Genomic DNA, 52,161 nt, shown 5'->3' on the forward strand with positions numbered 1-52,161 from the left:
CAGATTGGGGTGCAAGTTGGGCAGGTTTGGCTGGGTTTTAGCTTAACCCCGGCCCAACCCTAAGAATTGGGCCTAAGGCCAAATCCCGAAGTCAAGCCCAAACTATCCAACCCAAGCCCATTTCGCACTAAAATTTGATGCACTCAGGTTGGGCTTGGGCCCGGGCTAGACTCAGGTTGGTCAATCATCTTACACTAAAAATTGATATACATGTATGATGTGTGTGTATATGTATGCATGAATGCATATATGTGTGGTTTATTATAAAAGTTATGCATATATGCATGTATGCATGCAAATATGCGTCTATATGTGCATATACACATGTATATTATCCCCAAAAATTAAAAAGTCTGAACTTTTGGGCCCAGGCCCTGAGGACCAAAAATCCAAGCCCAACCGGTGTAAAATTGCAGGCTGGATTGGTCTGGGCTCAGGTTGGGCATGCCCAAGTTGCACCTCTAAATTCAGATAGAAGACCTTAATGACGTGATTTCCACTATGATACTATGTATGTCAGGTGGAGGTTGTTTGTACTAGTGATGTAGGATATAGTAGGGATCCTACAAATTTCAGATCTATTTGTGGGGTGAAGGAATATTGGTGATTAATGATGAAGAATCAAGTAGACAGTTTGCTGTCACCCAAAGAATGAGTAAGAAATTAGAAGAGAGAGGGAGGAGCCCTTGTTGTTAGAATAAACAGCAGAGATGGATCACTTAGAAGAAGAAATAGGTATTCCTGACAAAAACTAGAATTCATTAAACCAAACTTTGTTTAATCAAATCAACTCTTCTTCTTCTTCTTTTTTTTGATGGGCAACTGTGCACTTTATTGATTGATTATAAAGAATAAAATTATGTAGAGGTATAATGTGCCAAGCACCTTAACAGTTTACACTGCCCGAGATATTCATTTAAAATGATCCTAGGACTCAAGAGTCCCTATTAGTCACCCCAAAACAACTGCTTCCTATTGTTTTGCAAGACAATCTGCCATACTGTTTTCTGTTCTTTGGGTCCAACAGAATTCTGCTCTCAATTCTTGTGCAAGTTGTTTCGCCTCCCTCAAAATATTTCTATATTGCCATGTGTCCCTCCTTGTTATGCCTTAAGCAATTCAAAGCAACCCAACAATCTTCTTCTGCCACTATGTGAGTATGTTCTTGTAATTAAATAACTTTCCCAACTTTATTTCTTAATGCGGGGCAAGTAATTCCTCTCTGACCGGGTTTCCTTGGCCAGTTACTTCTGAATAAATTGCCAATATCACACCGTTGTGATTCCTAAACACCCCACCTGTGCCTGATCTTCTCAGGTTTCCAACACTACTTCCATCAAAGCTGAGCTTAATCTGAGGTACATTTTGGAGGTTTCCAAGCTGAATGGGTTTGTGTCCTTGTTGTTGCCAAATCAACTCTTCTTAAAGTGCATTTACAGTGATTGTACTTACAAACTCAACATACACCCAAAAATTCTGAAATTGGTGTAGGGATTGAAAAACTGATTTATTTCTCCATAAATTCATCCTTGCTTCAATATCTGCATCAACTAGTTCCTTTCTCTCCAAGCTTCACCCAAAATTACTAAAAATAGTAAATCATGATTGTACTATAAATAGTAAGCCTGAGAGTGAGCATAAATAGTAATTTTGAAATAACGATAAGCTTTGGAAAACTTAAAACCCTATTCTTCAGACACCTACAACTAGAAAATAAATTAAAAAAAACTGAAAACCAATATCCTATCATCCCAAAATTCTGAAACTGGTGTAGGAATTGAAAAACTGATTTGTTTCTCAATGAATTCTTTCTTTGCTTCAATATCTTCAGAAAATAATTCCTTTCTCTCCAAGTTTTTTGGAGTATAGGGGGTTTCCTTCTAATATCTTTGAATAAGGCTCTCATTACCATTGCTGATAAAGAAACCTTGGTTCATGGAAACTAAACTTTGCTTAGGGTTATATTTTAAGTATTTCTCAGTAGATTATTTCTACACTAGTCACTAATGACAACAACAGTTACTCCAAAAGGGGTCCTATTATTATGACCAATGGAACAAGGACATACAGGGTCAGTAAACTTATCAAAGTAACATTCCAAAATTATTTGCTCTGCACTAATTTGCACGTTTAAAACCTGGATTCATTGTATGAAGACAGGTACTAATGCCACCATGGATACAAGATGGAGATCTGGATTGCATAAACAATGATATATACTCTTAGTTTAGATCTAAGAGAAAGATATAGAGCAATCTACTTCTGAGAAGGATTTTATTTATTTATTTATTGGGTCCAAGAAAGGATTTTGTTATCTCTTCTGGTACTTTGTAGTTTCAATTTTACTATTTTAAAAGTTCAGACTGTTTCAACTTTCAACTATTGCCTTATTTATGGTAGGAATCTACATGTTAGTTGCTTCGAGTTATATTTCCTTCCAAGGAAATATAAGTAATACTTACTGGGCTCTTGAAATTGCATAAGTTTTCAAAAAGAGTGACCCAATTCCAGGTAAAGTTATTAAATTAGAAGATTGGTTGTTGTTGATAATATGCATTCTGAAGTATAGGGACCCAGGAAAACCGGGTATTGGTGGAGTTTTCAGAAACTGTCGAGATATTTTTGTTGTTTTCTCTAGACAATTTGGTTCTGCAAATTCCATAACAGTAGAATCACAAGCAAAACTACAAGGGTTAAAGATAGCTAAAGCTGCATAATTTTAGGCCCTGCTTCAACTGGTGTTTTTTTTTTTTTTGAAAACGCTGTCTTTGTTTTTTTTTCTCATCATGGGTGATGCAGGAGCTGAAGAGGCCAAATTGGAATTTTATGAAATTTTATGTATTTTTGTATTTTGGATAGTAGTATTTTTGTCATTTGCAATTTTTCTGTGGGGTCCGTTGATAGGGTTTAATTTGTTTAGTTATAGTTTGTTTATGTTTAAAATTCAGAGTCATTGCATAAGTAGGATTAGAGTTATTGAGTCTTCTTTGAATTGAAATAGGATATGACTGCTTAGTTTGAGAGGATTATTGAGTCTAACGGTTTGACTCCTAGGATTATTGAGTTTAGAGTCTATAAATATGTAGGGACGTTTTACACAAAGGCAATGAAGTTTATTAAGTTTTCTTCAGAATATGCTAGCTATGGTGAGTGATTCTCATGCCCTAGAGTGATTCTAGGCACCCTGTGAGTGATTCCAGGTATTCTCTCTTCTTTCTCTCCCTATTTTCTCTCTTTATTCTTTCAAGAAGCCATTACATCCATCAATAGCCATAAAACTTTGATCAAGAAGACCATTCAACAATTCTTTAAGGACTAGAACTGAGCTGGTCCTACATCAATGGGGCTACACAACCCTGGGGGGGGGGGGGTAACCTGTCCCCCACACTCATAGCTCTCCCAAGTGGGGAGGAGCTCTTGATGGAGCAGGTTCTATTTTGTTTTCTTTTGTTGTTTTTACCTTACATTACTTCTATACTTAACTACATAATGCCTTTGCATCTGTTGCACATCTTGTACATTATTTCATATTAATAAAATATCAACTATTACTGATGAAAAAGTATATGCATTATAAAGTGATAACCTTCTACTTCTATCAATTTTCTTTTCTGCTCATTTATGTAAACAATCTTGACAAGGTACAGAAAAGGGGATACAAAAGCTACTACCAGATAAAATAAAGAAAGGAGAAGACGCAAGAAAAAAAAGTAGTTTCCATCTCCAAAATCGTATACATTTTTGTTTGTTTTCCTTTCTGATGAAATCACATAGTTTAATACAGATCTTCAGAACCACATTCCATTAAAACCCTTTCAATTAGTCTCTGTCGCAGTAAGAGTAGTATTAGAAACCTCGTTTGCTTCTGTTTGTCTTCCTTTGGACTTTGAATCATCAATGTAGTGCTGATAAACATAGGAAACAAAGCCCCAAATAGCCAACAACAAGGCAACCACCTTTATCCCATCCATTTTGTCATGGAAAAAGACCATAGCAAGAATTGGAACAATGGGCAAACACAAAGTACTAACACAATTGGAGAAGAGGGAAGAGACGTCAAAAATCAATCCTACTGTGCCAATAGATGAAATCTGCCAACCCACAGCTGTCCAAACCAAAGTCATGATGTAAGATAATTTCCCCAGTCCATACTCCTCCATCTCGCTTTTCAAACCCTTCCAATCTCCGCTTGCAAAAAGGCCTATTGTGCTTGCACAAGTTGCAACAAGGGATTGGTAGAATATCATTTCCAAGACTACAGAAAATGTCTCCTTTTTTAGAACTTTCTGGTAGGACAGCTGTGTTAGGGAAAGGTACAAGGAGAATACAGCAGATGCACCAACAGTGAATAGGACCCCTATTGCATGCTTACCTTTAGAGATTCCTGTGTTTTCTGTGGAATCAGGTTGGAGCACTAGTAGGGTGGAAGAGATTGTTAGGAGGACTAGAGAATTTAGTATAAAAGGTGTGAACTTTTGGGAATTGAGGAAGAAGGAGAAGAGTGCATTGAAAGCCAACTGTGTTGCACAGATGAGGGAATATGTAGAAACAGGGAGATACAAAAGGCCATATGAATACAACATGTTGTCGCCTGCCACCAATATGCCAAGGGATGCATAGATGAACCCAATGGTGGGAGTGGAAGAAGCTTTGGTGGTTTTTATAATGGAATTGGCAGGTGATGATTGAAAGAGGCACAGGGGAAGGATGAGGATTGGAAATCCTGCAGATTGAACAATTGTTGCCATCCATTTGCTCTTTCCACCTTTGTCATAATATAATCTTCCCAAGAGAGTAGCTGCAGGCTGGCCAGAGAGGAGGAGAAGTGTGTAGAATATCACACGAACCCACCGGTTGTAATGTTTGAGTCGGGAAAGTAGTGGATGATTATTGATAGTGTCATCCTTTTGTGAGTTTGTTTTATTGGTTTCCTGAACTGCAACAGGGAAAAAAGGTGCTAGTGAAATACTTGGCCTGTGGAAAATGTTTTGCTGTAAAACCATGCACAACTGTTATCCCATCCATCTCTGTTTCACATAGAGTTCTTTTGCAAATCCAGTCCCATCTATATTACCCTTGTGAATGTTTGTCTTCTTAATAAATTTCTTATCAAATGTTTCTAAGAATACACCTTGAAATGTCTGTTATTTGAATAATTATCAAAAAAAAATGTCTGTTATTTGAATAGGTGGTGGGAAGCAATTAGTCTAGAGCATGGCAAAGATAGTTCAGTAAGTCATCTTTACAAGAGAAAAAAGCAGAAGGGAGAGGGTGGCTCAAGGTTATCAGAAGATAATTCAGATAGGGAGGAGGAATGGGAGGTGATCATCAACAAGGTGAGGAAAGTGAGTAAAAATTTGGAAATGAGAAGATAATAGATAAAGAGATTGAGATTGTAAAGGTAATGGGTGTGCTTTATATAGGGGAAGAAGAGGCAGCAAGAAGAAGTTTTGAAAAGTTAGACAAAAGAGAAAAGAAAACAGTACAAGAGGATGCTCAGAATAAAACAGAAGAGTGAAGACTTAAAAGAGCTGAATGGGAAATCAATGTTGGAGGGTGGAAAAGATTATAAGAGTAAGATAGGAGTCCAAAGTACAGAAGATGAATTGAAGTTTACAGGGTAAGGGCTGGGGTGGATAATGTAGAAGTGGAAAGAGGAAGGGGAGAATGAAAATGGTAGTTTCAGCTAGTTTGGTATTGTGAGGTGATTTGGTATAGCTGTTACTCTTTTTGGCAGAATATATCTGCATGGTTTGGAGAGGTCAATTGATCGCATGCGTATTTGGACTGATTTTTCTATTTTTGAGCTGGGGGTGATGGATGCTTATTTTCTCAATTGATGATGGCTTATCACCCCTTCTTGTACTCCCTTTCATTTTTTAGCAAACGTTTCTTCTTTATATATAGAATAGTTTGTTTCATATATTATGAGACAAATTTCTGGTATAACCTTTCAAGTGAAACTGATGGCATTGTTGAAGGGTCTTATGGTACAATTCCTTAATGGTTTGGTGGTACATGTGCTAGTTTAACAACCATTTTTTTTTATCAGAAATGGTCTAGTGCAATAACCATGACCATGGCATGACCTCAACTAGTTTACTGATTGGGTTGATTTTTAGTTGACATGTGCTAGTTTAACAACCATTTTTTTTTATCAGAAATGGTCTAGTGCAATAACCATGACCATGGCATGACCTCAACTAGTTTACTGATTGGGTTGATTTTTAGTTGAAGATGGAAGATATCTAATAGGAGCCATCAAATAGTTAGTGCAGCCTTATATATGTTTGGGACATAGGCAACTATGCATCTTGTAGACCATAAAACTTTTATGGTATTTCCATTACCTTTATAAAAGGGGGAGGTGAGCCCATTTAGTCAACTGCTTTTTCTTTGTCGTTCCCTTTACACCCTTGGTCTGTGTGTGTGTATGCGTGCGGCCATGAGTCTCTTTTCCTTTGGGTTTTGGTTTTGGATTCACTTAAGCAAGGTTGAAAAACATCACAACGTATTGGTGCTGATATTTGTCAAATTTTCAACCCACCTATACTTTAAATACTCAAAGTTCATTTATTCTAGGAGAATGACGGTTCAGCCCAGGGTCAGAATTTTTAGGCTCAAAGTACAGTTGGGGAATTGATGCCAATTTACTGGTGGGCATTTGGTGTATAGAGTGTGGGTATTTGACATTTTGAATGTTTATTCTATCCGTTTTATATGATATCATTTGATGTAACATTTGTACTGAGAAAACGTGAGACAAAGGTTAAAAAAAGAGTTTGGATTGTTCGAGGCTCTTGATATATATATATATGTATATATAAATGAAGCAAATAAAGGAGGGGTATAAAAACAGAAATAGACATTGGTAACTCAAAACCGAACTATAATCAATAGACTGATGATGATAATAAAATGTATTTTTTTCTAATCCCAGTTGCAATCAAATGAAAGAGGAATAGAGGGATAATCAAATAAAGATTCTGCCCATCTTAGTGAGGGAATAGATATTTTTTTTTTCTCTTAATTCAAAAGGCCGAGTCCCATCCAAGGAAGAACAAAATAGTGAATTGTTGGAATGTTATAACTTTTCTACTGGAATCTATTTTATTACAATTTTTTCAGGAAGATTCATCATCCATGATCACAAGAGTTTTACAAAGTTTTAGTGATGGCGGTCAACTCGTCACTTCTTTTATTGTAAGGAACACTAAGGTTAAAAATTAAAGTTTTTCCTTTTCCAATTTTCTATTTGGTTTGTGACCAGTGGAATTGGAAGAGAAATGATCATGGAATAATGCCCCATAATTTTGATCCTTGAGTGCGACCCTATCCACTGATTAAAGGAATATCTATTTGGACTTCTTTTTCTCAAGAACAAAAAAAAAAAAAAAAAGAATTGGAGTGCAAATTTACAATAGGAAAAGGTTAAATAATTTTTCCTCTTTATCTATGAAATATTCATACTGATAGAATAAGAATTATGTAAATGTAAATGTATGCTTTCTGTAAAGATTAAATAATTTGTTTACCAAAAAAATGTAAATGTATACTCTTGTTTTATGGATTCGAACACTTAAAAGATGCTATGAGAATCCATGCCTTTCTCAGGAGGAAGTTATTTCTTTTATTTTCTTGATGATATAGAGCTTTACTTCATCATTATCATCAATTGTGGCTGTTGGGAAATGGGGTCACTGAAACTTGGAGGAGAAGCTCTGAGGTGCATTTGAAGACACTGTCTTTAGAACGTTATTTACCCCCATTCAGTTTCACTGAGTTTGCTGTTGGGTTACAGGCAAATCCGTTTCTAGGATACAATAGAGTCTTCGGACGAGAATCTGCAACCAACAAAGTTGAAGAGTTTCCGAAGAAACCTTTTATGAGACTGTAGCAGACCAGATTGAGAGAGAGAGAGAGAGAGGGAGAGAGAAGGTGATTTTCGAAAATGTTTTGTGTGTACAAATGCTTGATTTGTGCTCCTTAAATAATCTCTGAAGAGTCATGAAAGTGCTGATTTAGAAAAGGCACCTTGAACAGTCACAATTTTAAACATTGACTATTTAAAAGGTAGTTAACAATTTATGATTGTTAATTTTGAATTATGTCTCTTGATCACAGCCGACCGAATCGTGTCTGTTGATCACATCAACGGTTAGCATTGCACCAAAAGGCAAGCAAAGTACGCCTCTAAAGTGCTGCACACACACGTGCACACGCGTGCATGTGCATTGCACGGTAGCAAGCCTCATACTCTCCTCTTCTATTTCTGAGTATAAATCAGCTCCTATTAAAAAACACAAAACAAAACTTGTAATTTTCCAATGTGGGACAAGTTCAAATCTGGTTTTTGTAAGAAAAAAGCTATTTTTCAAAACAAGTGTGTTTGTAATTGATCAATCAAACCCATTAGATTTAATCTCTAATGAGATTAAAATCCAACAGTGGCAAAAGGTGAAAACGTTGTTCCTTATTGTGTTTGTGTGAATATAGGAGCTTATTATATTTTCTGCCATCCTGTGAGTACATAACTGTGAATTATTGAAAACGCTACCATGAATCATAGAATATAAAATCACAAGGAAAATATTTAGAAGGCACGACAGAAGAGAGGCCTGTATGTAACCTCCCATACAGTATACCACACAGCACTAGCATTACTTTTCCTGAAAATATCAACAGACTGCAGCGCTATTGTGGAAGTTCTTTCTTGCTTGGTTGGGGGCTGGCAGGCTGCTAAAACGGTATAGAAACAAAGCTTTGGGCCTTTTGGCCTTAAAGGGGCAAAAGCAAGCATGTAAATGAATGTTTCAAACTGAACTTTTGGCCTTAAAGGGGCGAAAGCAAGGTTTGGGCCTTTTGGTGTGAGGCGCACTCTCTGAGGAGCAAATCCGAATTCTTTTTACAATAAAACGGATGGAACCCAAATAAAATATGAAAAGCAGTTTTTCAGTAAAACCTTTCTGCATCTTGCTTCCTTGTTTTTTACATCCCCCACCCCAACAACCACATACACAGACACACAAAATAAAAGCAGTAAGCGATAAAAAAACTTACCTCTAATGTGGAGTTGCAGTTCTTGAGCCCGTTCCATGGAGAAGCAGAGAGTGCAAAAGGAGATGAGAAAGCATGGGGCGAAAGACTGTAAGTCTGTAACTGTTCAATGAGTTTCACTTCTTTAATGCGTGCATATATCGAGCTTTACTTCCACCTTTGTTTTTCCTTTTTTTTTTTTTTTTTTCCTGGTAACAAGAAAGTAGTGGATATACACAACGAGCTTGCTTCTACTTATTTTTTCTGGTAAAAAGAAAGTAGTGCATATACACCATCAGCTTGCTTGTACTTGAAATAGTGCATATACACCATCAACTTAGGTGATTGGTTCTCTGTTTGTGACCTTACAATCCAATGTCTCATCTGTGTACACTTCATACACAATTGAAAACTCAATAGGTGGTCCACGGATTTCATGGTCAACATTGGAGAGCTACACCTGAATTCTGTAGTTATATTTACACATGCACTTTTCTGGCATGATCTTGATCTTTCACAAGCGGCTGTGGTGGTCGATGCGATGTTGGATACTTGGATATGGTCCGCTTATAATAATAATAATAATAATAATAATAATAATGGAAGCAGCTGACAAATGCACATGGGTGTTTATGTAGGAAGTTTGGAAAATCTTTTGAAAGACTATGAATCGACATGTTCAAAAGCCTGCACGTTTTGTCTTCAATTGAATTGGCGAGTTATGATGCATTTATTGATATTTGTTGCACATTAAATCAAGATTTTCCTGCTGTGGTGTTTTGTGGGTAGAGATGTGAGAATAATTTGAGTAGCAGATCCCAAGTGTAAAGATGATAACTGTGACATGTTTTACCACTGATTCTTTACACTCGTCTTTTGTTGCATGGTGCAATTGATGCCCCATAGATTTTGCCTCAATTGATGCCCTATAGATTTTCTCAAATTTCAAGGCAACTGGTTCTTTTACTATTCAAGATGGCCGGTGAAGGCATACTAATAAGTTGAAAGATGGGACAGCCTTTCAAAGATTTTGTAGCTGAATGATCACTGTGGGAAGAAGAAACATAACCACTTGGATAATGCAACCCTCTTTTATTTGAGCGTGCAAAACAAGTTCATATTGGCAGAGTTATAAGATGAAAATCATGCGAACTTGTCGAAAAAAAAGCAAAGAAAAGAAAGAAGATAAAATACATTTATAGACCACTTTTTATCCCCACAACCATGGTATATGGCAGATCGGGAAGGGTCATCATCCAATTGAAGCCTCTAGTTCGAAGATCCTAACAATTGAATCAATCGGTCTCATTTGGACGGTATGATGAAATAATTATCGGTATCATAATCAGAGTTTTTCTTCGGTATTTCATTGCTTCTTGTCACCAAATTCATACAATTTGGAATTATTCTTTCTGATCAGGAGTATTTAACTTGTGATCCTCTGCCCCTGGTGATTGCTTTGAATTGCAACAACGTTCAGATAACAGAGAGATCGCTTGGTTGGCCAACCTTGTTAGCTCACCTGACCTGCTCCTTTTTTTTTTGAATGGCCAGAAAACATGTGCGCTATTATCTATATCTATACCATCATAAAGTGGGTACTTGCCTTGGTTTTGTGCAAGTTATAGAAGTTAAATTTGAACATATAATGTCAACTTCCATAGTTTGTTATAACTCCAATAATCCCTATCTTCACTGTCATGATCAATGACTTAAAGGGGTGTTCGACAACATGGTTGGTTTTGTTTTTGAAAACAAAAACAACTGCCATATCATCAAAAACAATACAATTTTGCTGATGTGGTAGTTGTTTTTGTTTTTAAAAACAAAACCAAACATATTGTCAAACACCCCCTTAAATTGTCGTTCTTTCAAATATATAGATCACTTGTTAAGATTAGTTCACCTCATCTATCAAAAGATTCAAAATGTTGCAAAGAGACTAAGGTGGCGTTTGTTAGAAAGATATTAAAAGTGTCTGAAATTTGAAAAGAGACATAGTTGCTTTTCAACTTTTTAGAGGCTCTGAATAAAGAAGGTTGTTTGTGTTAGATCAAACCTTCAGCATCTGAAATTCATTGATTTTATTATTTTACCCCTAAAATAAACTATTTGGTAATTTTGATTTCAATTTGCATTATTTCATAAAAAATAATTTATTAAATTCAAAAAATATGAGATAAATTATAAAAATAAAAAATAATTTATTAAAATAAGAATAAAATTGAAAATACATATCAATTTATAAACTAAAAATAAATTATTAAGAGTTAAAATAATAATGAAAATAGTAATAAAGACCATGAAGCAATAAAAAAATTTAATAATTATCAAATTAATATCTTAAAACTATTAAAATATTTAATAATTAATAAAAACTAAAATAATTAATAATTAATACAAATATAATTTATAAAAAATAAAAAACAATTTATTAAAATAATAATAAAATTGAAAAGAACGTCGTTGCTGAGAGTTGCAGCGGCGGTGGTAGAAAGACGGGGGGAGAAAGAGAAAGAGAGAGGGAAGGGAAATCGAACGCCGACAACTGTAGGGTTGTAGTGGTGACGACGGGAAAACAGGGAGAGAGAGAGAGAGAGAGAGAGAGGAATTGAACAGCTAAGAACGAAAATGAGTTTTCCATCACCAATGACTATAGGGTTTCTTGGAGTTCTCCATCGCTGTCTCCTTTAGAGTTCTCCATTTCTCTCCCTCTGCTGTCATAGTTGTTGGCGTCGACAAAAATGTGCCAAGAAATGAGTCGCGATGGTCGCTGGGAGAATAGAATATCAATTCCCAGATGGCCATTGATTGCTGGAATATAGGTCGCCGGGAGAACGGAAACCTAGATCGCTAGGAGACTTGTCTACTGCATCACTGATGATTGGGAACTCAAATGAGAAGAAATTTGGGTTTAAAATGGGATGTCCTTTCAAATATTATCAGGCCCATTTTAGGCTTTTGGACACATCTGAAACGTATCTGAGCGTGTTCAGTCATGGCCCACGGTCTAAACATCTGAAAGTTGCAGATCAACTTTCAGACACATTCAACATACCCAAACACTTACTGGAATCTGAAAAGTAATGTTTTCAGATTTCAGACCTCTTAAAGGCGTTATCAAACGCCACCTAAGCTGTAAGTGGATACGTCTCTTATGAGAGTGACTCCTTTGACTCTCGAGACACTCAGGTCGAAAATCTCTGTTGGTTCAATGCATCAAAATTATGAAGGGCCCATTTATTATGAGCTTAATAGTAAATGATGCAAAATGAAACAGGTTTCTCAACTGTGACGAAATTTTCGCAACTCTCTGTTTGGAATTGGATGCCACAAGTTACAAGTGACGAATTGATGATGATGCTCACAAGGCAAGAAGACTGAATTCAGTTTGTCTAAACTTTCAAAATAGTTCCAATTGCATTCAGGGTGTGTCCAAACGCCTAAAACCACGATGCAAAGGAAAGACTGTAGGGCAGATAAAGTTGTAGAGATGCAACAGAGAGTCTTCGGATTGTCGAGAAAACATGGACAGATACCAGAAGTAAAACTTCAAAGAGCTGAAGTCACTGAATTGAAAGACTTATTGGTTTGTCTTTTGTTGAATAAATTTGTAATGAGTTTGTGAGCTACTTTAATGGCTGAATTTGAAATTGGGTTGATTTATCATACCGCTAAATTATTTTAATTATTTCATCCACTAAAAAACAAAGATATAGGTCATGCAGTTCAGCTACTTCAGTCATTCCGTAACGACCCCTAAGTCAACTAGACAAGTGGAACTCCCTGAAGCTTAAAGCGGCGATTCGGCATTCGAACTGTAATTGATTGTACAATAAGAATCGGGATTAGGAACCCTACTGTTTCGACCTTATTTTTCGAAAATGGAATCATCTTAGCCACCGGTTCACAGGTCAAACGGTCCAATCATCTCGTCCAAACCTAGGTCAGATGGTTTTGGGGTCCAAAACCAGACCCAAACCTGTGACCAGTTCTCGGGTCAACTGATCCGACCATCCAGTCTGCACCGGTTTTTAAAACCATGCATATTTTTATTTGTACTCTTTCCAAACTGAACCTGAACCTATAGTAGAATTTCCTAGCCGAGAATAGAAAGAAGGAAATGCCAATTACCTACCCCCCATCCCAAGAAAAAAAGAGCTACTGATGTCCTAACGACAATCTTTAATTTAAGTAGGTCCTGCTTTGTGCATGCTCCTCTAATATATTTTGAGAATTATGTATATATTGTTCAATGAAAATCCATCTAAGCTCATTTAAAAGGTGAATCAGTCGCCATAGGCATAGGTTACTTATATTTGAAAGACAATGGAGTATCTTTCAGCTAGTATTTGTTCTTGGATCCCAAGAAACTGGAAAATCATTGCCAATGGGCTTGCAAAATCAGTGGTACAGAAGGCTCTCATGAGCATCATCTGCCTTAATTCTAATACAACAACTTGTATGCCTTCTCTATTAACAAAGAAGAATATCCATCTAGGATGACAAGGGGAGCCATGGCCCATGGCACATGGTTGTGATTCATGGACAGCAATAATAACATTGTTCATCAGCTTGTCCTTCCAACCTAAAATACAAAGAATAAAAATGGAAACTTTGACAATTAAATTGTTACCAATGTTTTACAGAATTGATGTTATTTCCATCAAGGTCGATCTTGCAGCTATTAAAAACATTTTGTCAGCTTTATTACCTTAGAGCTTTACCCAGCATGCATCAACTAGTTTTTCTCCTAGTAACTAGCTTATATTGAACACCCACAGTCTGACATTCATGGACTGAAATTTGGTCTGATCAACTCATGTTCAACTTTGTGTCATACATGGCCATTAACAAATCATCATCATCATACATGTCCATTACCCAATGTTGGTAAAAAATTGTAACTCCCCAAGCGCACAAAATAATTGCCAAGAGCCATCCTTCAGAAGTTCAAATCAACAGCCACAAGAATTGCAGTGAATGTTCAGGCTTCAGGCCTCTCACCCCATTGTATCTTTTATTTCTGAGAAGTATGAATTAACCAAAGAAAAGTAAACATATACAAATAATCAAATCAAGTGAACCAAATGGTCTTTCAGGGGTATTTGTGGTCTTGGGAGAGGTGGACTGGGTACAAATTTAATCATTGGCATTACTTTTTCACAAAGAGACAAGCTTGTCGGCAATAGGCTTTACCATTACACCAAGCCATGACCCCTAATTAACCAATTATACAAATGGGATACAAATTTATAACTGGCACCCAACACAATAAAAAAGAGAATGGGTTAAATACCTCCAACATAATATGTTTGACAACATTTGAAAATAATCCTATATCACCAAAAATAAGACATGATACCTCTCTCTCTCAAGACATAGAACCATTAGTTACCTCATTGATGTTAGTTTGTTTTGCCTTCAGCTTAGAATCATCAATATAATGCTGGTATAAATAAGAAGCAAATCCCCAGATTGCCAACAACATGGCCACCACCTTCACCCCATCCATCTTGTCATGCAAAAGTATCACAGCAGCAACGGGAACAAGAGGCAAAGCCAAGGTACTAATTACGTTGGAAAAGAGAGAAGATGCCACAAAAATCAAACCCACAACCCCAACAGAGCAAATCTGCCAAGAGACAGCTGTCCAAACCAAAGTCATCACATAAGATACTTTCCCCTTGCCAAATTGGTCCATTTCTTCCTTCAAGCCCTTCCATTCACCACTGGCAAAAAGACCCACAATGCAAGCACAAGTAGCAACTAGGGATGTAAATATTTGCATTTGCAAGACTATAGAGAAAGTTTGCTTTTTCAGAACCTTCTGGAAGGAAAGCTGCATGAGGGAAAGTATTAGGGAGTAAGCAGCAGATGCACCAAGTGTGCATAGAAAACCAAGAACATATTTTCCCTTAGAGACTCCTTCAGGTTCTGCAGAATCAGAACGGACTGCAATGAGGGAGGCAGATAAGGTAAGGAGAACAATACAATTAAGTATTAAAGCAGTAAATTTTTGAGAATTGATGAAGAAGGAGAAGACTGCATTGAAAGCCAATTGGCTTGCACAGATGAGGGCATAGGTTGAGGCAGAAAGGTACAAGAGCCCAACTGAGTACAGCATGTTGTCACCAGCTATAAGTATGCCAAGGAACAGATAAACTACAACAACAGTAACAATAGAAGGCTGTGCAGAGTCGGTGGAAGTTGTAGAAGGATTTTGGGAGGATGGAAAGAGAAACAATGGGAGGAGAAGGATTGGAAATGCTGCAGTTTGGACAAGTGTTGCCATCCATTTACTATTTCCACCTTGGTCATAGTAGAACCTTCCTAGAAGAACAGCAGCAGATTGACCAATCAGAAGAAAGGCAATGTTTAGTGCCACTAAGAGCCACCAATGCCAGTTCTTCGGTTTGAGGGATGGTTGATTGACAGCAATTCCATCTTTCGGCAGTCCCAGTTCTTGGTACTCTGTAGCAGAAACAATATAGGATGAAAAGAAATTAGTTTATATATAAAGAGGTGTTCCTTTAATAAGATCAATGCAAATTTCTGAAGAATATAACGGAGGATTGTTCAGTGGAGAAAGAAGAAAAGTTTCTAATTATGAGATGTGATGTCTAACCAAATAGTGAAGGACTCTAATGGTTTCAAAATTAAAGTTTGCCCATCTGGTTGACCATTTCTTACTTGGGTACTTGGCATTTCATTTTCTTGAACCTGCACTTGACCTAAACCATTGCATCCCTTCTTCCATGGCTCCATTGGTATCATTATAAAATAGATCAAAAAATTTTTACATCTTTATTTCTTACTTGGGTACTTGGCATTTCACTTTCTCGAAGTGCACTTGACCTAGACCATTAGATCCCTTCTTCCATGGCTCCATTTGTTTCATTATAGAATGGATCAAAAATTTTTTACAGCTTTATTTCTACACCTTTTACAGTGCAAACAAAGTTTTCACCCAAATGACATTGAAACAACTGCAGCCTAATGTTTCTATAAAAGAAGATTTTGACAATATAAACTACAGAAATTCCAAAATGGTTCTCAGAGGGGAGAAAGAACACAACAGTCTGAAGGATGGTTGCTTGTCATTGAACCTTTCGATCACAAATCCTCTTTTCAGTTACAATATGAGAATTTCCAAAAATACAAATTAATAAAATTGAAATAAAGCAGTAACCCAATTCCCTAGAGTATCCACCAAAAAAAAGTCCAAGTGATCACCAACACAGCTGCAGGAGAGAAACAATTTTGAAAAGATACTTCAGAGATTATATAGAAATCCACTTCTCTTTTGGATCATGGCAACATGAAGTAGAGAAAGTGAATTCGTTTTGTGGAAGTGTTAGCAAGAACAACGCAGTACAGTGAACTAAGAACCAATTAGCAGTATTTATCAGAAATGGATGAAAAGCAAGAATCCTTTTGCTCTTCAATAGGTGGAAGCTTGGGACTTGTTCTAAGGATTGCCTAGGAAAAGCAGTTTAACATACTGTCTCTAGAATCATTCCTTTCGGAATAGATTGAAAAAAAAAAATTAATTCCTTTGCTTTTCTTTTGACTTTCAAATTTCAAAGTGAGTTAGTAATAACAAATATTTATCAAATCTATTAGCAGATATGGATGAGTAGTAACTAGTAACAAGCCTTGTCGAAACAATGAAGAAACCAGTTTGTTATATTTGGAATTTGTGGGTCTGTGGCCTTTGAACAAATAAACGGCACACTGTTTTGTACCGATGAAAACAAATTAAGAACTTGCTCATCTTTTCTGGTTGTCAGAACAAACAAGCACGTCTGTGACTTCACCTATTTTCTGTATCAATTCAGTACAATCCTCTGGAATTTAAAACTGAACTAAAACCCAACGTTCGTTTGCTCAAAAAATCACACTTTTATATAAAATTTGGAGAAAAAAACCCTTTGGTACCCCTTCCTTGATGAACGAAGCATTAGAAAACTGAATTGGGGGGGGGGTTATGGACATTTTGAAGAAAAAATCGATGAAGAGAGAGAGAGACCTGGTATACTGAGTCGGATTGATTGAACCTCCGCCATGGAGAATAGCGCCGACGAGATTGAGTAATTCGAAGTTGGAGTAGGAGTGCCGTCGGGTTTATTTCACCTTCAGTTTCGGTTAGAGTGCATCGGTTCGGCACTTCGGCCTGGTTAAATATGGAAAACCCAGGTATCAGTATCACTGCCACTGGTGAGGAACTTTAGGATTAGGGACGCAAACGGATCGGATCCGAACCCGATCCGATCTGATCAAATCTCCGGCCCCGGATTTAGTTTCTGTAAAATTTAACAAATTAATAAAAGAAAAAATATAACAACTTATACAAAGAAAAACAAAAGTACAAGTTTTTTAATATATATTTATAGGATCGGATTCTTTTAGATTTGATAGGGATGATCCAAATTTTGATCAGATTTTTAATTGAATCTTATTATTCACAATTGATCTGTTCTGCAAATTTGACAGAGAATCGATTCAAATTTGCATTGGATCGTGATCCGAACATTCGATCCATTTACACCCCAGAAACTTAGGACCTAGTCAAATTTGCATCGGGTAGTCTGACTCTAACATCGATTTGACAATGAGGTAGAGGTGAGAAGACAAAAGAGTCAAAGAAATACAAATTATTGAGTTATTGTGACCAACACGAGGTTGGATTAGGGCCATTAGGCATGGTGGGGTCCATTGGTTGGAAAGATTGCTTTGGTCAGATAAGATTGGGATTTGGAATCTTCTTAGCACTAATAATCTAGGGTTCCATATCTTGACATGTGTGAACCTTGATTGGATGCATTAGTATATACTTGCCTTGGATGTCAACGGGCAGATTCCGTTACGTCAGCATATTCTATGCTAGTGGGCCCGTGCATCGCACGGGAAAAGTTTATTTCAAAGATTAAATGCACCAATGCAAATAAATCAAATAATTAATTTTGTTGCTAATTTTTTATATTCTATCTATTTCCATCTATATTTATATCCATATATATACATATATGGATATATATTTATATTCTTTCTCATTCTTGTTTTTAAATGAAATCATTATAAATATAACAAGTCAAAATTTCATTATTTATCATAAAATTCATATTTATTCTCTAATAATACCATCTGTCTCTCTCTCTTTCTCAAACTTTAAGGGTCACTTTGGAAGGAGTACAAATACAAATATGTATAATATAAATACATACAAAGTACAAGGTTTTGCACTTTACAAATTTGTATTTATACTCCTTTCAAACTGAGCTTAATAATCAATGTTTGTAATATCTCCCGTTCCCATTAAATTTCTCTTTTCCTTTTAAATCTCCTTTAATCCTTTCTGGCTCTATCTAATAAAGTAGGGGGTGCTAATTAGATGAATTGGGTTAGGTTAACGTCCAACATAAATATGAACCTTAGGTTAGGAATCAATTAACAGTAAAATAGCTAATTAACCATAATAACTGTAATTACTATAATTAATTGTGAATTACAAAATTAATTATTGATTTAATAATAGTAATTAGCAATGAAGTTAATTAACTTTATTTACTTAATTAATAGTAAATTAATTAATTAGATATGAATTATTTTGTGTCTAATTTATATTTTATATTCCATTTTTATTTTTAATTTATATAAAAATCCTACAAAATTGGAATTTGAGCCCTAAAATTTACAGTCAATTAATTAATTTACTACAATTAGCAGTAAACTATTAAATTAGCTGGAATTTTGCATAAATACTGTATTTAACCATAATATATTCAATTACTATGATGACTGGGTGATATTTGAACGATTTGACCATCTGGGCCAACGCTGAGTTCAAAATAAAAACTGAAATTAACACTAAATTAATTAATTTACTCTAATAGCTGTAATTAACTGCCATGAAACTTGGGCTCAAGTATGTTGATCTTCCTCGAGAGACTTCTTTGTACAAGAAGTATCACAAGGAAGATCCTACCCTGAGAGATCCCAAGAGCATAACCTCCTAGGGATGGCAATTCACTAAGGGGGTGTTCTTTTTCTGGATTTTGAGAGGGGGGAAGTTGGTCAATAGGATTTGATTCTAATTGATCAAGAAACTCATGTTCTTTTTCTAGATACTAGTAAATTTGCATATGCTTTGTACGTGGCAATTTTAGATGATGAATATAGTAATATATATTCAAATATTATGTCCAAAGAGAGTAATATTATATGTCTATAAAATAATTCTATATTAGCGATGTTCTAAATGTTTTCTACAAATATTATGTATTTTTGTCTTTCTTTAATTTTTATTATTTAATTATGACATAATGGCTTGACCCATTTGACCCAAATGGTTGAATTGCTTACCTACTACCTAGATAGAAGGACAATTTCATTTTTTTGGTTCAACGTTGAAAAAAAAAGAGATTTAGGGTCCGTTTGATTTGTGGACATGACTGAAAGTAATTTTATTAGTCTATTTATTATTTTCTTATCAATTTATTAATATTTTATGAATATATAATTATTATTTTATTAGTACTTTGTTATTATTATTTTATTAGTATTTAATAATTAATACCTTAGTATTTATTATTAATTTATCAATTTATTACACTTATTAATTACTTTCTTATTTGTTTATTAATTTTATCATTTTGATTATTGTTTTAGAATTAATTTATTATTATTGAATAATTAATATGTTAGTATTTTATCATTACTTTAATTATATTATATATATTATCTGTACTTGATTATTCTTAGTATTTAATAAATAATATTTTAGCTTTTTATTATTACTTTGTTTTTATTATTTTATTAGTATTTATCATTAATTTACGAATGTTTTATTAAAATATAATTATATTATAGTTACTTGAATAATATTTTTATTATATTTTATTAATAATTTATTATATTATTATATTTTAATCTTATTTTCTTATTGGTTTATTAATATTTTATTATAGTATGCTTATTTTATAAATATTTTACTAATATTTTATAATTATCATTATTATTTTATTATTACTTTCATAGTATCTTATTGTTTAATTATGTATTTATTTTTATTATTATTTATGTTATTTATATTAATATTTTATTATTTTATTATTACTATTAATTTATTATTTTATTAACATTAGGGTTTGGGGGGCCTTTTGCCATGAGTTCTTTATTTCTTGATAGACTCTCATATGGGAATCCCATTCTTGGGGGGAAGCCTGGAATGGCTATTCTCCCAAGAATGGGAATCGGCATCCAATTCCACCATATGAGCATTAGTACCTTAAATATATGACTTAATGAGAGGGATTTGAATGAGATGAAAAATAATAGTTAAAATTACATGTTTTGGTCTCACAATTAAAAAGGGGCTAAATTCAAATTAAAAAGTAATTCTTATTTATGGAACTTGTTTTTATTTTATAAGATGAATATACAATTATAAGAGATTTGCTCAAATGTTAATTTTTTTTTTTGCAAAATTTATGTATTTTTCATTTTTAATTGTTTACTATTTAATTATAGCATCAAATATTGACTTGACCTAAGAGTTGAATTGTTGACCTAGATCAAATAGGAAATCAATTTCATTTTTTGGTTGGTTTTGAATTTGTATTTCATTTCCATTATCAATAAAAAAATTATTGCTTATGACACTTATTTTTCTTTAATATGATTAATAAAATATTAGAGAAATGGCCCATTTTTTATATATATATATTTTATTTTTGAATTATTACTATTTTAAATATTTTATTATTAATTATGATATCATGGATTCACCCAATTAACGGGAATGGTTGAATTGGCTTACCACCACTTAGATGGACGAATCATTTTGTTTTTTTTTTTTTATTTTTAAAAGGATAAATTGTTGAAACCTCCCCTAAAGTTTTTGACCATTGTTGAAATCTCCCCTAAAGTTTGGTAATTGCAATTGCCTCTCTTGAACTTTCTAATACAGTATCAAGTAGACCCCCTCTCTTAAAATCCTCTAACAAGAGGCACACAAATGTCCAAAATACCCATGCATTTACTATTGAGGCTGGTTTTTGCATAACAAATAATACAAACTTTATGAACAACAACAAAAAAAAGGAAGTTTGAATTGCAACTTTGAGGGATTCATATGAAGGGAAAATTTGGAAAATAAACATTTTAGTCAAATTAACTACATGGCTATTTTGGACATTTTCATGCCTCTTGTTTGAGGATTACAAGAGAAGGGGTCTACTTGCAACTGTGTTACAATGTTCAGAGGAGGTGATTGCAATTACTCAACTTTATGGGAGGTTTTCAACAATGGTCAAAAACTTCAAAGGAGGTTTTAGAATTTTACCCTTTAAAAAACATGGGTTTCATATTATTAAAAAGTATTTGATAAACATGGGTTTCAAATTACTTTTCAAAATATTTATTTTTATACTATTAAAATTAATGTTGTGTCTTTAATCCATAGAATTTAATGATAAAAAAATATATCTTAAATATATGGTTTAATGAGAGAATATATCCAATTAATTAGTTTTAAATTTTACATTCAATTTTCATCATTAATAAAAATGCTCCTTATTTATCATAATTATTGTTGTTTAATATATCGAATATATGATGCTAAAATGTTCCTAATTATTTTTTATTTTTATATTTTTACATTTTATCTATTTTTGAATTTTATTATTTAGTTGCGGCAACATGGATTAACCCATTTGACCCAAAATGGTTTAATTTCTTACCACCACTTAGATGAAAACACTATTTTTTCCTAGGTAGATTTTAAAAGTACAAGTTTTTATGTTATTGGAATTATTAATTTATTATGTATGGATTTAATTAATATAACTTAATGATGAGAAGAAACAAAAATTTTTTAAATATATGATTTAATGAAGGTGAATGTAAGTTAATTCCTTAAATGCTGGATTTAATGAGAGGTAATTGAATGCATTGGATATCTTAAAATGTTTTAAATATATGATTTAACGAAGGTGAATGTAAGTTAATCCTTAAATGTTGGATTTAATGAGAGGTAATTGAATGCATTGAATATCTTAAAATTACATCTTTTCAACTCATTTAATATCAATAACTGATTACACTATTTGCCCTCATTTTTTATCAATAAATTTAAATATGTAGGGGTAACTTTTTCCCCTAAAAAATTCCAGAAATATTCTTGAGGCTATTCGTGATTTTTAAAGTAGTATAGATATGGGGGACTACACAAAGTTTATTTTCCTGGGTATCACTAAATTTCCCACTTGTGGGGAAAGTTGCCAACACTTGAATGGGACAAAATGCCCCTTTTAATATTAGATTTATTATGTCTAAAATGGTCATTGCCTTATTTACATGCAAAATAAAAGAACATGGGTAAATGCACTTACTTGGGTAAGTCTTTCTTGGGAAAATGAATTTATCTGGGTAAATAACTTACCAAAAGCGAACAGAGCCTTTTTGCAGAATGTCATATTGGACCTTAGTAGATTTAGCAAATAGCTTGTTTGTGTTGGATCAACCCTTTACCATATGAAATTTACTGATTTTACTATTTTACCCCTAGAACATACTATTTGGAAATGTTGAGTTCAATTTGCATTATCTCATAAAAATATTTTTCAACCTCAAAATAATGTTGAAACAATACAGATAAAAAATAAAAAATTAATAATTAATAAATGAAACAATTAAAATTAAAAAAGAATTAACGAGTATAAAAATATTAAAACAATTAATAATTTAAACAAATAAAAAATAATGAAATAATTAAAAAATTCTAGTTAATAAAAATAAGTAATAATTAATAAATAACACAAGTAAAATTAATAAAAAATAATTGATGTTTAATAAAAAATATTAAAATAAATAATAATTAGTAAAAATAAATTATAATTAATAATAATAATAATAATTTGCTCCATTTGAAGAATTTCAATTAAGTGGGGACTCGAGCTAAGATTCAGGCCCATTCAACCAGCTTTGATTTCTCAGCTTTCTCAACCCAACCTCTGCCTTTTTCAAAGCATAAAAATTAAGCAAAGAAACTGAATTTTAGTTGATTAAGAGGATGTTTGGAAAGCCTTTTCATGTAGTTTTTTGGACTTTTCAAAGCTTGGAAGATCCATTGGAAATGAAAGACAGAAAGCTAGAAAGACATATGCCCTAAAAATCTCATGGAAGCTCAAAATAGACAAATATCCACAAGCTTCAAACAAAGTTTCATGTCTTTCTGCCTAAAAACTTTTGTTTAACTGTTTGGTAGACCATAGTAGACTAGGATACTTACCAAATGATCTAGATCTTAATAAAAAAAAAAAAACAAAAGCTCATTCTTTCGAAAAAGGCTTGCCAATTGTCACACAAATTTATTGAATAAATATAAGGGAAAATTCCCGTTTAGTATCATGTACTTTGGGCTTAGTGCCACTTTGGTTCCCAAACTTTAAAATGCGACAATTCAATATCCAAACTTTTAAAACGTGGCAACCTAGCACATGTCGTTAACTAACTGTTAACCAACCATTAAGTGACATTTGAAAAAGACACAAATGCCCTTCAAGTGTTATTTAATTTTCTTTATCAACCATCTAAACGTTGACAAAAAATGAACATTTGAAAATAGAAGAGGCAAGGATTTGAGACTGTTAATTCTTTGTCAATGTTTGGATGGTTGATAAAGAAAATTAGATGGCACTTGAAGGAAATTTGTGTTTTTTCAAATGTCAGACAACTAATTAAAAGCAAGTTAATAGTAGGTACTAGATTGTCATGTTTTGAAAGTTCGGATACTGCATTGTCACATTTTAAAGCTAAGGAACCAAAACAGCACTAGGCCCAAAGTACAGGGTAATCAGAAATTTTCCCTAATAATAATTACAAACACTAAAAAATAAAAAAAAATAAAACCCAAGTTCGTTTTTCTTTTTCTTTTTCTTTTTCATCAATGAAGGATGTGGCGCCACTTAAGCCAGTTATTCAATCGGTGGAACACAAAATTTGACTTCACGGTACTCAAGCTCGAGGCCTCACTTCAATGCCTTGAATAATAATTCCTCTCTTCCAGTGGTTGCTATTTTCCTTTAATTTCATTGTTACTTCTATCTGCGTACCATCAAAAAAGAAGTATCCCAACTCGATCTCCATCCACCCATCATCTCTGCGACGTGGGGTGACATATGGGAGACGCTCTCTTTCCTTCTCTGTTTCATCTTTGTTGCCGTTTTCCTCTGGATAAAGAACACTATCGAATTCATCGTCTTCATCGTTGTCATCAGAATTGAGATCACCATCCACATCTCCACTCTTGTCGTCATCTTCATTGTTGTTGTTGTATTCATGATTTGGATTGACACCACCATCTTCATCTTCATCTTTATTGCTGCTGTTGTCTACGGAATTAGGTAGATATGCCCTGCGTGTGGAAACTCGACTTCCAATTTCTACTGTAATCTCTGAAGGCGCTGCATCCAACCCTGATGCTTGTTTCTCAAATTTCAGGATCAGATATGCACCATAAAGTGTTTTGGGTGAAAAAAAAACCGAATTAATCGTTGCACCAATTTCCAACCATCGGACGCGCTTAAGTTTAACCACCTCTGAGAACCTATATAGTTTATACATATCCACAGAGTTAAAAAATTTAGGAATCTCTCTCCACAAGATGAACTCAGTCTGGAATTTTGGGAGATGATATTCACTAAGACAGTTCAGTAGAGAGAGAGAGAGAGAGTCAAGGAGAGGAATGATTTGATTCTATATATAAACTGACCTTGATTCTGGCATGGATGTCCTGGTCCAGTAGCTCTCTACTCCTTCCATTGCAATGTTAGGGTATCCTGTACTCAACATTAAGCATTTCTTGCCAGTGGATTTCTCCAATTTGAACAGGAACTGCATGAGCATCCAAAAATAAAAAGATCAACAATGTAATATTAATAATTGAATCCTCAATGCTTGATTTTCCTCCTATCATCTTCTAAACCAGAACCCTATATATATCCATCTATCTTCACAAGTAATTCTCTGTATCATTTTCGGTTGTGTTAAACACGAAAAATGAAATGGGTAATTTATGACCCAAGTATTAAATTAAAATTTATAAAAAATTAGGATGTTAAAAAGAACACAGAAGTTCAAAACGTCAACCGTACTTACCAAGTTGCCGGTGCCAATGGGTAGATAATTGCATAAACGATCATAAAGCTCTTTCTTCGACCGGAAAAGTTCTGTCCAGGGAACTGCCTTGAGAACATCTTCATAATCCGGTGGCAGCAGTGCCTCCCATGTAGCATCAGACTCATCTGATGATTTGGATACCAAAGAAGAAGCCATGGATGAACTCCAATTCTCAGCCAACAAAAAAAAATTGCCTTCTATTATATTTCTTGTGTGTTCTGACTTTTGAGTGTATAGAAACGTCAGAACCGGAGATGCTGCCTTCTGTTTCAGGCAAGATGTCACGATCTCTTTCTCATACTTCCCAAAAGAAGAAAAGAAGAAAGATTTATAGAAAGGAAGAAGATGAAGTGGTTGTGAAAGCAAAACATTTAACTCATGTTCTGAGACGCCAATCCCGACTCTTAATTTATGAAGATTATCTTTGTTCCGTCTTTCTCTGTTTTTTAATATATCATATGCAGAAAAATGGGAATTGCTTGTAAAGACTCTCATGTACTTTGTTTTGTTTTGCGATAAAGACTCTCATGTACTATGATAGTGAGACAAAGACCCCTTCCGTTAGCCTTCTGTCTAAGACCGTTACAATATTTTTTAATCCCTATACTGTTCATCTCCCTTCTAATAACTATTCCTCCACATTTCTCTCTCTATATCCCTCTCTCTCCCTCCCTCGATCTCTCTTCTTCCCCTTTCCCTTTCTCTCCTCCTCTTTCTTCTTCCACGCAGTCGGTGCCTTGTCGCTCTGGTGTACGCTCCTCAATCCTCCAATGCTCTCCGGTATCTTGTGGGAAAGACAGTTGTCGGAAAGATCGAGATTTTTGAGCGAAACGAAATTTCCTAAAGGCTCTGGAATCTCTCCGACCAGATTACAGTTAGGAAGCCATAGATTTTCTAGCTTGGTGAGGTTTCCAATATGCAATGGCAATGGACCTGGGGTGAAAGGGTTGTAAGCCAGTGCGAATCTAGTGAGCTGGGTGAGATTGGTAAGGAAGGCAGGGATGATACCATTGAGCAGGTTTCCTAGTAGACAGAGGATAGTGAGGTTGGGAAAACGGCCAAAGCTCGGGGGGATGTGGCCGGAGAAGTTAAGCGAGAGATCCAAGGAGCGCAAGTTGACAAAATCAGGAGTGAAGTCGGGTAAGTTACCGACGAACAAGTTGAGGGGCAGATTCAAATGGTGAAGGTGGGAGCAGGAAGAGATGGAAGCAGAAGTAAGGGAATCGTTAAAGAAATTATCAGCGAGGGAGAGGATTTGAAGGGTGGGAAAGCGGCAGAAATCAACAGGAAAATAGCCATAGATGTGGAGTCCTAAGAGGTAGATAGAGATAACGGAAAGGGAAAGAGGATCACAGACAATGCCAGTCCAATTACAGGGAGTAGTGTTTGTGACTTGCGGGGGTAGATTCCAATCGTGGAGGCTACCAGTGGAATCATCGAGATGGGAATTCTTAACTTGGTGTAAGAAGATGGCGTCTTATGTAAGAGAGGCGGCCAGAAAACAAGGGAGGAAGAAGAAGAGCAAAACAGAGAAGAGAACCAACAGGGTACGAATCGAGCGATGATGTGTCATTTTTTAGGAGAAGAGAAATACTTCAAGGGGTTTAGTTTCTGGAAGAGAGATAGAGAGAGAGAGAGAGAGAGAGAGAGGTATAGGTTCAGGAAAGCGGGAAATCGTCGAAGGGGGGCAACGAATGATAAAACAGTTGCCGGTCGGTTTTGGGTGGAGTGGGAGAGCTCAATAAAAGAGAATAGTTGCGTGGGGGATTTCGAAGAAGAAATCCATTTTGGATTACATGAGAAATTAGAGGTGCATGATAATTGATAATTTGATACATCCATAATGGGGTTAGGCTGAATATAACAAAAGCAGAAAGCGGATGTTCTGTTTTTGTAACAGAGCAAAGATCTGAGTGAGCGAGAGTGAGAGCACGAGAAAAGAATGGTTTCAGTTAAAGGATGGGAGAATCACGGAGGAATTTATGCTCATAGGGCAGAAGTTAGAACTATCTGCCTTGCTTACGAGCACTCCAACAAAACATGCATGCTACTATGGATGTGTTATGTGTAACGTGATCTAAATGTGACTGCACTGCAAATTCTAGTCAAACTGCTTCTCCATTCGGCTACTCCCATTCTCCCTCTATACAATACCAATAATGTATTGTGAGGTCGTATGCAGAGGAGAGCGACAAGGCACCGATTGCGTGGAAGAAGAAAGAGGAGAGAAAGGGGAAGGGGAAGAAGAGATTGGGGGAGAGAGATGTAAAAAAATAATTATTAGAAGGAGAAGATGAACAATATTTTTTTTTGTCCCAATAGTTATTAAAAGGATAATATGGGGATTAAAAAATATTGTAATGGCCTTTTTGAACAGAATGCTAACAGAAGAGTCTTTGTCTCACAGTTATAGTACAGAGGTCTTTATCACAAAACAAAGTACAGAAGGGTTTTATCACAGACCCCATAATACAGGGGGTCTTTGTAATGCTCCAAATCATATTCAAAATTAAAAGTGGATTGAAATTTCAAACCAATGTTACAAGTTACAACTTGGATTGGCCACCGAACTGTTTTGGCCACTTGCCTACAGGCTGAACGATCTGCTTGTCTGGTTTAATCATTCAACTTGATTGGACACCGATACAGGACATAGTGCTGTTGATGTGTGGCTTGGAACAAAATGGTGTTTTTATTTTTGTTGAGCAATATCAACTTTTTCTCTTTGGTATCATTGCTTCAGAATCGTTTTCAGTTCATTGGCAGCAATGAGCTGCAGCTCTAAGAAATGTCAAATCGTTTTTCAAAAAAACAGTACCACGTTGGATCTACATAGGCATTTCAACAAACACCCATGTATCTCATTATTTGGTTTAGCTGATTATTAAAAATCGGGCATGCCTCAAAAATCGGGACCCCACCGATGCATGAAAAGCAGTGATAAAAATTTGGCGCTTTATGCATCAGTGAACCATTTCCCTCAATGGTTGACTGATGTGTATCCTATGTGGTGCTTACCTGTCAGCACATACATGAAAAGCAGTGATAAAAACCACCTTACCAAACAGCATAGTGTTGCTCTCTGCCTACGTGGCAGAAGCGTTTTTTTGTGAAAAACGGGTCTTGGAAGCATGGGCCTTGAAAATCGGTCTCAAAAAGCGCCCATGCTTCCAAACACCATGTTGGTGTTGCTCCAAGCCCTGACTTCTTGATTTCTGAAGCATGGCTTGGAGCACCGTTTTTTATGAAAAAATGGTTCCAAACAAATGCCCGTTTCTTAGAGCACCGTTTTTTCGGATGAGGCACCGTTGCTCAAGGAAACGGCAACGATGCAAACAGCCCCTATAAAGAGTCTGTATTGACTTCTCAGAGGATGAGTTCAACGTTTTGCTTTCACAACTACATCATCTTCCACCTTCCTATAAATTTCTCTTATTTTCTTCCCCAGTATTATGTGCTTATCTTATAAAGAGTCTGGATTGGCGTCTCAGAGCATGAGTCAACGTTTTGCTTTCACAACTACTTCATCTTCCTCCCTATAAATTTCTCTTATTTTCTTCTTTTGGAAAGTACGAGAAAAAAGAGATCGCGACATCTTGCCTGAAACAGAGAAGGCAATATCTCCGACACTGGCGTTTCTATACGCTCAAAACACTAAAAGAAAAAGAAAGCAAATTTCTTTTCTTTGCTGAGAATTGAAATAGTAGTATACTTGGAGTTCATCCATGGCTTCTTCTTTGGTATCCAAATCATCAGATGAGTCTGATGCAACATGGGAGGCACTGCTGCCACCGGATATTGAAGTTTTTGTCGAAATGATTCCTCGGTCAGCACTATTCCGGTCGAAGAAAGAGATCTATGATCGTTTATGCGAGGGTGTAACCTTTGGCTCTGGCAATAAGGTAAAAGGGTTGATGTTTTGAACTTCTGCACTCCATTAACATCCTCACTTTTGTAAATTTTAATTTGATGGTTAGGTCATACATTTTTCATGTTTAACCCAATCGATAATGTTGTAACCCATTTGATTTGGTGACCTCCAGTGATATGATTTTGTAGATAAAAAGTTAGGAAGATAGAGAATTAATTGTGAAGATAGATGAATTAATTATAAGAGGAAAGTCAAGCATCGAGGATACAATTGTTGAATTTTTATTTTTGGATGCTCATGCAGTTTTGCTTCTTGGAGAAATCCACTGTTAAGAAATGCTACAGGTTGGGTGCAAGAGAGCTTTCTATTGTATCGGCATCAGAACCGAAACGCTGGACCTGGACATCCATGCCAGGATCAAGGTCAGTTTATATATAGAATCAAATCACATCTCTCCTTGACTCTCTTTATGATTATCATCTCCTGAAATTCCAGACTGAGTTCATCTTGTGCAGAGAGACTTCTTAATTCTTTTTTTACTCTGTGGACATGTACAAATTATAGGTTCCCAGAGGTGGCTAAACTCAGGCGCATCCGTTGGTTGGACATGGATGGATCGATTTACGCAAATTGGTTGTCCCCCAAAACACTTTATGCTGCTTATCTGCTCCTGAAATTCGATGAACAAGCATCAGGACTGGATGAAAAGCTTTCAGAACTTAAAATAGAAATTGGAAATCTAGTTTCCACGCGCAGGGTATATCTAATTAATTCTGTAGACAACAACAGCAATAAAGAGGAGGATGAAGATGGTGTTGTCGATCCAGATCAGGATTTCAACAACAATGAAGACGAAGATAGCATCCCCAATCCTAAAGACAGCAGTGAAGCTGATGAAGATGAAGATGAAGATAGTTTTCTGAATCCAAAGGACAACGGTGATGAGTATTGTGAGGATGGTGTTCCCATTGATTCAAATGGCAATGACAACAGAGATGAAGATGAAGATGGTGCTGTCAATCCAAATCAGGAGTACAACAACAACAGCAATAAAGAGGAGGATGAAGATGGTGTTGTCGATCCAGATCAGGATTTCAACAACAATGAAGACGAAGATAGCATCCCCAATCCTAAAGACAGCAGTGAAGCTGATGAAGATGAAGATGAAGATAGTTTTCTGAATCCAAAGGACAACGGTGATGAGTATTGTGAGGATGGTGTTCCCATTGATTCAAATGGCAATGACAACAGAGATGAAGATGAAGATGGTGCTGTCAATCCAAATCAGGAGTACAACAACAACAGCAATAAAGAGGAGGATGAAGATGGTGTTGTCGATCCAGATCAGGATTTCAACAACAATGAAGACGAAGATAGCATCCCCAATCCTAAAGACAGCAGTGAAGCTGATGAAGATGAAGATGAAGATAGTTTTCTGAATCCAAAGGACAACGGTGATGAAGATTGTGAGGATGGTGTTCCCATTGATTCAAATGGCAATGACAACAAAGATGAAGATGAGGATGGTGCTGTCAATCCAAATCAGGAGTACAACAACAAGAACAATGAAGGTGAAGACAGCATTCCCAATCCCAAAGACAACAGTGAAGCTGAGGATGGTGATCTCAAACCCAATGACAACAATGGTGAAGATGAAGATGGTGTTATCGATCCAAAGGACAACGTTGAAGAAGATCGTGAGGATAGTGTTCGCATTGTTTCCAATGATAATGACAAGAAGGATGAAGATGATGATAATGATAATGAAGAAGAAGAAGATATTATTGCATCAGAAACAGAGGAGCTAAAAGAGCCTCTCCCAGACATTGTCCCACGTTCCAGAGATGATGGGTGGATGGAGATTGAATTGGGATATTTCTTTATTGAAGATGGGGATGAAGGAGAAATAAAAATGACATTCAAGGAAGTAAGCAACCGTTGGAAGACAGGGCTTATTATTGAAGGCATTGAAGTGAGGCCTCTAGCTTGAGTCGCTCTCGGTACCGTAAAGTCAAATTTTGTGTTCCACGGATTGAATAACTGACTTAACACTTAAGTGGCGCCACATCCTTCATTGATGAAAAAGAAACCCAAAATTTTTGAATATTGGTTTTATTTTTTTAGTGTTTGTAATTAGTCATCATATTGATGCAATAAACGTAGGCATCCATCCAAATGCAGTCTTACAGAAAAAAATATACTTTAATGAACTTAAATCCGGTTTCGTTGCTTAATTTCTATGCTTTTTGAGAGGGACAGAGGGTTGGGTTGAGAAAGTTGAGAAATCAGAAATTGTTCAAATCTCAGCCCGGGCCCATGTAATTGAAATTCTTCAAATGGAGTTAAATCCGATGTAAATACTTCAAATGGAGTTAATAAAGTGGTAAAGCCCGGCTCGAGCTCAGCACCGATCAGGTCCTCGAACAGGTTTAATACTAACCCTATAACAATGTTTAGATATATTTTCATGTTGTTTTTGGTTTTGGGTCTTGTTTTTATTGATCCTTGGCTTTTCAAATGGTAATATAAAAAATACACTGAAAATTTGCAGGTCAATATCGAATTAAACTATAAGATCATCTAAACGGTTTTTGAATCGCCATTGACCTGGATGGTTGGATCATTTGGCCCGAGAATTGTTCAGGCAATCGATTCTGTTTTATCCCAAATCTAGTTCTTAACCAAAAACCATTGAATTGGTCAATGATTCATTGATTCAGATGGTCGAACCATCAATCTATTTAACCCATTTAACGGTTTTTGATCATTTTTTTATTTATAAATTTTTTGTCAGAATGAACCATCTATTCAAACCGGATGGTAAAATCATTGACCCAAAAACCAGTGTTCAAAACGATTCCCGTTCTGTATCATTTTTTAAAACATTGGGAGAAACTAATTCCATACCGGTTCAATTTATTAGCATCCCAATTCCTAAAGTGTACACTTATTCATTATTCTTTTTCCTACCTTTTCTTTCAAAGTTCAAACCAAAGAAAATCTGAAAGTTCACACGTGGCAAGTTATAGCCCTAGATTTTTTATTTTTTTACTCAAAGGGACCATTTACACAACGGGGATAGCCCCATAGTTTATCCCCAAACACATAACCCCTAACCCAGTTGCAGGTGGGCCCTTTGATTATTAGTGCAAGAAGATCCCAATCTCTTCCCAAACCAATGGGCTGGGCTCCACCATGTATAATCCAAATGCCTTTTGGTTTGTATCTCTGTTGTCTTTTCTACCTCACTGTCATGGATGTGAGACTTCCCACCCAACTGACCCAAGACCAAAAGTCACCGTAATTGACTTCTTCCAATCTAATAGTATAGACTGTACACACAGCCTTTGATATATGACCAGTGATATATCAAAAAGAAAACAATTAAGTACCAAAAAAATAAAAAAAACAATTATAAAAAAAAGCGAAAACGATTAGGAAAGTCAGAAGCTTTTATCTCTCCCCACGTTCCAGAGATGACGGGCGAATGGAGAATGAATTATTGGAGTATTTCATTATTGACGATGGGAAGCTACTAATAACAATTGGAAGAATGGAATTATGGTTGAAGGCATCGAAGTTAGTCCTTCACATCTCGGTTCGGTATCGTGTGATGTTAGATTAGTCATTATCTTTGTTGAATAACTCGTTTAAAGTGGCGTCAATCATGGTTTTTAAAACCGACCTGGTGATCGAATCGGTTAGGGTCCAGTTACCGGATCAAATGGTTTCATCGTTCAAACCAAATGCTCGGCTCGTTCTGACAAAAAAATAAAAAATGGTCAAAATCATTCGAACAGTTAATCACCCAGTTCGATGATTCGCTAATCAAAATCAATGATTTTGGGGAAAACGGAACTGGTTACCTGACCAGTTCCCGATTTTTCGATCTGACTGTCCGGTCCGGTCTGATTTTGAAAACCATAACGTCAATCCTCCATTGATATGAAAGGGAAAAAAATCGAAGAGTTTTTTTTTGTTCTTATTTGCTTATTTTTTTTTTTAATTATTATTGGTAATAATTCATCATCAATTCATCGTCGATGCTTTATCTCAAGTATGTGGCGTCTGTTTCATGAATCGTATTTAATTGGCCAATTCATTCTATTTAAATTTATATCCATTTTTAAATTATTAGTGCTTAACTTTGTTTTAAAAATTAAGAAGCCTATCATCCATCCACCGTAACATTAAATGTTGTAAATATATATATATATATATATATATATATATATATATGTCACATCATCACGGTTCAACCACCTCTCTCTTCTTTAGTTCTATGCCCAATTTGATTCTCTGAACATTGTATACATCTCACCATGTGGAAGCATATATGAATATTGCCACGTTGAAGCATAGACACATAAATATATTCATTGACACGTGTGCATCATATGGCGTTTAAACATATTTAATGGCATATATACTATGTGATGTCATTTTAGATGCCAAATGGCATCATACATGAATGGCACATGGCATTATGACAGATATATGCAGCACAACATGCAACATCATTGATTTACCTTTAGATGCCATGTTGCATCTATATATGTTGTCACATGGCATTTCATATGTCATTAACCCCATATTCAGATGTCATGTGTCATCCATATATGTTGCCACATGGCATTTGAATATATCTAGTTTCGAGGAGGTTGTACCTATGCTGCTACCTCCTTGAGCTAAGGCTGTCCCAATGCAGTTAGGGATTATACTCCCATCGACACCATCAAGGGCTTGACATTCTGAAGTTGCCTCCAAAGAAGGATCCACCAATTTGAGCTTCCTTACCCTTTGGTAACAATTAGACTTATTCATGGATCGGGTAGCCCAAAAAACCGACTAGACTTGTTCATTAGTCGGGTTCAAGTTTGAGCCAAAGCTTTAAGCTTTATATGAGGGTCAGGCTCGACCTCAAGATGTAAGCCCGATGGTTGGGCCGGGCTTGGGCCTGAATATTTTTACTGACACAGACAAAATCTGGCTTGAACCCATCCCAACCCGACCCAATCCATGAACAGATCTAGTGATGGAAAGAAAGAAAACCTGGGGGGATGACCCAAGCAAGGTACTTCAACAGTTAAGTTAATATACCAAGCCGACGAGGTGAGCGAAAACTAGAGAACGGGGAATCATAACAAGGAGCTAGTGTGCGAGTATGTATATGAACGTACCTTCTAATAGTGTAGGGTCACTGCTAGGTGGGCGATATGTCGTCGTGCATTTCAAAAGACGCTAAGTGGTGCGAGCGTATAAGGGAAGACATGCACATAGGTCAGTGCCCCCGAAGTCATCTGACTCCTCAATTGCCAATTTCCCAAGTCGGAGCAGCTATGGATTGCCTTAGGGATTTTGTAAGCCAATTGATTGGGCTACTTTTAAGCGAGGTCGGAGTATCGATGCGTCATAAGAAGAATTGGAGGGTCAAATTACTTAATTATCCCTCATCAAAAACAAAACTAAATCAGATTGTGTAATTGTGTATTATAATATTTTTACACCTATTTTTGTAAGACACCATTAAAAAAGAAATTGCACCGCAAACAAATGAGGCCACTTTTTTTTAGAATGCCCCAAAAGGCTTAATCCATGCAACGAATCTCGATAACATTCTCTTGTTCAATGACATTCAAAAGAAAAGAAGGAATATATAAGGTCATGTATGAATTCTAGAACAAAAGAGAGAGAGAGAGAAAATTTTGCTAGTCGGTGTGCAGCTCTGTAAACACGGGATATCGAGATATTCTGAAAGTGAAGCAAGCAATAGATGTCTGTATTCAGCCACTAGAATGCTGATAGACCACCGTGGTTTTATGGAATCCACCAACAATTAAGCATCTAACAAGAGAAAGAGCATCACTTTCAACTAAGAGGTGAGTAATACCAAGCTCTGCTGCAAATTTCAGGCCTTCCACTATTGACATTGCTTCTGTAACAAAAGGGGGTTGAGAATCAAATGGCACAACACGGGCAAAAAGACAGACACCAACGTGATCACGCAAAAGGAAACCTGCACCAGAACATGAAGTGCCAACTGCTCCAACAACATTTAGTTTGAGCATCCCTTGAGGTGGAGGAGGTAGCCCAAGTACAACTACCAAGGTGTGCAACTAGGACTGAAGCTTCTTGAACTGAGTCAGAAACATGTGAGGTATCAATATTGTGATGGAATAGTGCCTCTGCTCTGTTGATGATTGATGAAGGATTGAAATCGGCACCTTTGAAGCAAGGTTCAAAGTATTAATACGTATCAGTCGATACGTATTCGGAGCCTTCCCAATACACCCCTATAACGGGTGTTTCGGTCGGCAAGTGGTTCATGGGGTAGACTGGCCTTAAACCAGCCCCTCTGAATCAGATTCAAAAAAATAATAAAATAACAAAAAAAAAAGCGTACCGATCGATATTTTGAACTTTGCCTTGAAGATTACATTATTGTGAGCACACCAAATGTACCGTAGGAGTAGCACCCTTGAGGAAAACAAAGTGAACATTTGGTTGCTTATTATCTGATGATGAGTGATCTGAAAGCTCCTAGTTGGAGGGTTGCCTGGACGTACTCGAAGGATGAGTTGGAGCAAACTGTAAAATAGAGATCAGAGTGACCGGGGTGGATGATCCGGGGAGGTCGCTCCAATGCTTAAGTCAGTATTCTGTTGTGGTTGTGAGCTACAATTTGAGTGCTAGAGAGCTTGGATGCAAGTAATCGCGCATATCTGGACCATGGAGGGATTGATGCCTTTATATAGCTGAGGTATCGCAGGTTTCCCGAAACAGTTCCGAGATCTACGGCCTAAATGGACGAGATCCATTTCCGCTTTAGTCAGGGAGTAACATATCAATCAATGAACCTTATTGTCACCGCCCGGTCCGGGCGGGGAGAAGATAAGGCTTGCTGTTATGCGGTGTGATCCCGTAATATTCGGAGTCTACTGGGAAGTTACTAGAATTGATTACATGTCACTTCGATTCCTGGGCCCCAAACTTGATTAGGCACTGAGGTGGCGTTATGCCGAGGTGGCCAAACATTCGAACTCCACATACTACTAACTAGGCTCCCCTTGCTGAGTTGTCATCCTACAGGCAGATTGCGTCAACGTGACCTTTATTTACTAGGTCGTGCCAAATTACCGCTCATCAATTGCCCCCCACTCCTCATGGCAGGGGTCCTGACCCGATGCGGGGAGTTCATGACGAGCTTTAGCTAGATTTGGTACGAAGTCTAGGTGATGTGGAGGAGGAGTTATTGGTCGGACCTGTTCGATCGTTCGGCTCAACCAAGAGGTGACCCAGATCGCATACTCAACACGCGCGGACGTCAAGCCGATTATAGACTCCGCGGACGTCAAAACACACGCTAAATCGATTTCAGCCTCGGGAGGCGTGCAACTGGTTTCCTAGGAGCCGTCAGATCATGTTGATCTTGACCATTGATTCTCGGATATACTGGTTATAAATAGGGGCCAAAGGGCCCTTTTTCTTTGCCACAAATCCGCAAGTCCACAATTTTTGAGGTCGCGCTCAAGTATTCTAGTTCGGTGTCAGCTATTTCTGGGTTCGAAATCGTCTCTCTTTCTTCGGTCTTCCTTTTGGTGAGTCCACCTTCCTCTGATTTTTTTATTCCGTTGTCCTTCCCTTTAATATGTCTAGCCTTAGCTTAGATAGTCTTCTAGGTGGGAGCGGCGAGTCTGCTGGGGCCGAGGTGGGTACCTCGGCTTAGACCGTGGAGCCTCATCCTGCCGAGGTGGTCACTTCGGGACAGGATGTGGACCTCAATCCGCCCGAGGCGGACTCACCTCGGTAGGAGCGAGAAGCTTCTGGAAAATCAGCTTCCACCTCACACAGAGGTCAGCTTCCAGACAAATTCGGTCCGTCGACAATGATGGCGGACAAGCTCCTAGCCTCAGTAGCTCGGTACAGACTCCCTAGCGACTTTGTGTATAGCATCCCCTTAGGCAACTTTCCTTGGGATCATGATCACAACGAGATCGTGGTCTTCGAGGAGCAGCTCGTATCCGGTCTGCATCTTCCACTTCATCCTCTTATAATCGAAATCATTAAATTCTTTAACATCACCATAGACCAGCTACACCCGAACTCCATCCATAATATCATAGGGACCATTTCTCTTTTCCATGATTACAACCGTCCCCTTGACCTCGACATCTTCTCTTCGATCCTTTCCATTAAGAAGAACTCGTCCTGCGTTCTGCCCGAGCACAGACGAGCTTACTACTTGTCTCCTCATCCTGCGTACAAATTGTTGCACGAGCTCCCTAAAAAATTCCCAGCCTGGAAGAGGCGCTACTTCGTGGTCCGCAACACCGATGGGTGGCCTTTTCCAACTCATTGGAGGGCAGCCATCCAGGACCCCAGCATTAGACTGGACCTGAAGACAAGGGAGAAGGTCCGATCTTGGGCGAAGCTTGGCCTGAAGTTCGAAAACTTCGTGACCGAGGAGAAACTCGTGCAAGCCGGCTTAAGTCCTCCTGGTAGGTTGCTACTTATTGTACTTTTTCCATTCATTTTACTTCAGTATTGTATCTGACTTAGCTCGTTTCTTATCGCAATTTCCATGGACGACATCCCCGCCGATGAGCTCTTCAGGAGCATGAAAAAAGGAAAGAAGAAGAAGAGAGCCTCCAAGAAGGCTTACATCGAGATTGAAGCTACCACCACTGAGGTTGCTGTTTCCGAGCCCAAACACCCACCTGTCACCGAGCAGCCTCCCGTAATCGATCTGGTTGAGGAGGACCCAGTCAAGGCCACCCCACTCCGCATACCCTAGGAGATTACATCTTCGGAGCTTGTTCCAATGATCACCACCTCTTCGGGCAATGATGCTCCAGTCCGGAGAATTTTGACTCCGAAGTTCAGCCTTCTTATGAGCAAGGACGCGGTGTTTACTAAGGAGGTCGCTCGTTGGAAAGACTTGCCAGTTGCTCAGCTCGGGGCCCGAGCCGCCACACATTGTATGGTGGTATGTTCTTGAACTTATCTTTCAAGTTGCCTTATACTTAGATTTTCGTATACTGATGCTTGTTTTCTTCCCTTGGCAGGTGAACTCCTCTATCCACACCTTGGCGTACCACTCCGATGTGAATCTAAAGCGGACTCTCGAAGCCGAGGAATCTTCCCAAAATGCCCACACCAAACTTAACTTAGCTCGCAACGAAATCAACCAACTGAAGAATGATGCGCGAGCTAAGAAGGAGCTGCTAACTCTGCTGATGACAGAGAAGAAGGAGCTCGTTGAGCGTGAAGCGGCATTGAAGAGGGAGATCGAGAAAATCAAGGCCCACGTGAAGGAACGGGCCAAAATCCTTTTTCAGGCGATGGAGGAGGCCAAGGTTAAGGCAGTTGAGGAGTACAAGTCTTCAGTGGAGCTTCGAGAAAGGTTGGTCGAGGCTGAGACAGCGGGCTACAGCAAGGGGTTCAAGCTCAGTAAGTGGTTGACCTGGCGTGAATTTCCCCACCTTGACCTCAGCGCCATCACCACGTCAAAGATCACCAAGGAGATAACCGTTGAAGCTACCAAGGATCTGGACTCCGAGGCGGAGAGCAATGACAACCTTCTTGATGACGAGGGAGAGGAGACCGGTGCCGTTGAGGACCATATGGAGACATATCCTCTTGTTGAAGTCTCCGTTAAGGATGAAGAGCCCCGAACAGACTGATGCCTCTTTTCTTGGACCCCCCCTTTTGTAATGCTCGATGTTCTGAGCCTCTGAGCTTGGTTAGGCAATTGTAATCTTTCTCTTTTTTTATCAATGAAATACAAGTATTTTGCAATCTTTGTGTGCAAATTTTTCTAAGTGTAGATTACTCTCGATCTAGCGAGTTAAAACAAATAGAAGTGAAAATTTTTCTAAGTATAGATTACTCCCGAGCTGGCGAGCTAAACCAAATAGAAGTGAAATTTTTCTTAGTATAGATTACTCCCGAGCTGGCAAGCTCGACACTAGTAGGAATAATCTAATTGTCATTGTATGCCAGGGTGAACAGATATTGTAGGGTACATACCCAACCTGTCTGTGCCTGGGTTACTTTGCCTTGCCCATGCCAAAGTGACTGGGTTTTAAGTTGCCTATGCCGAAGAGGTGACTAGGACTTTTATCGTGCTGAGGTCTCTTATCAGCTTGGCACCATAGCCCTTAGGCTTCTGGGAGTGACTTATAGTCCTCTCTCCAGCTCGTCGTCTTTTTGACCAATTCGGTGATCTCATGAGTAACTTATACCTAGAGTAGTGAGTTCATACGTAGTACATTCTTAAGTTGTCAATGTTCCATGCTCAAGGTACCAATTTCCCTTCCAAAGTCTCGAGCTCATACATTCATTCCCTGTACACCCATCTTATACAGTACAAACATTCCCAGTTCAGCCCGAGCTCACCCACACCAGGCTCAGGTACCATAACTTTTCGTAGGACTAGATCGCTGACATGAAACTGCCGCTTCTTGACCCAGGCGTTATAGTACCGAGCCACTTTCTACTGGTATGCCGTAGTTCGGATGTAGGACAGGTCTCGCACCTCCTCTATGAGGTCTAGGTTAGTACAGAGCTCGTCATTATTTGCTTCCTCATCATAAGCCTTAAGTCGCAATGTGAGCACTTTGACTTCTGTCGGGACCATCGCCTTTGTACCATATGTGAGGTTAAAGGGGGTCTAACCCGTCGCTGCCTTGATGGTAGTCCGGTAGGCCCAAAGAACGCTGGGTAGCTCGTTCACCCACAACCCTTTAGCTCATGCAAGATGAGCTTTCAGACCATGGAGGATAGATCTGTTCGTTACTTCAGCCTGCCCGTTTGCTTGTAGATGTTCTACCGAAGTGAAGTTCTTCTGAATCCCCATCTCAGTGCACCAGCTCTAAAATTTAATATCTTCAAATTGCTTCCTGTTATCTGAAATCAAGACTTTGGGCAGTCCGAAATGGCACACGGTGTTTTTCCAAAAGAAATTTTGCACGTTCCGAGTTGTAATGCTTACTAGCGGTCCGGCTTCCACCCACTTCGTGAAGTAGTCTACCGCCATGACTAAGAACTTCCTCTGCCCGGTTGCCAATAGAAATGGACCAAGGATATCGATTTGCCACTATGCAAAGGGCCACAGGCTAGTAAGATACTTCAAATCGGCAGCAGGTTGATGGAGGATATTGGCATGCCTCTGACATCTATCTTATTTCTTGACGAGTTCGAGTGCATTTGCTTTCATTGTGGGGCAGTAGTAGTCCGGCCTTAATGCTTTTTGGGCAAGGGCCCTACCCCCCAGGTGTCATTCGCATAAACCTTCATGGATATCGTGAAGTACAAGCTCAGCTTCTGTGGGTCGCATGCAACGTAAGTTGGGGAGCGTGAATGATCTCCTGTACAGTCGTCCGTCTATGAGGACGTACTTGGCTGATTGACGCTCTACCCTCCGAGTTGCATTGTGTTCTGTAGGTAGGGTCCCGTGGAGCAGATAATCAACAAGCGGGTCAACCCAGCTCGGTTCCGCTTGCAACACGGGAGCGGCCTCTTCTACCCCCTGAGAATGTTGGGCCGAGGTAGGTCCTCTATGTACATAGTCCACATAGTGTTGTCAGGAGTTGAAGCCCTAGTCGTGATAGGGCGTCGGCCTCGGCATTCTCGGACCTTGGGATTTGTTTGATGAAGTAGGAGTTGAAGCCCGATAGGATCTCTCTAACTCTGGTTAAGTAGGCTGCCATAGTCGAGTTACGAGTTTCGTAGTTACCATTGACTTGGTTAACTACCAGTTGAGAGTCACTGCAGACGATGAGGTGCTTCGTTCCCATTTCCTTTGCTAAGTTGAGCCCGACAATTAGCGCCTCATACTCTGCCTCGTTATTCGATGCCTCGAATCCGAACAGGAGAGCATACTCCAGCTTCACCTCGCTCGGGCCATACAGTATTAGTCCCGCACTGCTTCCTCACTGGTTGGACGAGCCATCGACATGGAGGATCCAGGGCTCCTCGTCCCAGGTCAGTATTGCTATGATCGGGACCTGTGTCGCATTGGTTGATGCCTCCGACGTGCGAGCGGGCCCAGTCAGTTCAGGGGCCGGTGCGCTGAACGTGCATTCTGCTATGATGTCCGCCAAGACGGGCTTTGATTGCTGGTCATGGCTCGAACCGGATGTCGTACTCACTAAGCTCGATGGACCACTTCGTCAACCTCTCGGACACCTCGGGCTTAAGTAGGATGTGCCTCAGAGGTCTATCTGTAAGGACGACGATGGTATGGGCTTGGAAGTATGGGTGTAATTTTTGAGCTGCTACCACTAGCGCGTACGCCAGCTTCTCGATGTCGGGGTATCTGGTCTCTGCATCCTACAGTACCTTACTTACATGGTAGACAGGTCGTTGAACCCAGTCTAACTCCCTAATTAGTACCGAGTTGACTACCTCGTCACTCGTGGAGAGGTACAGCTTCAAAACATCTCCTTCCTCAGGTTGGGTTAAAATTGGGGCGGTACTTAGATACCTTTTCAGCTCGTCAAGTGCGAGCTGGCATTCTTCAGTCCATTCGAAAGTCTTATTCATTTTAATTGCTTTAAAGAAGGGGAGGCATCGACCTACCGACTTAGACATGAAATGGCTTAGGGATGCTACCCGGCCAGTCAGCCTCTGAACTTCTTTTATTTTTTGAGGTGGTCTCATATCTATAGTTGCCTTTACTTTTTCTAGGTTAGCTTCGATACCACGTCGGATGACTCTGTAGCCTAAAAATTTTCCCGAAGTGACTCCGAAGACACACTTATTTGGATTAAATTTCATATTATATTTTCTCAAAATTTGTAAAACAACGTCTAAATCGTTAATTAAAGATTTAGAGAACTGGGTCTTCACGACCATGTCATCAACATAATACTCCACTTTATTGCCAATCAAAGGTTCAAAAATTTTGTTTACAAGTCGCTGGAAGGTTGCTTCAGTGTTTTTCAAACCAAAGGGCATAACTTTATAGTAGTAGAGCCCTAATTCAGTTACAAAAGCAGTTTTGTCTTGGTCAGCCGTGTCCATCTTGATCTGATTATAGTCGGAGTAGGCGTCCATGAAACTCAACAACTCGTGCCCTGAGGTCGCATCTACCAAGCGGTCAATTATGGGTAGGGGGAAGCAAACCTTCAGGCAGGCTCTATTCAGGTCAGTGTAGTCAACGCACATGTGCCACTTGCCATTGGCTTTCTTCACGAGTACTAGGTTTGCGACCCAGCTCAAGTAATGGACCTCCCTGATGAAGTCTACAGCGAGGAGCTTCCCGACCTCCTCATCGACTACCCTCCACCATTCCGGAGCGAAGTTGCGTTTTCTTTGTCGGACTGGCCTAACTAAAGGGTCCACATTCAGTTTCTGAGTTATGACACAAGGGTCAATTCCGGGCATTTCTTCCGCGGACCAGGCAAAAACGTCTAAATTGTTGAGTAAAAAACTTACTAGTTGATTTCGGAGCGGTTCGCTTACGAGTCCACCGATTTGGAGAGTCTTGGTCGATTCGGTCTCGGATACCGGTATGTGGACCGTCTCTTCCAGCAGGGCAGCTCGCTCCTCGCTGTAGTCTGCCGGTCGCTCCAATTTGACGTCCTCTGCTAACTTTGCTTTTCCTTTGAGGGCAGCCACATAACACCTCAGAGACTCGAGTTGGTCGCCTCGTACTACTCCCACTCCACAATCCGTTGGGAACTTCATGGCGAGATAGTAAGTCGACACTACTGCGCATAAAACATGTGTAATAGGCCGACCTATGATTGCGTTGTATGGGGATGGAGTAGTGACCACTAAGAATGTGTGCTCGAACCGAACAATATTTGGCTACATGCCCACCTCCACTGGTACTGTGACACGACCTATAGGCCTAACTTCCTCTCCGCGGAACCCTACTAGTGGGGCATCTGCTAGTTTTAGGTCATTCTATTGTAACTGCATCTTGTCAAAGGCTTCTTTGAAGAGGATATCGGCCGAACTACCTGAGTCCACCAAGATCTGCCTTACTTCAAAGTCATTGATGACCATCTTCACGACCACGGTGTCATCATGAGGATACTGGATCCCACGGGCATCATCCTTGGTAAAGTAGATTGGTTCTTCGACCTGGGGTCGCTTGGGTGGGTTCTCTGCTTCATGCTTTAGTTCTTGGGATGATGTTATCCCAGCCGCTATTGTGCACTCCGCTACAATAGATCCCCCGGTGATCATATTAATCAGCCCACGGATCGATCTTTCTTCTGGTAACGGGTGTGGTGGCTGCTCATTCTATCTGCTGCTCTCTGGGGCATCTTTTTTCCAATCTCCCTATCGGTTCCCCTATTCATTTTCCTCATATAGAATGTACTTTTTCAAGTACCCACGACGGATCAGTTCTTCAATTTCATCACAGAGGTTTCTACAGTTTTCTGTGTTGTGATCATGGTCCCGATGAAAGTGACAATAGACGTTCGGGTTCCTGATCGTTGGGTCTCCATGGAGTCTGGGTGGCCATCTAATGATAGAGGAGTCCTTGATTGCCATTAAGATCTATCCTCGCTTCACTTTTAAGGGAGTATAGTTCACCCTTTCCACTAGAGGGGTCTTGGAACGTTGACCCGACCTGTAATTTCGTGAGGGGGATTTGCTTCTCGAGCTCGGGGACTTGCTTCTTCACTTGGGAGACTTACTTTTTTTTTCTTTTCTTGTTGTTCGTCCCTTCTTCCTCTCTCTTTCTCTTTTCTCCTAGCTAGTTGTCAGTTTTCTGGTTTATTTCCTCTTCAGTGCTGATAAACTGATCTGCCAATTGGAGGAACTTGGTGATGTTCTTTGGTTTGTTGGCCGCGATGTGCCACTTGAACTCTTTGTGGGTGATGCCTTTGCGTGCTGCGGTGAGACATACTGCTGGGTCAAGGTTCGGTATCTACAGGCATGTCTTGTTGAAGCGTTTGATATAACTGCGAATTGACTCTCCCTCCCTCTACACCACGTTCAGAAGCCTCTCCTGTGACTTCGAGTACTTCTTACTAGTGATGAAGTGGGCTGTAAACATATCTGCGAACTACGCCAAGCTCCTGATGGAACCTGGCGCTAGGTTTTTGTACCAAGTCCGAGCTACTCCTTTGAACGTGGTGGAGAAAACCACGTACATACAAGCCTCGTCGGCCCCAACGAGGTGCATCTGGGACTAGAATGCATCCACATGATCATTAGGATCAAAGGACCCATCATACTTGTCTAGCGGCGAGACCTTGAAATCTTTCGACAATGGGGCCGCTAGGAGCTCGGGTGACAGGGGGAAGGTCGGCTCAAAAGAGAAGGCGTTGTTCCTGTGGCCACCGAGCTCACCTCCTCTCTTTCCTGACCTTGATCCCCTGGATGGCTGGGCTTTGCTGCTGGATCATTCATTGCTGATGAACGACGAGTCTTGCGACGTCGCCGCTACTGCTTTTTTTGGTGGAGCGACATTTGTAATGTCGGCCTCCGTGTTGTTAGGCACTTTAGTCTTACTTCGAATGGTGGGGTGAGCTGGTCCAGAGATTCTCTTCGCCGCTTCCTCTTTGTCGTGCGTTCGATGTTGGCTGTTGCGAGGAACCGAGGGGTCTCCCTTGGAGCCCGCACCTCGGACCTCGGGCAGATGCTCCACATGGGAAATCTGCCAGTTGCGCCACTCGGGCTGGATGGGTTCGGGCCTATTCCTCGAGTTTTCTCTTCGGGAAGAAGGGGGAGTATGTCGGTCACCTACGACACCCTTCGGTACTTGCGAAGTTCTCTCCCTTCGGGGAGGAGACTGGCGTTGGTTGTTCGCCAGTTGGCTTGGTTGCAGTGGTGGGAACTACTGCTGATACTATTGATAAAAATAATATTGTTGGAACTGATGAATCTGTTGCATTTGAATCTGCATTGTCCGAACGCACTGGACGAGGTCGCTAAACTGGGAGTGCCCTATCCCAGGGGGAATCACAGAAGGCTCTGAGAATGTGGTGCTCACCTGGGGGAGCGGGACACTCACCTGCTAGGTAGCGTGGGGTGCAGGCAGTGATGGGACCCCGGATGCGGTCAGAGGAATGGTGTGTTCATGTTACCCTTGGGGAGTGACTATCTGCTGCTCTTGCCCCCTAGTGATGTTCATGTTACCCTTACTATTGTGGCTGGATGATGCCATTAAGGTTGAGGCTGAGTTTGAGACTGCAAAAAATTGGGATGACCTTTTGATCGTTTCCCATAGACGACACTAATTGATGATGAGCGATCTGGAAGCTCCTAGTTGGAGGGTTGCCTGAACATACTCAAATGATGAGTTGGAGCAAAACTGCAAAACAAAGATAAGAGTAACTGGGGTGGATGACCCGGGGAGGTCGCTTCGATGCTTAAGTCAGTATTCTGTTGTGGTTGCGAGCTAGAATTTGAGTTCTAGAGAGCTTAAATGCAAGTAATCGCACGTATTTGGACCATGGAGGGATTGATGCCTTTATATAGCTGAGCTATCGTGGGTTTTACAAAACAATTCCAAGATCTGCGACCTAAATAGACGAGATCCGTTTCCGCTTTAGTCGGGGAGTAATGTATCAATCAATGAACCTTATTGTCGCCACCCGATCCGGGCGGGGAGAAGATAAGGTTTTCCGTTATGCGGTGTGATCCCGTAATATTTGAAGTATGGTGGGAAGCTACTGGAATTTATTACGTATCACTTCGGTTCCTAGGCCCCGGACTCGATTAGGCAGCGAGGTGGCCAAACATCCGAACTCCGCATACTGTTGACTAGGCTCCCTTGCTGAGTTGTCATCATACAGGCAGATCGCATCCACGTGACCTTTATTTACTAGGTCGTGCCAAATTACCCCTCATCATTATCTATTTCCCACCATATAGAAATCCAATGGTGGATTAATTTAGTAGTATCATCAGTTCTAAAGTTACTAGTTGTACCATTGAGCATTGGAACTGATACACTCTCCACATAGTGTAGACATAGAGGGCAACTGCTCTATTCATAATACCCCGGCCAATTACGATTCACAACTTCAACTCATGTAGGTCCGGGTTCCTCAGGCCGACACTAAGGCTATATTTGGTTTGAAGAAAAAGGTAAACAAATTTATATAAGGTTTGTAAAGATTTCCCTACCTTTCCTTTCCTTTCCTTATTTTTTCTTTCAAACCAAACACAATGTAAATGATCCAAAGATGTTAAAGTATTTGTCTTAGCGCACTTTAATAATATATATATATATATATTATTATTATTATTATATTATTATTATTATTATTATTATTATTATTATTATTATTAGGTTAAGTTCAATAAAATGGCCCAGACCGGATTAGAAACTGCATCCACCGTAATAAAAAAAATGGTTTGGTCTGAAAATTCTTCAGACCGTATTTTATTACTTTGATTTGAAATTTTCTCCAAGCCATACCGAATTGGTTGTAAAACACACTTAATTCCAACAGTCTTAAGGTTATTAGTGTAGCAAATGTTATTAGAGCCTACCACCACGTTACCTAAGAGAAGGGTTATTTAGAGCAGAGTGAACAGTTGACACATTCCAACAATCTTAATTAAGGCTATTGTCTATTGGTCAAATAGGTAACAAATTTATATAGAGATGATAACAATAAATTTGGGTCATCATATACCTTAAATTTTTGGGAAATTGTCTAAAACTCACCATAAGTTTTCAGTATTTCTTTTAAATTCACCACAAATTTTAAAAATGTCTAAAACTCACCATGTCACTAACTTGATGATAAATAAACTAGCGGGTGTTAATATATTACCATTTTAATATTTAAACATGAAAAAAAAGGAAATGTTCAAAAAAATATTTTCAAATATAAAATACATAAAAACATAGAAATTACAAAAAAAATATAAAAAATTATTTTCAAATTATAGAAACTATATAAATTGAAAAACAAAATCAGAAAATAAAAATTGTAGAAAAAACACCAAAAATTATAGAAAAACACATAAATTACAAATAACTAACAAAAAATATAGGAAAATTTACAGATTGTAGAAAATAGAAAAATGTAAAAAAAAACATTGGAAATTATAAAAAAAATACTAAAATGTAAAAAACAAGAAAATTGAAAACTGAAAAAGACCATTTTTCCTCTAACTCACCATTCAAGGGTAATTTGGTCATGAAAATTGTTATTTATGCTGACATGGCCACCTCTGTTAAGAAGCATTAACGGTGCACTAACGGGAGGTGAGTTTTGGAAAATAAAAACTTACTGACATGGTGAGTTTTAGATTTTTGAAAAGTTGTGGTGAGTTTAAGAGAAATGTTGAAAACTCATGTTGAGTTTTAGATAATTTCCCTAAATTTTTAAAAACAATTTATATGTATTATTGACCTCTGTCAATGAACCATTTAGAACTATTAATATCTCCAAATGCTTTTATAATACCAATTTTATTTGATGTGGCGTAATCCGGCTGCTCCTTGCTGGATATGATCTGACTGCCAACAACAATGAGAACTGGGTTCCTGAAAGAGATGAGTCAGAGATCCCGGGGTGGCTCACCCGGCGAGGATACTCCGATGGCTAAATTAGAGCACAATAGTAATAGAGAGAGATTGAAGATGATATCAGTGAGAGAGCTAGAGAGCGAAGATTACACACACAACAATAAGAATAGAACGTACCTCGCCCCTGGGGGGGGCGGAGTCTTTATATACTGGGGTCCAAGCGGGTTGGGGGAATAATTACTGGATCCCAGCTGTGATGGGACTTGCTTGCGTGTTAGGTGGGTGAAACGTCGTCAAACGGTAATACTGTCCCATGCCGTCAAACGGTAATACTGTCCCTTCCCGTCAGAACTGGGGAGTTGGTGAACTAATGTGACTGTTACGAGGTACGACCCTGTAGGATACATAGTATTGTAGTGTGCTCCTCGAGGTTGTCACTCGGAGGTCTGAATGGTAGGCGAGTCGCCTGTAGGACATCGAGTTGTTTGATGGCAAGCTGACTGGTAGCGAGATCCTCGAGCTTGTGCTCCTTAGGTCTGCCCCGGCACGAATGCCGAAGTGCCTTTGGACCGAGGTGATCCATCTGTCCGGGCACGATTTGTAACGAACTTGGTTTCGTTTGTTGCGATCTATTACCGAGATGATCTTTGCTCGAAGTGACCTTAGTTCGGGGTACCAGCTTACCCGAACTCGCTTTGTAGCGAGCTGATTTATGCTGAGTTGTCACTTGTGTTGAGTCATGTCCACGTGCCGATCTGATTACGACGAATTATCGCTTACACTGAGTCACGTCCATGTGTCTCTCTGTCACGAGGTCGGGCCAAATTCTCCTTCATCATTATCCATATATGTTTAAAGATTGTCTTTTTTTTTTTTTTTTTTGAAACCATGAGGTTCTACTACATTAGAAACATAACAATGTTTTGTTACCAAACTTTTGAATTTTTCAATCGAAATCCTGATCTAATTCAACCAAAATTGGTTTTAAGTAAGAGAACGGAAGAAGTAGGAGATAATCATCTATTTTGTCACCAAACTCCTGAAACCTTCTCAATCTTCTCCCAATTTCATATCTTCCAGCATTTTTGTCTAACCAGAACCCAACCCAGCTTCCTTGATTCCTGCCCCCAAGTCGAACTCTTTGTCACAGTGAACACGCCGAAAATATCACAATTGTTTTGAAATTTCACTATTTTAGGGTTTTGGAAGAGCCACTAATTTGGAGTTCTGAGTTATGATTTTTTTTGGGTAAAAGACTTGAACCTCCCCAAGGGTTTTCACAAATACTTATGGCCCCCCTTATCGGTAAAATGTGCTGGCCTGTTTGATAGAGTCTATGAAAAGACTATTTTACCCTTAACTAAGTTTTCAAATTTTCAAAGAGAACCACGTACCTCAACTGTAGCAATTTAAAAAAAAAATGTACAGTTCACTCAAATTAACCAAAAGAATATTGAAACTTCCCCAAACCTCTAACCAGACGAGTAGCCATGCAGAAACAAAAGGGAATACCATTTACTTGCATTTTGATGGAGAACAATGTTGAAGCTTAACCATAAATCTCATAACCAGAAAGTCCCATCACCAAAGTTGAAGACGTTGAAGTTTTAATTAATATTGGATCATAATGATGTGGGTATGGTTTATTGAAAAGGCATAAATCATGTTCAAGTAAACCAAATATTTAAAAATACCCAGTACACATACAAAAGTAATAACAGAAAAAAAAATTGAGTAATAAAACCTGAGATACGCCTAACAAAAGAAAAAGAAAATTTCTTGTTTTTTGCCATCTATAAAATGCTCATGAGCACAAACCCTCTGTCTTGCAATCTAACTTTATCTGAAGAAACATCAGAGATCAAATTCTTACAGTGGTAACAACATTCAAACTATAATTATGGGGGTGTTCTTTTTTTGGATTTTGAGAAGGGGAATGTTGGTCAGTGGGATTTTGGTTCTCATTGACTAAAAATCCCATGTTCTTTTTTTTTTTCAAATTTATGTGGGACCAGTGAAAGTTTATTTTGAATAAATAACTTTTCCACCTAGGAGTAAAGTTGCCAACACTTAAATGAGACAAAAATGCATCTTTGGATAATGGATTTTTATGATTAAAATGGGCATTGCCTTATTTGCATAAGAAATAAAAGAACATGGGTAAATGCACTTATTCGAGTAAGTATTTCCTAGGAAAACTTACTCAGGTAATTGCATTTATCCATATAAGTAACTTACCAAAAAGTGAACGAAGCCTATGATATAAATTTAGATTTAATTAAGACCTCTTACAGATAATCAATAAAAAGTCCATTATCATAAAAAAGCTGAGACAATTAAGCTATCTGAAAAAGACAAGACACACTTATGGTGCATTTGTTATCCTTATTTTTAAGGACTTATCTCCTTTTGTACTTAAAATATCCCTATGAAACAATGAGTTTTTAATCGCAAAAAAAAAAAAGAGATGTATCCTTAAAATAAGAAATGCCAAATGCAGCCTTAATCTTATTCCACAAAGGGCAAAAGTGCTAGTTATGCCTGTTGGACAGTTTTGTATGCCCTTAGCTTCAATCAGAATGATATACTTTATGAGTTTATTGTAAATGAATAAAAGTGCATATTTGATTCATGTTCTCTTTATATGTTTCTATGTAATACCCTTAAACTGGACACTTAATGAGACTCGTGTTAATTTAGAATGTTCACAACCAGTGGGTCGATCTGGGGAGACCTATCCTGATAAGGCTGACACTATTGTGCCACCAAGTCGGTTGGGGTGACCTGTCTCAGCTACCAGAGTGAGACCCTAGGCACATACAGTGTAGGATTAATTGAATCTTTGAACTGGACCAGATTTCCAGTATTGCCCTGGACCTTGGAGATTAATGGACAGAACTGGAAAGTTACACCTGACCCCTATACTCGATTATGATACTGTATTGGGTGTCGGATTGGGTTGTCTTTGATGCACCAATCAATGAGATCCTTAGCGGGGGTCAAAACCTGGGTATGTTGGGATAGTCTGAGAATTCATTTGAGTGGGTGATCATAGTGACAGGATCAGCCCCTTTGTCGGACAAAGGTAAAGATCGGGGATGCACTCTCACTGATGGAAACCAAGACTGCCGGCAGCCGATTTCAATCGTTGAGATTTGTTTTGCAAAGTATATTTTATATGAGATATAAAAAATATATATTTTAAGGTTCTAAAATGTTTGCAAAAAGGTTTTAATTCCCGGGATATAAGTAAAGAGTGCAACACTGTTCCTTGCAGCCGAGGGAGAGGTCCTCTCTTGTCGGGCAGTGTATGATCATTATGGGCTAAGAGGTTAAGTGTAAGACCATTGAGGATAATACCTGATGGGCTAATCTTGCATCTGCCCACAGTCCCTGGGTGTTACAAGGTGGCTTGGCCCAGGGACCACTTAGGGTAAGTGTTGGGCCCATAGAGCCCAATTGATGGGTTTCAAGGGGTGCACTGTTCATAACAGTGTATTCGGCCAGGCCTTGTAACAAAGGCTGGGCCGAACCCATGTGGCTGATGTGTAGATCAATGCTTGGGTCCCACGCCATACAAGAAAGCCCAACTGGGCAGCAGTTAGGAAGGTTAAGTGAACACATAAGCTTAATGGGCCTAAAGCCCATTTCGAACTAGACTTATTTAATAAGTTAAATATGGGCGAATTCTGAGATGAATCAGCAGATAGGATAGAGTCTTAACCCTATCCACTCAGAGAGTCCATATCTGAATATGATTCAGATCTAGAAACCTCCTAATGAGATTATGAGAAGGCTGATCTAATCTGCAGATAAGATAAGGGTTTATCCTTATCACCTAAAGAGAGGTCTGATCCAAATATGATTTGGATCAACAGCTCCTAATTGGATTAGGAGCTGATCTTTTAGGATTACAAAAGATGGAGGGGGTGGCAGCCTTTAGAGACAGATACTCACATTCTCTTCAGAGCTGAAATCCCAGAAGAAAGATTTCTGCAATCCCTGTGAAAATCTTTCTTGCCGCCTCCTTCTTGCAGCCGCCAGGCATCCAGTTCGATCTCCAACTCTGTGGGAGAAGTCAAGATTCAATCTTGACATCAGTTCTTTGTGAAAGAATTGATTGGAAGCTGTGCTCACGTGCCATCCTGTTGTTTCTTGTGAATGACAGAGTTCTTGGAGAAGAACACTGTTGATTCTGCTCCATCCTGCACTACGCCATCTTCAGTGGGAGTAGTCTTTGGATCCTTCCTTGGGCGTGAACACCTTCGTTGGGAGATATTATTTCTCCGTATCAGGTATAATCCTCTCCTACTCCTTTTGGTTCAGATCTGGTCCAGTTTATGGTTCAAAATTGATCCTTGAAAATATGATTTTCTAAATAGGGAATGCGATTCCCAGTTGAAAGGGAGAGAAAAATTTTTGAAATTCGCCCCTTTATTCCGCAAGATTTGGGCATCCATATGATGGATTTCTCATCCCTTCAATGCTAGAAGAAATCAATGCAATTGAGTTGACCTACAAAGCTATTGTATGCTTCTCCTCGTCATTGTTGATCATCAGCTGAAGCAGTGATGCTGCTGTTGTCTTTTACTTATTTACTTCTTTACCAACAATTAAA

General features: G+C 38.4%; 4 protein-coding genes across 6 annotated transcripts; 1 reads left to right on the top strand and 3 right to left on the bottom strand.

Annotated features, from left to right (window-relative positions):
- Nucleotides 1–3,682: 3,682 nt before the first annotated feature.
- LOC104590666 (putative purine permease 11) lies at nt 3,683–9,307 on the bottom strand. Of its 3 annotated transcripts, XM_088895934.1 has the most exons (3): nt 9,061–9,305; nt 7,606–7,844; nt 3,683–4,936 (listed from the first exon to the last, which is right to left on the bottom strand). In XM_088895934.1, the coding sequence occupies exon 3, from the start codon at nt 4,746–4,748 to the stop codon at nt 3,816–3,818; it is 933 nt and encodes a 310-aa protein (XP_088752060.1). In that variant the 5' UTR covers nt 4,749–4,936; nt 7,606–7,844; nt 9,061–9,305; the 3' UTR covers nt 3,683–3,815. The 3 variants fall into 3 exon arrangements, with proteins under 3 accessions (XP_088752060.1, XP_010247689.1, XP_088752059.1); XM_010249387.3 differs by lacking the exon at nt 7,606–7,844 and having other exon boundaries at nt 9,061–9,307; XM_088895933.1 differs by having other exon boundaries at nt 3,683–7,844; nt 9,061–9,304.
- A 4,524-nt stretch (nt 9,308–13,831) lies between these two features.
- Nucleotides 13,832–17,232, bottom strand: LOC104590667 (putative purine permease 11). The gene is made up of 2 exons (XM_010249389.3): nt 17,069–17,232; nt 13,832–15,510 (listed from the first exon to the last, which is right to left on the bottom strand). The coding sequence occupies exons 1-2, from the start codon at nt 17,103–17,105 to the stop codon at nt 14,411–14,413; spliced, it is 1,137 nt and encodes a 378-aa protein (XP_010247691.1). The 5' UTR covers nt 17,106–17,232; the 3' UTR covers nt 13,832–14,410.
- A 6,141-nt stretch (nt 17,233–23,373) lies between these two features.
- On the bottom strand, nt 23,374–25,639 carry LOC104590668 (F-box protein PP2-B15-like). Its single transcript, XM_010249391.3, has 3 exons — nt 25,198–25,639; nt 24,812–24,933; nt 23,374–24,646 (listed from the first exon to the last, which is right to left on the bottom strand). Exons 1-3 carry the CDS (start codon nt 25,372–25,374, stop codon nt 24,055–24,057), a joined length of 891 nt encoding a protein of 296 aa, XP_010247693.2. The 5' UTR covers nt 25,375–25,639; the 3' UTR covers nt 23,374–24,054.
- Nucleotides 25,640–28,630: 2,991 nt separating this feature from the next.
- On the top strand, nt 28,631–31,448 carry LOC104590672 (uncharacterized). The gene is made up of 3 exons (XM_088886919.1): nt 28,631–29,120; nt 29,393–29,511; nt 29,654–31,448. Exons 1-3 carry the CDS (start codon nt 28,944–28,946, stop codon nt 31,077–31,079), a joined length of 1,722 nt encoding a protein of 573 aa, XP_088743045.1. The 5' UTR covers nt 28,631–28,943; the 3' UTR covers nt 31,080–31,448.
- The last annotated feature ends 20,713 nt before the right edge of the window (nt 31,449–52,161 follow it).

This window comes from Nelumbo nucifera, chromosome 1, assembly GCF_055504915.1.
Source record: "Nelumbo nucifera cultivar China Antique chromosome 1, China Antique-T2T, whole genome shotgun sequence".
NCBI classification, from domain to species: domain Eukaryota; kingdom Viridiplantae; phylum Streptophyta; class Magnoliopsida; order Proteales; family Nelumbonaceae; genus Nelumbo; species Nelumbo nucifera.

Bases quoted from the DNA above. Each gene is read 5' to 3' on its own strand.
- LOC104590666 (XM_088895933.1), bottom strand. From the start codon at position 5,003: ATGGTTTTACAGCAAAACATTTTCCACAGGCCAAGTATTTCACTAGCA.
- LOC104590667 (XM_010249389.3), bottom strand. From the start codon at position 17,105: ATGGCGGAGGTTCAATCAATCCGACTCAGTATACCAG. The intron at 15,511-17,068 runs GTCTCTCTCTCT...TTTCTGCTACAG, and splicing joins AATCCGACTCAGTATACCAG to AGTACCAAGAACTGGGACTG.
- LOC104590668 (XM_010249391.3), bottom strand. From the start codon at position 25,374: ATGGCTTCTTCTTTGGTATCCAAATCATCAGATGAGTCTGATGCTACA. The intron at 24,934-25,197 runs GTAAGTACGGTT...ATGCTCATGCAG, and splicing joins CCATTGGCACCGGCAACTTG to TTCCTGTTCAAATTGGAGAA. The intron at 24,647-24,811 runs GTCAGTTTATAT...TAAACTATATAG, and splicing joins ACATCCATGCCAGAATCAAG to GTTCTCAGAGGTGGTTAAAC.
- LOC104590672 (XM_088886919.1), top strand. From the start codon at position 28,944: ATGGCTTCTTCTTTGGTATCCAAATCATCAGATGAGTCTGATGCAACA. The intron at 29,121-29,392 runs GTAAAAGGGTTG...ATGCTCATGCAG, and splicing joins CCTTTGGCTCTGGCAATAAG to TTTTGCTTCTTGGAGAAATC. The intron at 29,512-29,653 runs GTCAGTTTATAT...TACAAATTATAG, and splicing joins ACATCCATGCCAGGATCAAG to GTTCCCAGAGGTGGCTAAAC.